The 55,032-nt window shown below is 41.3% G+C and overlaps 1 protein-coding gene across 4 annotated transcripts; it reads left to right on the top strand.

Annotated features, from left to right (window-relative positions):
- Positions 1 to 209: 209 nt before the first annotated feature.
- Positions 210 to 53,747, top strand: PPFIA1 (PTPRF interacting protein alpha 1). Of its 4 annotated transcripts, none has more exons than XM_063397523.1 (30): positions 210 to 1,399; positions 2,480 to 2,743; positions 21,355 to 21,456; positions 21,952 to 22,116; positions 22,973 to 23,047; positions 23,477 to 23,578; positions 23,831 to 24,052; positions 24,741 to 24,887; positions 25,408 to 25,542; positions 26,657 to 26,740; positions 27,300 to 27,431; positions 28,791 to 28,853; positions 29,837 to 29,916; positions 30,161 to 30,290; positions 31,026 to 31,249; positions 32,130 to 32,355; positions 35,544 to 35,695; positions 36,279 to 36,451; positions 36,575 to 36,668; positions 42,766 to 42,847; positions 42,957 to 43,157; positions 43,923 to 43,985; positions 44,514 to 44,540; positions 45,896 to 46,071; positions 46,233 to 46,330; positions 47,221 to 47,396; positions 47,956 to 48,024; positions 49,459 to 49,624; positions 50,883 to 50,953; positions 52,256 to 53,747. In XM_063397523.1, exons 2-29 carry the CDS (start codon positions 2,480 to 2,482, stop codon positions 50,939 to 50,941), a joined length of 3,687 nt encoding a protein of 1,228 aa, XP_063253593.1. In that variant the 5' UTR covers positions 210 to 1,399; the 3' UTR covers positions 50,942 to 50,953; positions 52,256 to 53,747. The 4 variants fall into 4 exon arrangements, with proteins under 4 accessions (XP_063253593.1, XP_063253592.1, XP_063253594.1 ...); XM_063397522.1 differs by having other exon boundaries at positions 30,158 to 30,290; XM_063397524.1 differs by lacking the exon at positions 43,923 to 43,985 and having other exon boundaries at positions 30,158 to 30,290.
- Positions 53,748 to 55,032: the final 1,285 nt, after the last annotated feature.

Below are 55,032 nucleotides of genomic sequence, written 5' to 3'. Positions count from 1 at the left end.
GCTGCGGCTTTCCCGTCCTTTCCGTCGGGGCGGGCGGCGTGGGCGGCGGCGGTATCGCTCGCAGGGCGGGCAGCGCCGAGCGGGTCTCGAACCCGGGTCCCCGGCGGCGGGGAGCGGGGCAGGAGCGGCCGCGCCGCCCCGCGCGGTGCATTGTGGGGGCCGCACTGATTTATGCGGGGCCGCGGAGCGCGCCGGGAGCGGCGGGAGGAGGCGGCGGCGGCGAGCGGGGCCGGGAGCGGCGGGGCCGCGGCGGCGATCGCGGCTCTCCGGGCGCGCAGCGCTTCGGCCGCCCCCTGAGGCCGTGGCGGCACCGCCGGGCGGCCGGCGCCACCCACCCGGCCTCAGCCGGCCCCGCGCCGGCCACCACGGACGTGGAGGCGGCGGCGGCGGGCGGAGCCGGGCCCGGCCCGAAGGGACCGTCCCGGCGCGGCGGAGCCCCCGCCGCTCGGTAGGGCCCGGAGCCAGGGCAGGCTCGCTCCGCAGGGGCTGCGCGGGGCCCGGGCCGGCCGCGCTCCCGGCGCCGCTGGGGCCTCCGGCGGGGAGCGAGCGAGGCGAGCAGGGAGGCCCGGGCCGGTGCTCCCCGAGCCGGGCAGGGGGAGCGGGAGAGCCCCGCGTCCTCCGCCCGCAGCTTTGTTAGCCGGGCTCTCCGCGGGGAACGGGAGCGGCGGGACCGGGCCCGTGTCCCCGGAGCTGCCGCGTCCTTTCTTTCCCCGCGCTCGGGTGCGGAGCATCGTCTGCGGGACTGGTGCGGGGGAAACAACAGGTCTCGCTCCCTGCTCGCCTTCCAAAGCGACGCCGGCGCCTTGCTCTTGGGATTATAAATGTTTGAACTAAGGCCCAGGGAACTGGAAGGAGAGCTTCCCGTTGGAATTAGTAGAAGAGAAAAGAAGGGAGGCTTTTCCAAATCCTCGACAAGAAAGCTCGTGCTGTTTTCCGCTGCTGTCCGTACTCTGTTTAATAATGCGATTGTGACCTGAGTGGAATTTATGAGCGATGAACTATTGAAGCTTGTTGCACCTCTGCATCGGACTACATTTTGTTTTTTTTTTTTCGTCAGCACATGATTCCTCCATCCCAGCTGTTGCAGGACCTATGGGCCTGTAATAGAGAGATGGGAAGCTGAGATAGTTTATTTTCACATTCTTCTGTGCCGGGGACTTGGCGAGTTAGCTGAAGCTGCTGCTTTTTACTGGATCTGCTCTTTCCTCGGCGGGTTTATTTTATTATTTGGGTTTTTTTCCACGTGTTTCGATTAAACAGCCAGTGGGCTGGAGCTGGATGGGTGCTTTGCAATCCAAAAGGTTTTGGGGGTTAACAGAAAACTGCTAAAACAGAGAAGAACTGGTGCTGCAGGAAACCTGGAGCCTGTTTACCGAGCCTTTTCGTTCTATTGAGCAAGGTAAATAACGTAGTGGTGAAAATTGAGGGCTTATCGTAATCATGCACGAAAACGTTACAAAGCACTTCAGGCTGTTCCAAGCCTTTCAAGGGATTGAGAGCACCCACAGTAAGACTCGGAATGAATTGAGCTTGTAAAATTTTCGGCTATGACTGTGGGATTTAAGGCTGAGAACAGCGTTTGTGGTACCAGAGGGGTTGGGGGAGCTAGTTTTCCTGATTTTGCCTTGAGTTCTTGCAGGTTTGAGCTTTTGAGAGAGGTTGCCTGAAGAACTTTTTTGGTGTTTCAGTGTGCAGGAGTTACACGAGTGGGGGTTTTCATGCCTTGGTGCCTTAGCTCTGGTAGGGTTTCTCAAAGGTGCTCCCAGTTTACAGTGTGCTCACTTCCAGTAGTGCACTGCTCCCATTTGCATTGTTAACTGTGTTCATCCCCTGCCTTTAATTATTTTTGCTTACCTTTGTTTTTGCTGTCCTCATTGACAGCTGCTACTGGTTCATAATTTTTTTTTCTTTTTATCTTCCTTTGCATGTTTTTATCTCCCGAAATGGACTATTTGGATTCACTACTCATTTACCATACATCACTTTCACCACCATAAACCTTCCACAGCCAACACGAGCTCGAAGTACTGTTGTAGATAAAATCTTTGTACATTTGAAGCAGTGGAAGAAGCAGATAATGATTCCCAAAATGTGCAGTGTAATCAGTTAGTGGGTGAAGTGTGTAATTTTTGGTGTCAGGCTGCATGCCTTATCTTTGTTTTTTCTAAACGATCTCGGCAGCAGTTTACTCCTCACAAAAACATAAATCCATTAAAATGAGGTCACAGTTTGAGACGTAGCTGCAAAAATCTGGTTTTGCAAGAAGTCACGGGATTCTCATTATGAAGCCAAGCCTTGATTAAGTTGACTGTGTACCTTTTCTCCTCTCTTAATGAAACAGTGGCAAACACCGAGGTGCTGGCAGCCCTCGCTGATGTGGGGAGAGCTAAGTGGGTATTATGGGCAGCACTCAGAGTTCCTGTTTAGATTTGTTTGACCGAAACCTCTGGCCTTTTGTCGCGTCTGCTTTTGTTTCAAGATGATGTGTGAGGTGATGCCAACCATCAGCGAGGCCGAGATTCCCGCCGGGGGAAATGGAGGCCACGGTTCAGGTTCCCCGCTGCAGTCGGATGCCGATTCCCACTTCGAGCAGTTGATGGTGTCCATGCTGGAGGAGCGGGATCGCCTGCTGGAAACGCTGCGAGAAACTCAGGAGACGCTGGCGCTCACCCAGGGCAAGCTGCATGAGGTTGGCCATGAGAGGGATTCCTTGCAGAGGCAGCTCAATACTGCGCTTCCACAGGTATGGGCCTTTGGGTTTTTCTGTGCTTTTTGCGTTGTTTGTGGTGTGTTGTTGGCTTTTCGTGCGTTTGGTTTACTGAAGGGTCAGGTTGTGTTAGGGGGAGATGAATCCATCCTGAAGGATCTGTTGGTGCTTGCTCATTTTGAGAAAGATGCAAAAGCAAGGAGAGCAGGCAAGAGCAGCCCTTTCCCACCAGTCTGCTTTCCCAGTTTCTTGAATTTCCTTGGCTTAGCATAAATGTGGAATGGTATCGACCTCTTTTTGTTTAATAGAACTTGATGGACTTTTTTCTGCAATTAGTACTTTTTAAGTGCTATTTCTTGATTGCCTGATGCATTCATGTACTTCAGAATTAAGACCCAGTCTAGTGGGAGGTGTTCCTGCCCGTGGCAGGGGGTTGGAATTGGATTGTCTTTATGGTCCCTCCCAAACCATTTTGGGATTTTGTGAATTCCATACAGACCACTCTGACACTATTACAGACTTTGGCTTAAAAACTTGAAAACTGCTACGTTGTGAGTGCATGCTGAGTTGTCACAACAATATAGAAATCTGAGTGTTTTGTTTAACCTGTTTAGTTACTTTTGAAAAGTTCGGAGTTGGATTTTTGAGTTTGTTTTTTGTTTTTTTTGGTCCTGCTAGGAGTTCCTAATTAGTGCCTTGTGAAGGATGCACGTGGCCTGCAGTGCTAGGTTTGTTACGTAAGGAGCACAGTTAGCAAAGGTGATTGGTGTCTGCAGAACTCTTTGGGCTTTATCCATTCGAGTTAAAAATAATACAGGTGGACTTTGAACGTGTGGAGAAGCATTTGGTTCCAGGCAAAGCAGGGGCTGCTTTCAGGTGCTGGTTAACTGTTGACAGCCTTGTGCTTTTTGACACGCTGGTGGTTGTCCTAAACGTGGCACAATGATGCTGGGACTTGTACAAATGTTCCCGTATCCTTCAATATTGTAGTTACTGTTTATACCTTTTCAAACAGTGCTGTTAAATGCTTCTGTTTCACTGCTCTCATTATATTGCAATCACTGTATGACTCTCTGTGGTAATTGGTGCTGGTAATTACTGAGGGATAGAAACAAAAATGTTACACGTGTTAATCTAGTTCTGTTACAGTGATGAAAATCAGACAGGGGAAGTTTTCAGCCTTTGCTGCTGCCCGTGTTAAATCATGTGCTGCAGGCAAAAATCGTTCTTTGGTTTTTTTGTTGTAATAATTGTGGCTTCTCCTGATCCTCTGTGTCAGGTCTGCTACATCAATGGAGGCCATTAACCACTTGCATGACCTGCAAAGTGTTAGACCCGAGTTTGTGGCTGAGCAGAATCATCCCAGCTCTCAACTCCGCTGTTCCCCTTTTTCCTTTTCAGTTCTCAGCTTTCCTTCCTAAATTCTAGAAGGCTGCTTGCATGTAAACATCACTTTCTAAACATTTCTGAAAGATTAATGAGCAGTTCCCCTTTTCAAGAATGCCATAATTGCATGGTTTCATGTGAAATCTGTTGCAAAAGCAAGTCAGTTGAGGGAGAAACTTTACTGCAGTTTTATATAAATATACAGCAGTGTATGGGGTTTAGTAGATTGCTGTTAGAAAATACTGTTTTGGTGCTGTGGAACTGCCATTTTTGTCCTCAGTGGTTCTTAGCCCAAGTGATTGTGGTGGTTTCAAAAATCAGAAATATTTTCATTGTTGTTGCTACATCAGAATTAACTTCTGTATTGGGCAAGTTTTTTGTTGTTATGGTAGAATCAGTTCCTTCACAGGTGTAAATTTTTGGTGAGATGAAACAATTTTTTTTAAATTCTAGCTTGTTCACTGTCAAAACTTTATAGTGAATAATACTGGAAACTATTCCAACTTTTTTGTTAATTTTTTCAAGCTGAGCATTCTTTTGAACTACTGCCTCAAGTGACCCCTTGTTTAGCTGTGGATATCAAGGAGGATGAAGTCAGGATATCTTTAAATTTAATAAAATAATAACTGTGTTATATATTTTCAGCAAAGAAGAGATGGTAATGTAGATTTTACTTTTTTTTGTCTTAGTTGTTTTCAATTTAGTAGACCTGTAAGGTTAATTTAATTGTACAAAGACGGGGGTAATTTCATGAGTTACTAAATCATTCCGTAACCTATTTCCTTCTCAGACTTGGCTTGTAACAAGTCTTTGTAGCTGATTTCAGAGTACTTTATCTTAACAGGTATTGAATTGTTTCTCTGTGTGCTTTTCGTGTTTTAGATCTTTAGCTGAACCAGCCAGTTGTAGCCCATTCTGATGCCTGATGGCAAGTCCTGGTATAAAAACAGGAATGCCAGATGGATTTCTTCTAAACCAGAATTACTCCTCTGGTTTTGCTGTGAACACACTCAGTTTCTGATGGCATCCCTGTGCTTAATTCCTTTCAGTCACTGACTTTTCTGTGTATAAGAAAGAAGCTGACACTGGTGTGTATGCAATTAATTTCCAAATGAGAAATCAGTGTTTGCACCTCTTAGATTGTTAAAGTAAATGCAGTTTTTCCTGCAGCAGTGATGCAGATTTTGGGGCCACAGGGAAGCACACACTTAGTGTGGTGGCCAGCTGGGAATTTAAGGCATCAGTTCTAGCTCCATAAACCTGGGACAGCTATTTAGGGTAAGGCAGCTTCTGTGGATGTGTAATTCACTGAGAGGAGAGAATTTTCATCTTATATAGATGTGCTTTATCTGTTACATTACTCAAAGTAAAGCTGACTTTTTCTGGGTTTTTAGTGTGGACAGCTGGAAGTGAAATACATCACCACTGCCTTGATAAAATAACTGGATTCTTGGCAATGCTCTTTGTTTTCTGGGAGTTTCCTTCTATTACAGATTACTCCAGTCAAACTGTACTCTGACCTTGGAGAATGAGTTTGAAGAAATCAAAGTGCTGTGCTAGAATTTAGTTTTTATTCTTTCTAGAATTTTTCACAGAAGAAAAAAGAGCATTAACTTGTTACTTGAAGAGCTTTATAACATAAACACATTCAGTTATGATTCTAATTGTGGCCTTAGTGGATTTAATTATGCCCTTTAAGTGCCTTTCAGAGTGCATTCTACAAAATTTGAGATTTGTGTGCTTCAAACTTATAAATTAATCTGTAAAATTGTATTTAAAGGTTAAATTTTGAACCCCAGGTAGGTGAGGCCCAAGTTACTACAGTTCTTGCTATTGAAATGTTGCGGGCCAGGGTTCCTTTTTGCTGATAGAATTTCATGGAGATGTTTTCTGTAAATGGAAAACACAATGCTTGTTTTGGATGGTGAAGACCAGAGTTTAACCTCCTGGTGCCTATTACAAATAAAGCACAGTCGGTGAATTCACAACAGTTGTTGTTATCAAGATGAAAATTCTAATATGTATGTTAATTTTATAAGCTGATAAATACAATACAAATGTGAAGCAATAGATATTAAGATACATCTTAATCTTGCACGTCTCATCTTTTGGTCTTAAATTTATCATGCCTTATTTTTTTCTGTACAAGGTAAGTAAAATAGAAGGTTGAACTAACAGTTGTTTTCTGTCCGTAGTAAATATTTTATCAGTACTTCACACTTGAGTTAAAAATGGTGTGTGTCAGTTCATATTTGTATTCAGTGAAGTTCAGGTGTGTCCCTGTAGAGTGATGATCCTTAGACAATCTCAGAAATACTCAATGCCTCACATGGAAGAAATATCAGACACCTGCCCCAGAGACTGCCCTGGCATTGTTTTGAAATGATGGACTTAAGGATTTCATTGCCATTTTATGAACAGTGGTATCTGGATTTCCTCCAGACAGGTTTGAGTAATACAGGATGTCATAGACATAGAAATGAGGTTTTGAATTGTACCTAATGTGAGGAACACGGTGGCAGAGAACACATTAAGCAGAGGCTGTGCCAGACCCTGCAGCAGCTGGGATTTCCTCTGCACTTTCCTCAGAAGTGCAGCATTCGCAGATGTGCAGCCCCGAGGTGCCAGGGCAGCAGCTGAGTTCTCACTAACAGCCCTTCCTTCCTCTCAGCAGGGATCCTGCAGGTGCCCAGGGGTGTCACAGGGATGTCAGGGCAGGCACATCCTGCCCTGCTCCCGCCCTGTTCTGACAGCAGAGATGAACAGGACTCTTCCTCTTGCATTTTCATTGTGTGTTCGCTTCCAGTTGCCAAATCTTACTTGGCTCTTGCTGTTAGTAAATTACTGAACTGATTTGGCTTTACACTAATTTAAGTCAGACAGAGGTAGGAGTTAACATTCAGAATTCCTCACTGATTATCAATAAACCACAGCTTCCCTAACATTTCTTTTTTTTTCAAGACACAGAAACAGACACCTTCTGCTCCAAACCTTCAAAATATGAATTTACCTGAAATAATTCTCTATGTTTGGACCAAATGGAGTAGCTACACTTAAATAAAGCAGTGGAGTGTATTCAGCACTGAGTGTCCAGCGTTGGTTCTGTCTTCTTGGTTTCTCATGTGGATATGTTTGGGTTTGTTTATTGAAACATCCCACCCCTGCCCAGCAGACATCTGTTTGCCTATTGTTAGCAATTTGCTGTTTATACTGTGCTTTTAATTTAAGGTTTGCTTGATTATAAATAGACCTTTTAGCTAGATTAAATTTGGAGTTCATTTCGAGTTTCCTTGTATTTGAGGGTGAATTTTACTGCTGCTAAATTTGGGGTGAAATTTGCTGCTGTTTTACTGCTCAATGATGTCCTTGAATAAGCAGATTTGGTGAAGTCTGAAACTATTGTTTTGATTTCCCTTAGTTTATCTGTAGGAAGAATGTTTTGGTGACTGCACAGAAATGCTTTTTATTTGTTTTTGGTAGGGATGAGGCCCTCAAACAGGAGCTGCTGATTATTTTTCCCTACTCTTGTGCTGCTGTGGACAGATGTCTGACAGTGGGTTTATTAATGCCTGGGGTGCTCTAGTCTAACTTGCAGCCTAAAAACTGGCTGCAGGTGAAAATAAGGTGAAAAGAGCTATCATCAAAACAAAGTATTTAAAATATATATTTAGAACCAGGTGAACATCACATGTATACTCCCATCAGTGCTACTTTGCCTGCAGCCTCTGGTACAACAGGTAATGTCTTTTGGTATTTACAGAATTCTTCCTCTGTTACCTTTTTTTTTTCCTCCTCTCTTTTCTACACTGTAACTGAAAAGTGCTTTGAAGGTGTTTAGTCTCAAAACTTGAAGATTCAATATGGCTGTATAAGTGCAATTCCAGAAAAAAAAATCAAACCCATCGGCTTTTTTTTTTTTTATTAATGATAAATATGAATTAAGAAGCCAATTCCCTCCCCCCTTACAAATTCGTAGTGTTTTAGTGTCCACTGGCTTGAGACTTTGTTCCATCTTTTCTGTAATATATTTAGGAGAGTTGGTTTTATTCACTGTAGGTTTTGATCATAGAATTAGGAGGACGCATTGTGTTTTAATATATGCAGGCCCCTTATAGTTAAGAGTGTTGTCAGAGACCTTGAATTTTTGAAAAGAACGTTTTAAGTGCCTATTAGTAATTTTTTCCCTTTCCCTGAGTTAGCATTGCATCTCAGAACTACAAGAAAATACTTCACAATTGAATTTGGGGATTTATTTTTTAGCTTTCCATTTTTAAAGGAATATGACAGAGATCTTTGTGTAAGCTGCTTGTGGCAATTTAGGCAGCTTAAGTCACTTAGAGTCTAAGGCTGCCTGGTGTCTGTTGACATATATTAGAAAATACTCACCATAATCTCTTGTATATATACATCTCAAGCTGCAAATACTGAGAAGAGATAAATTTGTGTTGTGTGTGTCAGGTAATCTGGATGCTCATAACTTTCCAAGTGTCTTTTTTTTTTGTAATCCTGCCTCTGGGTTCCCCAAGTGTAAATGTAATGCAATTCTTGCCAGGAAAAATGTTTCCACATTCTCTGGGCTGAAAGAAGAATTATTGTTTTGCTGCTGAATGGAGTGAGGTTTTTATTCAACTCGACTTTTTCACAGAGGCACAGGGAAATAATGTTTGCACATTTTGGAAACTCCAGATGATTGTGTAGGGAGCTGGATCCATATCTGTAGGTCACTTGAGGAGATTGCTCTGGGAGGTTGGATATTTATTTATTTGGATATTGGGGGAGTGTGATTACAAGTCGAAGTTAGTGCTCACTTTCATTCTGATGTGTTATTTTCCTCTAAGCTGATGTGAGCAGTTGGTTCCCTTGGTTTTTTGCTCATGACCTTTATCTGTTTCAGACTTGACCTTTGGTTTCACGTAGGCTCTGCTGAAAATCAGCTCCTTCTCTTCTGATCAGCCTGACAAGGCTCTGTGCTGCAGTGGCTGGAGCTGCAGCATCTTTCAAAAGAGAAGCTTTGGTGCTTCATCTTCTCTTTTGCTGTTCCACAGTGGCCTTGAACTTTGCTCATGTGTTGTGGTTTTTGGGGATGGTAGTGGAGACCTTAACAGAAATATAATTTTGGCTGGATCTGAAATATGCCATGGCTATTGATGGATACATATGAGTGAGAACAGTCAACATATTCCTGTAATTCATCTGTTTTCTGGTGATGTTTCCAGAAAGATAAATCTCTAAAATTAATCCTTGGTTTTACAAATTCTGTGAAGTTCAAGGTTCAAGTCCAGGCTGGATGGAGCTCTGAGCAGTCTGGTCTAGTGGAAGGTGTCCCTGCCCGTGGCAGAGGTGAACATTAATGTCCCTTCCAGCCCAAACTGTTTTAGCATCCTGTGATTCCTTAATGAGGAGATCCTTACAGAAGCAGTATTGAGCATTATCAGATACGTCCAGGACAGAATTTAAACAAGGACTTGTTTAAAGAGCCATTTGGAGAAAAGCTTGAAAAATTCAATTTGTGACTTTTTGAGTTTTGTTAAGGACAAAAATACCCTTCTCTTTAGAAAATAAGCATTTTTCTTTGTTGTAATAAGGAAGTGGGCAGCTCTTGATTTTATTCTTAAATTCAATTAATATTTGTTTCTTTTCTGCTTTTTTCCTCTCTGTAGAGCATTAGTCTCTCTTTGGGTATGGTCTGAGCCATGCTGTGTTTTGCTTCACTCCTATTGCCAGCACATAGTAGAGTTGGGTATCCAATGGAGAGAAATATTCTAAAGCACTCAATGCTTGCTTATTTTGTTTTTCCTACCTCTCACAGAAATGGATATAAAATTTGGTTCTGTATACTTAAAACATTGTTTTTAGGGGCATATTTACCTTTTATATAGAATGGCAGGGTAGATTATCTGGTAAAAATTAATAAAGCATGGAGATTGTTCAACGCTGTACTGTTGAGAGAAGTGAGATTTTTCTTTTCCCACCTCAAATTTACAGAACAGTGCACAGTATAAGGATTTAATTATATAAGCCTATGGAGCTGAGTAATTTACATAGTTAAAAAAGCCAAACAAAACAAAGCCACCATAAGATGTGCAGTTCACACAAAGAATTTCTGTGTTGGCCTGTAGAAAGTGGAGACTGCCTTGATGTATGGTTGAAAGGTCCCTGAATGTTCATGTCAAGAAACCGCCTTGCAGTTGATGAAGTCCATTGATCATTGTCTTCAACACTGACAGTGTCCAGTGCTGAGAAATGGGGTTTATTTTGAGTTACTTGAAAAGGAATTTTGGCCACCAAAATCCTTGGTGTAAAAGCTAAACCATCTTGAATGTGGAGAGGGCTCACTCAATAAAGAAGATCATAAATTCCTGGTTTTTTATGGCTATCTCCATAAATAGTGAGCACTTTTATTCAACTACTTGTGAATTTTCAAGCACAGTCCTGAAAAGGGAGGGAGAGATCTCAACGTGGAATTCCTCATTTGTTTTCCAGAATGCTTGATATGAAACTTTTTTCACTGTGCAACCCCAAATTGCCTTTAAAAAGAATATTGGGTGAAAAGGAAGTTCTGTGCACCTCTGAAGGGGCTGCTGTCTTGATCAGTGGCAGGGTTTAAACTGTGGATTTGTGGGTTTGAGTTGTGGATTCTCAGTTGTCCTTGGTGAGCCTGTCACAATTATTTAGCAATATATACTTTTGCCAGTAGAATGTTAGCGTCAAAACTCTCATTTTCTTTGCGTTTCTATCTATAATTGGGAAACCTTGGGAAATGAGCTGAACATGCAGGGAGTCATGGGACTCTGTTAACCTTGCTGAACCAATAGTACCAGACCTAAATTCTGTTACCTGCTGTGCTTTTCACTGTATCTTGCACTTGTGGATTTGCTGTTCCCAGTGGGAAGCTGGACTCTGTAATTTTAGATGCTTTAAGGTTCTGTTGTGAGCAAATTTAAAGTCCTGGATGCATCTCACACTTTAATCTCTTGCTTCTTCTACTGGGCTTTAAGGCATGGGCTGCTTTGGAAAGCCAGAAGTAAAAGAAACTTCTGCTCCAAATGAAAAATTAATGAGTGAGATTCTCTTGTTTAGAGTTCTTCAGTTAATCTAATTTGGATGTAAAGAATGGTGTTGCACCCAGGAGATCCAAGGCTGGAAGGGCAGAGCCCGTGTGGAGGGTGATATTGGATGTGTGGGTGAATCTGGCTGGGCTTTGCACAAGTTTGTGCCTGTATAAGGTAAACTCCTTATTTCAGATTATCCCTTCTAAGATCTCTGTATTTACTGTAGTACAGTTTGAGGAATGACTAAAAGTTTGGGTTAATAATGTTGGGGATGCCTTGGGGATACCACTGTGAATCTTTTTGTTTTTCTTGAGTAATGTATTTTTCATACAGCATGACCACCTTTTTGTAGTTAATGGGAAAATACTTGGAAGGTCATAACGTTCTTTATGTTAAAGAGCAGGAGGCAGGTGCATCCAGTAATTTATTTTTTAAAACATGCAGCTTGTATTTTCAGAATGTCTTTGGAGGCGTGGTTCCACACCATTATCTTCCAAAAGCTGAGTCTTTGTCTCAAGAAATCTGGGATCACTTTGCTTCATGTAAAGTGGAAATGCAACAACTTTTTTAGGATTTTGGCTGTCCTTTCCCCCTCCCAGGTCTCTTTTATGCTGACACTGGTGTAACTGTGATCCCATTGCAGTTTGTGGAGACTGCATAACCCTCTCCTGAATTTTGTACAGTTGTTATAAAAGATAAAGTCCTGTGAAGTAAAGGAGGAGAAATGGGCCAAGCATTTATTTTGTCTCAGTGGAGTAGGAGGCTGCAGGGCTTCCCTTGTTGCATCATCTTTCCCTTCTTTTCAGTCCAGTGTGGAAGAGGAGCTTCGCAGGTTCCTCACCAACCCATCTTTCACATCAGCATTTGTTAGTGCTAACACTAACAGCCTGCCCCTGTCTTTTATTAATTGAATTATTTTTCATTGATTTATCATTTATTGATTGATTTTTTTAGTTCTTCTTTGCATAACAGTCTTGATTCTTGGTTTCCTTCTGCTGTCTGGGTTCAGGTAATCATCAAGTCCAGAACTGTTCATTTATGGATTTTTTTTTTAATAGCAGACAAAAAAATACTTTGAACTTTAAAAAAAAGCTTTAACCCTCCCCCTACAATAGCTCTTCAATCAAGTTTAATCTCTGTTGCTGATTTTTTCCTAGTTTTTTCTTTGTTTAGAAAATAGCAGACATGTCTGTTGCAGGACTTGAGACTGTGCTTTTTTTGTGTGCACTTGGGAATTGCTTTGTTTTGGAGCATTTGCTAAAATGGAGCAATTCTTCCATGGAATAGTCCAGTAGAATTTATTCAGAATATCTGAGATTTGGCCTTATTTATCTTCAGTTAGCCCCATAAATCCATTCAGCCTGTAAACCAGGGTGACAGAGTACAGAGAAGCAGGAAAAACAAAATGTGAAGAGGTGGTAAGTTGAATTTCCTGCTGAAGGCACGTAGCTGTCCTCAGTGAGTATTACTTGCTTCAACAAGTTTGAAATTATAAGACTGGAGTGTTCATCACTTGGCAAAAATAATAAATACATATATATATAATAGGAGAGCACTGAGGGGGAAGTACATGCTGGTGCTTGTTTAATGAGGGTGGCTTGGCCAGCCTTATTCACATATTCCCAAGCATTCCCTCTTAACAGAGTGTGAAAAATCTACTTTTCAGCTGCTAGCCACAGAACTAAAGCTGGCAACCAGAGGCCAAGATGAACGATTGGAATAGGGCAGGGCAGGGCCTCAGCTGCTGCTCACAGTTTCTGCAAGCAGGAGTATCTTGTCACTGAAATAGTTGTGCATGATGGGTCTTGTCCTGGGTCTGTTTGGAAAAAAACTGTGCAGTGTTAGTCATGTAAGATGACCAGAATGTAGTATGTAGGGTTAACTAATTTTTAATTCTTAAAAGTCATAGGAATTTAATATTTAGTGCCAGCTGAGCCACAATTGTGCTGTTTCTTGTGAGTGCAGTATGCTTAGAGTTGATGTGCAGAAATTTGCTTTTTCTTGCCCAAGTAAACTTGCAATTCATTGTTGTTTACAACTTAAAAGGTCTTGCTACAGCTGCTTAGTCTCCAGAATGGGGGTCCCAGGAAAATTACAGAACTTCTTGAACCTTCTCAGCACATCTTGCAGTTGTTCTGCAGTTTGGCATCCCCATGGAGGATTGCCTGCTGTGCTATCCAGCATGGAATCCCAGGAAATCTTGACCAGCTTTGTGTGAGGAGAGGAAAAACCTCAGTGCAATCCCTCTGCTGTCATATTAAAGATGGAGACTGGTTTTGTCCCATACCTTGACAAACTGGTAATGCAAGATTCTTGCTCTTTAATTAAGTACGAGTGTATTCTCCTTTTGCCATGGTGGGTATGGGTGTGGGTAGGTTTCTTCACTGACATGGACTCCAAAAATGGAGGTGCCTAAAGCTACACCTAAGAAGTTGTGCTGCTACTTTATTAGTTCCTAATCAAAATAGCCTAGGCTGGGGGTGCAGGAATGTGGTAACTCGGATTGTGAAACCCTTAGAATTCACTGATTCACAGTGTCACTGAGTTGTTTTTCTAACACCCCCCAAGAATTGTAGCCTTATTCTGTGAAATTAAGCTTTTACTCTAGAATCTTGCTGGTTGGAGTGGTACAGTATTGGAAAGGATTATTTTGTTATCAACTGTTCTCAACAATTACTGCTCTGCACAAAGTAGCCGTCCCGAGTTGAAAAGCCTGTTTTGCAACCATGACTAAAGTTTTCCTGATGCATATTTTAGCTGGTTTGGACATTTTTCCAAGGAAAACAAGCTCGGTATGGTTCTGAATACTTTGGTGCCTTATCTGCCCTTTCAGGGGGCGTATTCCTGTACACGGAGGAGCAGCTAAGGTGGAACTCTTTGCATAGCCACACCACAATGAAGTGATTGGAAGAAATTTTCTGCTACCCTTGCATATGAATAGATGCCAAGTTTCATGCAAGTCTGAAGGCTGCTTCTGCATTTCCTGTGCTTGCTCTCATAATTCTTCAGCTTTTGAACTTCCTTACTCAGAAGATCGACGATGTTGCCTGAATAGAGGCAACATTTCATGAGTACTTTTAAAAAGACAAGTGAAGAAAATAACTTAAAACTGGTATTTCAAGTTAGTGCTCAGTATGTTCATTTCTTGTTAATCCTCTGTGCCTTCTACTAACTTGCAGGGTTTGCCCCCTCAGTTGAGTATTTGAAGAAAGCCCTAGAGGGAAAACCAGGTGCTTTGGTAGAGTTTTTCACTGGTTGATTTGATACACATCTGTAGCTTTGGAAAAGGGTTTAAAGGGCTGGCATGGAAATGGTTTGTGTCTGCTCTGGGTTAATTGATCACCCCATATGATCTACCCTGCTTTGAACAAGCTGTGTTGATTTGTGAAGGCTGGTGAAAAGATTAACAAACTATCTGGAGAAATTAGGGATTCTGAATGTGTGGATTATCCCAAGGCTGGTTACTCTACAGAGCGAACTGCAGGTTGTAATAGGAGTGACTGGATGAGGTTTTCTGACTTGTTTGAACAACCTCCTGTTCTCTTTGCTGAGTTTCTCAGGCTGTGGAGCAGTTGTAGGGTGCAGCTGTGCCTTGCTTTGCACATCGGCCGCAAACAGGCTTGTGGGGAGCGTGTGCCGTGTCACACGTGTGACTCGTGTTCCCCGTGGCGCACGGATGGAGGCGCGGATGGGAGGGATGGAGGCGCGGATGGGAGGCAGCAGCCTGGAGGGCTGCCCTGTGTCCCTCAGCCCACAGCACGGTGTGAGCTCAGGGAATGCTGGCTCTCCAGCCATGCACGAAGATCTGGTATTTTCACGAGGCTTTGCCCCCGTCCTTGTGTACATAACAGCACCGTTCTGCTGGGTCTGGGGAAAGTGAAAGGCAGGGGGCCAGGCAGGAAGGGTTCTGCCAGGCCAGCTTTGGACAGGCTGTAGTTAATGATTCCAGGGCTCTGTGCACAAGGTTTTCAGGCTCTCGCTCCAGCCTCGGTGTGTGAGGTCTGAGCAGGGTGAAAGGAAAGCCCCTCGTTCTCAGAGGAGCAAGAGGCTGGATCCAGGTTTGGGTTCTGGTACTTTGACCCCCTGCACCCCAAACAGGGACATGTCTGAAATGTGTTAGTTAGATCAGGGAAGGGGAGTTACAGGGGGGAACATGGAGCTGATGTGTTTCTACCTCCCTTTTCCTACAGCTCCTGCATTCCTTTTGCCAAGCTGCCAAATCCCACCTTTCTCCATTTCTGTTTCCTTGCGCTTCCGGAAGCTCCCAGCGCCCAAGTCTGGATTTTGTGCTTTGTAGTTGAGGCTCAGGGAACGCTGTGCATAAATTTAGGCAACTCACTCAGGATGGTAACTGGAAACCTACTTATTGCCATGGAGACTTGGGCTTGCTATAAGCTTTTCCTTTTTGCTCTTGGGCATATGTTTGGTACCTGCTGGCTGTGAGTGAGGAGTCCTTTGGCTCTTGGCTTGTCAAATGCCAGGCACTTCATTCTGCTTCCAGCTCCAAAGCGGACTGGGAACAGCGAGGGTTTCATTCCAGAGCAATAAGATTATGCAACTTGTAAACACGTTAAAACTTAATTGCCTGTTTAGGATTGAGCAGCGTTAATGACAAAGCCTAGCTAGGTCAGTCCCAAGAGGGACACTTGAAGGAGACCTGCTAAAAAAAAAAGGGCTGGAATGGTAAGAAGTGGCTCAGGTTTAGTATTGATCACTGACTGGCAGCTGGCAGCAATATTCACTTGAGTGTTTTCATGCAGTGTTGCAGTTTTTAATAGACAAAAAAAAAAAAAGTTGGTTTTTTTTTTTTCAAAGAAAATACAGATTTTTGAGAGTTAACCAAAGGTGGTATTAAACCTTTTCTATATCTTGGTGCCTCTAGTTGGAAGGGGAGAATTTTTTTGACAGTAAAGAAATGTGCACCTTTCTTTTGGTGCTTGTCTTTTGAGTTATAAAACATCTTGTGCATAACCAGAAATAGGAAAGGAGGCCAATACACTAATTATGTAATGAGCTTCAGTGTGTTCTCACTCTGGTGAGTAGTTAGCTCCACTTGGAAAAACAGCTACTTTGAGCATGAAAAGCCTTGCAGTGTTCTGAAACACAAGAATTTGACATATCCATGTTTCAGTATTATTTGAAGTATTCTCTTACACTTCCTTTTAAGATCTGGGGTTTTGAGAACAAAAGATAAACTTGTTTCATAGAATTGATTCTATTAATGTTTGAAATAAGTTTCATGTTTCTAGCTTAGTCAATTCAGGCGGCTCAATACTTACTGGAAATTATTTTCACGAGGTGGAAAGGAAAATATTTTTCTTTGCTCACTCTAGGCTGATTTTTCTCTTTCCCATTAACACATGCCAGAGATATGGAAAGGTTGAAAGCAATGTGTTTTACTACATGGAACAGGCAAAGCATGAGCTGTGTTGGTGTGTAACTATGCTTTTTTCCAGGGCTGGATTTAATGGTGAAAACAATTTAGCTCTCCTCAGTTTTAACTCTTGATAACCTTGAACTGTTTCATAATTTCATAGTGCTGATTTTTAGCCTAAAAAAACCCCAGAATAAACCCGTGACTTAATAGGTATGCAAGTTTGCTTGCTAGGAACTTTGAAATATATTTGTGCTCTTGGTCACTGTGTGCTACCTAAACCCCTTAGGTTTAAAGTGAAGTGATTCTGAAATACCCTAGAAATAAGCCTAGTTATTTAAATTTTCCTTGCTTGTTTTGTTTTAGACTGTATATTCGCCATTTCCATGCAATCATAATTTGGAATAATTGTAGTTTATATGTAGTACAAGCATCATGATGGAGACTTATCTCAGGTCCCATTGGTTTTCACCCCTGATGTCATGCACTTCCCCCAATTATGCTTTTCCTGCTCTCTTCAGCTGCCCAGATTTGTGAGTGGTTTGTTTGATATTCACTCTACAGGCCAGAATGATAACAGTAAACCAAAATATCACTTAGAGATTAAACACATAAATTCCAGTCCTGTGTTTCAGTCAGAGATGTTCCTAAAGATGCAGCAGTCACCACTTCATCTTTCTATTGCCTGAAGTTATACTTCACAGTATTTGTTAATATTGGATTAACGTAAAATGTTTCTCTTTTTTATTACATATATTTTCATCATGGATATAAATTTTCTGGCCAATGTGATTGCTTGTAATTCATGATCACTTGTGCACTCAAGTGGTGTTGCATTTTCTTGTGAAATAAGGGTTTCTTTGCTTGATCAAATTCCAAACAAATTTAGTTATTTGTAGAGCATCCCTAATACACAACTTATATTAACAGACTTTTAGGAATTACCTCTGTTTCTTTCAAGTGTTTTCCCTAGGTTAAACACTATCTTCTTGTCACGTAGCATTTATTGGTCTGTGACGTGCTGTCTGTGAGACCTGTAAATTATGTTTTTGATGGACATGAAGGGAACCTGCACCCTGGGACTGGGATCTTGGAAGTTCCCAAGTGTGTCAGCTCAGCACTCACGGGTCCAGCTTTTGGAAGGAAGTTTATATTGTGCCATCTAAATACTGAAGGTTGAAGGTCAGCTCTGAAGGCTGAGGTAGAAGAAATGCTATTGCTTTAAAAAATCCTGGAGCTTGGGAACAAAAAAAAAAAACCAACCCAGAAAATGTATTACTGAATGAGAACCAACTCACTTGCTCAGTGTGGCATTTGTTGGGAATCTTTATTCTGGCAGCAGGAGTGACGTGTTTGGAATGATTCAGTTGGGTCACAAAGTTACTTTCTTCAGTAAACATTTTAGTTTAGTGTAGAGTATGGGTGTTTGCCAGAATGTTCTAATAATCAGCAGGGGATATTTCCCTGGTAAATTCAGCCCTCTCCCACTGATTTGTGTGAGTGCTCTGAAGTGCTTATTGTGAGTTCCATTCTTGCCAATCCCCAGCACTGTGTATTTATTATTTTGATGGCAGCCAGAAACAGAGCAGAACTTCATTCTGTTGCTCTCAGTCTTCTTAATTGCAGAAAAGTAACACAGCTTTGTGCACAAGTGGGAAAGTTTCTCAGGATTCTTTCCTTTTTCTTTTAATTCTTTCTGTACCTTCATCTAATGCCCAGGAAGAAATTGTGTGACAACTCGAAAATTTTTGAGATTATAAAGCTGCAAATAGTTTTTCTGCTTTTGAAGTGCTCAAGGAAATCACAGATTGTCTCCCATTGCCGGTAAGTATTAAAACTAGAAAGGACATGTCTTTTGGCAGTGTCAGCTGAAACTAAGGACGTTCAAATGTTCTTTCTTAGGCATCTCACAGCACTTGAAGCAACTCAGTTTTGTCAAAACAAACAGCACTGGAGGTGTTATGCAATGCCAGCAATGCCTGTCAGTGTGTTTATGCAGCAGCAATATAAATTCCTGTGTGCACTCTTGCTCTGGGTCATCTGACAGTGTGATGGTTCGTGTCACAATTGGATCTATTTGTGCTACAATTTATATTTACACAGGAGTATGCAATGGACTGGAACTCTCTGTCCTGTAACCATCTGAATGAAGAGTGAACAGCCTTCCTTTCAGATATGCCGCTGGTGTTCATGTGGGGAAGCTCATACAGATAAAAAGATACTGATGCTATGCAGTGATTTGAAGTTGAAATAGGATCCTGAGACAGTGTCTGGTAGTCCTTGCTTCATCCTTCCTCCTGTTCTCAAGACCTGAGATACAGGCTGGAAAAATGTAAAACTTCCCATGTCAGGCCGCTGTCATCTGGAGAATTGGGCAATATTGATGCTTCTAAACGTTGATGCTGGCATTTTTAGGGTTTGGAAAATTACCCTTATGTTATTAATGATTTGGAAGGGGAAACACACCAAGAAAGTAAGCTCATACCGAGCCCTTCTCAGTAGTACATAATTATCTAATCTGTAAAGATAAAGAGGGACTGCCAGTGAAAAATGGCAACTTTGGTTTCTGCTGTACCTGAGGAAAAGGGGACTGTGCTGCCAATTCCCTGGGAGTCTTGGAAGCTCCCACAGGTGGGATGTTGAAGGTGCAGGAAAAGCTTGGTTGTGAAGGAGCCTTCTGCTGGGAAAACTCATGGTAGAGTCAATATTTCTGTCAGCTCCAGAGAAGCTTGCAGTAGGTTTTTCCTCTCTTGGTTCACCTTGCACTCTGGGTCCTCGTGTAATTTGTTTTGTGTGTGTAAAAGTTCTGGTAGCTGTGTTTACAGACCAGGTTGTTTTGGAAATATTTCCTGGCCATTTTTTTTTCCTTTTTAAGAATGCAAATGAAATACTGCAGTGAAATATTTATGTGAATGTAATTATTTAGTGTGTTAGAGAAATGAAATAATTTAGCAGTTGAGAAAGGAAATTCATTAGGATGTTTTACAGTTTTTTGCTGATCAAGCTGGGGTACAAACCTTTTTCCAATGAGCAGGTTTTGATTTAGAATGAGGGATTATAGGGATGAATTCTGCATCTGTGGTGGTGGTGGTGGTGGTATTGCTTTTTTATGCATCTTTTAAAAGCCTGGTATCTTAGTAATTCCAGAGGAGTTCACTCCAGGTGTGTATTGTGCAACATACTTTTTATATTTTCAGTCATGTGTATATTTTAGAATAAAGCTGACCAAATGAATATTGGAATTTGTGCTGTCTTTTGACCGTGTCTGCTTATTTTAGCTGGATGTTAGAATTTAGAATGCAGATGTGCTCAGTATAGTTAATTGGTTGATGTGGCCTTTGTTTTTAAGCATGTGCATTCTGTCACTTTGAATTTTGCTGCAAAACAGCCCCATCTTGAGCTTTCACTTGATATGCAGCTGCTGGCTGATGAGCAGTGTGTCTTGCAGAATTTGGAAAAAGCAGAGAAGCAGCAATTGTGTCTCCACTTAGCTGTTTGAGTTCACCTTGTCCTGCTAATCACCAGGTCAGCTGGACAAATCCATTGTTTATTTGGCAAGGCTCTTGTTTATGAGGATTTTCCTTATTTTGGACGACAGAAAGGAGTGTTATTTGTTAGCATTTCGATGTTTTCTTATCCGAGTGCTCCCAATATGTTCATTGGCACTGGAGTGACTGAGACATATTTATTTTCATGTTTTAAGTTGCATTGACAAGACTTGAGGGTTGCTTTCTTGCAAGGCTCTTTTCTAAAGAATGGACTTGTTCACATTCACATTGTCAATTCTCATTTCCAGTGCAGTTCAGATTGGAATTGAATTTTTTCCAGGGTAGATCAAGTTATGATTGTGTTTGCTTCTAAATGTGGTTTGTACTTGCACCTTTTGTTCTATGCAGAGTGTGCTCCCTGAGTTGTTAGAACATTTAAATGTCTTTTATGTGAAGTATTTTTAGTGAGGCTGTTGATAGAGAGGGGAAATTGTTTAAGCTGCAGTGGCTCTTGCAGATATTAGTACAATCATTTCCCGACAGAAACCCCAAACTGTAGGAGGATATTCTTTCATATGGACTGTGGGGACTGCAGTAATAAGCATGCAGTGTGTGATGTGAGTTAGCTCAGCTCCTGTTCCCTCATGACACTTCAGTCTGCGCTATTTCACTTTGGTTGGGGTTTGGTTGGTGAAATCTTCATTGAATTTGAAGGGTGAGCCTTGTGAGGGCTTTGAGCCCTCGGGCTCAGCTTTCAGAAAATTCTGATTCTAATCCTTGGAGATTTCTAGCAGGACTGAAGGGAAGGGGCTGCTTCATTCCCTTTTGTGAGATATGAAGGAAGGCATGAATGAAATTCCTGTGTTTAGCTGTATTCTGGTACATGTCAGTATGCATTGTTAAATTAAATACTGACTCAAAATTTGTCATTTCTGTTGATGTTCTTATTTTGCTGTGCTTGGGGCTCTGTTTTTTTGTGTCTCCCTCAGCAGCTATTATCAAAAGCCAACAAACCAAAACACAGAAAACCAACAACTCTTTGAAACCATAACAAAGTGTGTTACAAACATGTTTTTCCCTTTGCATACCAGGGAAACCCCAACTCATATAATTGCCTTGAGACACAAACAAGTTTTCAAGGTCCTGGTCAAATATCTTTTGTCTTTACAGTTGGTAGCATAAAGGTTTTAAGTGTTTGAACTGAAGCTGGCTTAGCATGACTATACATTGTATTGACTTTGCACATTTGAAATGAAGGCTTCAAGGAACTGTCACGTGTTCATATAAATCCACTGTAACTGTGTCCTGATGTTCGATGTGCTGATATTTCTGTCTGGTCTGTTCCAGGAATTTGCAGCGCTCACAAAAGAGCTGAACGTATGCAGGGAGCAGCTGCTCGAAAGGGAAGAAGAAATTGCTGAGCTGAAAGCAGAAAGAAATAATACGAGGGTCAGTTCCTTGTCTTCTCCAAGCTCACCACTGTTCAAGCATCCAGCTACTGGGAGGAAAACAAATGTTGAATTTGAAAAGCTAAACGTATTTTTTTCCCTGATACTTGTATATGAATCCCCATGGAAGTGCAGATGTGTGTGTGTGTTGATGGAGAAGGTTTGGCAGCTTGTGCACAGCTCCAGAGGCTGCTCTGCAGAATCAGGAAAAGCTTGTAAGGCTGCACTGCTGTCTGCCATCCACATTTCTTGTTAAAGTTTGGTAATCCTGCAGCTCTGGAATCAGAGGAGCGGAGTGGGCAGGTTGTGGTGTTCTGGTTGAGCAGCTTACACTGCTAATACAGCTGAAATGTTAAAAACCAGTCCTTACCATATCCTCTGTCGCTGAAATTTGAACTTTAGAGCTCTAAAGCTGATGTTCTAGGAGGCAAAGTTTTCTGCAGCTGTACAGAACAGGAATAAACCTTGTTCCTTTCTCTTTTTCCTTTTGCTTTAGCTGTTGCTGGAACATCTGGAGTGTCTTGTCTCCAGGCATGAGCGATCCCTCAGGATGACTGTTGTCAAGAGGCAAGCTCAGTCTCCAGCAGGAGTTTCTAGTGAAGTAGAAGTTCTCAAAGCACTAAAATCTTTATTTGAGCACCACAAAGCCCTTGATGAAAAGGTAATGAAGTGTTGTGCCTAACATCTTTTCATCCTATTTCCTTTGTGTGGGCCAGGCAGTTTTTGTACTGAAGTTGTAGAAATCTCTGCAGTGTAACTACATTAGTAACTGCTCTCCTAAATTAAGATGCTGCACTTAGCTAAAGCAAGGTGCTTTGGTTTATTTAAGCACTTCATTAACTGTTAATGTAAACTCAGCATGGTTCAGGAGCAATATATCTGCAGGAATGCACACATCTGCTTACCTGTACAACTTCAGGTTTTATCCTTTTGATTATCTAATACAAGAAATGGACTAGAGAGAAGAGGAGGAGGGGAATCTGCTTACATTGGGATAGAAATCTGAATTAAAAGAACTCCTCCCTTCAGTTGTGCCTGATGGTAGCAGCAGGATATGCAATGGCTAAAGTTCACTGTGAATTTTGTTGCAGTTAACTTGCAGTTAACCTGACTTTGTGACCCTGATGCCTTGAGAGGAGGTATCAACCCTTGTATATAAAATCTGGTAAATGATTTTAAGTGGAATTTTACCTGTTCTTCCATTTGTAAATGAGCAAAAGCCAAGCCAGTCTGTGCCTTGCAGAGGGACAAGCAGATTCTGGGTGTGTTGAATTCTTTAGTGCCTAAATGTACAGGTCGTGCTGCTTGTGACGAAAAAGGAAAAGCTAGATTATAAATTACACATTATTTGGCTATTTTTATGGTAGCATGTGTTGTAATTAGTACTGACTCCAGATTAAGAAGGTTTCTAAGTGTAATGGAGACTGTCATGTATTATCTGTAAAGGCGTGGCAGCAAGTGAAATGGGTTTCATTTTGATTTAAATGATTTCAAATAATTTGAAATTCCCCTTTCAGGTAAGGGAGAGGTTACGAGTAGCACTTGAAAGATGTAGCTTACTGGAAGAAGAACTAGGTACTACACATAAAGAGGTAAGTTTCTGTCTTAAAAGAAGGCCTCGTGTCCATTGTGGGTGTTTCAGCCAGTGTTTGTACAGACTAATTTATGAAGTTTCACTTTTACTTCTTCCTTTTGATTTCTTGCCAAATGGAGTAATTATTAATTTTTAACTTAGCTGCTTTGAAAGAGCAGGAGAAGAAAAAACCAAACCTCAACCTCCTGACAGCTTCTCTGCTCCCAAAAAAACCCCAACCAAACCATGAAAAAGAGTTCCTGTGCCTTTAAAGTAAGGGTTTGCAGTGGCATGAGGTATTTGAATGCCTGTGCCAGCTTTTATTAATACATACCTGGCAGTAGAATCAGTAATTGTTATTTTGCTCCTTTGCTTTTGCAGCTGTTCCTTATATTATTAGTGAGAAAGCAATTGACTTGAAACATGTGTCTGTAAACTTTTCTTTTAGTTAATGATTCTGAAAGAGCAAAACAATCAGAAGAAAACACTTCCAGATGGGATGCTGGATATAAATCATGAACAAGAAAATACACCAACTACAAATGGGAAGGTACAGCTATTTACTCTGCTTAGCTGACATCTGGTTTTTAATCATTAGCTATAATATTTTAATTTTAAACCATAATAAAATACTTTTGAGTGATCATCTAATTAAAAAGACTTAGTTATTAAAATTTCACCTTTTGCAGTCTATCCAATAATAAAGTTATCTTTGGGGAGGGATGTTTACAGGCGAGTAACAATTTCTTTTTCAGTCTTATTTGCATCATGCTAAAACACTTTCTTTTTTCCTCTTTAATAGAGATCCTCTGATGGTTCATTATGCCACGATGAAAACCTTGCTAAAGTGATTGAACTCCAAGACATCATAGATAAGCAAAACAAAGAGCAGACACAAATGAAAGAACGCCTCACTGCTTTGTCCAGCAGAGTAACAGAGCTGGAAGAAGACCTAGACACAGCAAGGAAAGACTTAATAAAATCTGAAGAAATGAACACCAAGTTACAGAGGGATGTACGAGAGGTGAGGAAGGAACTGTCAGGATTTGGGGAGTCACAATGCCATTATTTTATAAAATTTTCGTCTCACTGGTGGTCAGTTGAATCTTTGTTTTTGGAAATCTTTGGTTTGACAGATGAGAAGAAAATGGCTTTTTTAGGACATGATGGGTGTCTGTTTTTTGTTTAAAAGACCAGTCACTTGAGAAAATTTGTCCTCAGGATAAATCTGTGACTAAGTAGATGCTTCATCAATAGAATGGAGATCTAGCATTGCCAACTTCAGCATGTTCTGAAATAGAGGCTTAATCCTGTCATACATGCTCTGCTTGTTACTGATGTTCCTTTTTTATAAGATGCACTTGGTTGAGGAATCCCTTTAATTTCAGTGGTGTGGTTGGCAGTTCCTGCCACTGCTGAATCCCTAATCCCCAGGGTCCCAGATATCCTCATTAGATATAAAAGGGATTTTACTTAAATCCCAGAACACTCTGACCATCCCCAGCAAGTCAAGATTTGCTGTGTGTATACCACTGGAGAGGAAGTAGCAGATCTGTGGTGTGAGGTAATAAAGACCAGTGGATTTCGATCATTCACTGTTCTAAAAGCCATTTCTTTCTACTGAGAAAAATAACCTGATTTTTAAAAAATTTTTGTTTTATCATTAAGTAATTATTTCTCCCATTGTGGCTTCTGTGCTGTGTCTTGCCCAGACTCTGGCGCAGAAGGAGGACATGGAGGAGAGAATCACCACTCTGGAGAAACGCTACCTCGCTGCACAACGTGAAGCCACATCCGTGCACGACCTCAACGACAAACTTGAAAATGAAATTGCCACTAAAGACTCCATGCACCGACAGGTTGTGGTTTCAAATGAGATGGAGTACATTGGGCTCAGCAGAAAGCTAATGGAGATAATGAATGTTCATGCCGTGCTGAAGCACTTTGCTTTTAGGAAGATAAATATCAGCTGTAATGTGCTGCTAGTAGTGATTGTTTTTCAGGAGCTGGAGTCGTACACTGCAGAGATTTTTACCCTGGGAATAAAGATGAGACAGCTTTACTGGGAAGGGGAAATGGTTTTGAGAAATGTAGTGCACTTCATCCTGGGGCTGTTGTCCCTATTAATTATGGATTTTTCAGTTACTGTATGTGTATCCAAGCATCTTTAATTTTGTGGGTGAGAATTACTTATTCTGAGCTAAACTTTTAACATTTGCATAGAGTGTAGATTTTTTTGCCTTAGTGAGAGAGCAAGTTTGACAAGTGCTTGACATGAAATAGTCCAGCTTTATAAGCCAGGAATGGTTGTTAAGCCAACCACTTTGTAATTAATCACTTCTTTAACCCTCACCACTTGCTGCCCATAACCCTGTGCAGAGTGAAGATAAGAACAGGCAGCTGCAGGAGCGACTGGAACTGGCTGAGCAGAAGCTGCAGCAGACCCTGAGAAAAGCTGAGACTTTGCCAGAGGTGGAGGCTGAGCTGGCACAGAGAGTGGCAGCACTTACAAAGGTGAGGTGGTGGCACGGTGTCCCCCAGACTCCCTCCTCCACTGGTGTCCCACTGCAGGAAATCTGGTCCTAGTGTTGGTTTGGTTACATTTGGTTTCCAGTTTTCCCATAAATAATTCAGAAAATATCTATTTTTACTTCCCACTTTTTTTCCATTCATCTCTCTGCAGACACTCTGATTTACTGGGGTTTTTTCTTGGTGTTTTTTTGTGGTTTTTCTGCACTTTGGAACTCAAGCACGTTTTCTTTTAGCTCTTCTACATCATAAAAATATCTCTCTGAATTATTATTTTTGGTTTTTTTAATTAAAATTAATAACAGACATAAAGTCTTCTGAACGTTGAGGGAAACATTAAGTTTCTGAACATTATGGAAATTTAGGGGAACCTAAATATCTTTCTCTGCTAGCTAAGTGAAGCAAGTGGGGAGTGAAACAAGTTGTGGTACTACGAAATATGAAGATTTTTAGAGGGCTGCAAGTGGAGTAATGAAATCTGAAGAAATGATGTTTAGTTAACTGCCAAATGAGCCTTTTCAAGTGTGTGTGTGCATGTTTTCTTTCAAAGCCTCAGTTTCATTTCTTTCCCTGTTATCTTTCCTGTCCCTAACTGGCTCTGTAGTCTGACCTTTTGTCTCCTGGGAGCTCTGCTGCTAAAGATGCTAAAGTTTTGGAACTTGCCACCAAGCTTAGGAAGGTAGAATTTGTACCTTAGTCCTTGTCTCTGCTTGTTGCTTTTTGCTTTGCCATGATTACTAACCAAGGGTCCCATCGTCCAGGCTAGTGAGGAAAATGCACTCAGTCTTTACTTTGATTTATTTTTTGATTTTATTTCTTGGGGATATGAATGAATGAACTTGGCTGTTGCAAGCTCGTTTGCAAATAGTGGTTGATTCATGGTACTTTTAGGGGTGAGAGGTTTCATCATTTTGCCACTTCCCATCTGAAGTCTTGCAAGGTCCTTTTGGTGACAGAAAAGCATCTGTTCTGCATTGTCCTTCACCATAAATGGCAGTTGTGCAAAGCATGTTAGAAATATTCCCGTGCCTCAGTGTTTCTGTGCTTTTGAAGCCTAAAAAATCCCACCCAAATTCTAATTTTGCTCTCCAATTGACAGGCTGAGGAGAGACACGGCAATATCGAGGAGCGGCTGAGACAGATGGAGGCACAGCTTGAAGAGAAGAATCAAGAACTGCAAAGGGTACTGCACATCGTTTTGACAAAGATAAAAAGCTGAAACAAGGAACCTAATCCTCTTTATTTCTCAGCTTTAACATAAACCCAGAGTTTAGGCTGGCTGATTTTGAGTCACTGTACTGTGGCTAACCTTAAATCTCAAGGAAAATGTGCTGAGAGTCTCCAATGAAAGTCTGAAGAAACTTGCTGAATTAAGTGGTTATGGAAAAATTGGTTCCTGGGTTATAAATAATGGAATCCATTCTGAATTGTGCCTTGTAACTTTTTTTTTTAATATTTTTTTATTTCTTAAACATTTTGATTTTTTTAATTAAGGCTTTTGAAAAGCCTTAATAGAGCTTAGATTTTTAAACTTCTGATCTTGGATCACTTATTAGAGACTGAAATGTCCCTTAGATTCCTTTAACAGAGCCCTGGAGGCACATGCAATGTTCCTCTGTGAAAAAATATTGCTGTTCAAGAAAATGCATTTAGATTAAAGAAAGCTTGCTGCCTTCATAACCTGGAACTCGTTAGAGATATTGCAAATCTGCAGTTTTTTCAGCAGCTTCTTTGTATCTCAGGCTAGACAGAGAGAAAAGATGAATGAAGAGCATAACAAACGTTTGTCAGAAACTGTTGATAAGCTCCTGTCTGAATCCAATGAACGGCTCCAGCTTCATCTCAAGGAGAGGATGGCTGCCCTGGAAGATAAGGTAAGGAGTCCCATTCCAGCAATCAGTGTGTAATTCTGTAGTGGTTTATGCCTTTTGCAATGTGTCTCTAACTTCAGCAAATAAACACAGAACTCTCATTAATAAGTGGTTGCTGTTAAGGCTCTTTTTTAGTGTGGATTTTGAAAATAATGGTCTTAAAAATAATTGGAGGTTGTCCCTGGGTGCTACACTGTGGTGTTGAGAAGGCAGCTTTTAAGAACCTTTATTCTTCTTTACTTTACTGGTGCAGATTGCATAAATAGGCTCATCCAGTGTAATACAGGAAGCCTAAAGCACTGGAACTTTGACCTTTCCAGTTCAGTTTCCTTTGTTTCCCACTGCTTTTGGCTGTACCAGTTCCCCTGAGTCATTGTGGGATTCCTGCAATTTGCTTTTCTTCTCAGGTAGTTCATTTTGAGACTCGTTAATAGGAGTTTAAATGGGCTGTTCCTGCATTGTCAGTGCACATCTTAGAGCTTTCCCCTGCACTCACTTCATCTCTTCTACACACTTTTTACTCCTTTTCCTCCCTTCTGCTTTTGGATCTAGGTCCTTCTTGAAGTTAGATCCCTTATTCTGCATCCAGTAAAGCAATGTCTTCTAAAGTGGCACTTGGCTTGATGCTGTCTTTGAATTGCTTGGTCTTGGATTAAAACATATTTGGTTTATTTTACTGGAGGGTGAGATGATCATCTGGGGAAATTTTTCAGGAAAAGCTGAGTGTCTTTGGTTTTAAAGTCATGGCAATAAATTGCTCTGGAAGGCAAATGCTGCTTCCAGACTCTTACTGAATGTTGGCTTCCTCTTGCATTCATGCATAATGCTTGAATAATAGGAGATGTCTGAGGGTTCACCCTGACTCCCTCTTATCTTCCAAACCATAACTACATTTGCAAATAATGAGGGAAGTCTACTTGTCCTTTGCTGTAGTTAACAGCTTCTAGAGAAGTGCTCTTGTTGAGGCTTCCAGCTCATTCTTTTATGCTAAATTGGAAGAAATGTGCAGGTAACATTTCAAGACTTTGTTCTGATCACATGGTCTTTCTTCAGTTGCTTTGAATTATTCCATAATTATTCCTTTTTTTTACTAGTTAGACTGTGAAATGGAGCTTTAAAAGGCTGCTATTGCTATTAAAGATTTATGGAACCAGTAGTATTACTAAATCCATTATTTAGAGGGCTGTACACCTGGAAGGATAAACCTTCAACTATAATCCAAGTGAAATGATGGAAGCAATCAAGGATCTGTAATTTGAGATGCATTTGTGTTGTGTTGACTGCATTTTTTTGATACTCATGGTTATGGTTTAAATGTGTAAAGCTTATGAGTGACTTAATTTGTGATGCCTTTAATTTCAGAATTCCCTTCTTCGAGAAATTGAAAATGCAAAAAAACAAATAGAAGAACTTCAGCATGAAAAGGTAGATTCTGCATTTCTGAAATATTATCTCGGAATTTCATTGCTGCTTTGCTACACAGCAGGATCAGATTTTAATTCCTCATAAAACTTAACATTTCCTGCTCTGTTTAAGAGAAATGTTATTGCTTATTTTATGGTATTGTGTGCCCCAGTTTTAGGAGGATTTTATTGGTAATACAGAACCTTTTAGTCCAAGACTTAACACACTTTTGAGTATGTGAAGTGCCTGGATTTGTTTGCAATTGGCCAAAGTTTGGAGATTATGTAGAATTTTTATGCTGTTGTACATATGACCTTAAACAGCAAAACCAAACAAGAAATACTTCTAATGTTGGGCATTTTTCCCTAAGGTTTTCTCAAGGAATTGAATATCACAAAATTCTTGTGCTAACTTTTTTTTTTTTCAAGTTTTAAGAACTGGAGAGCAGAGGGAGAAATATTTATTAGACTTGGCTGCTTCTTAGCAAGAGCAGCTGCCTGGTGTTCTGCTTGTCCTGGAAATGACAAGGTCCCTCCTTACAGATGTTCATTATCAGCCACTTTTTATTTTATTTAGGCTTTTGTTGTTTTCTCATTTATTGTCTTTCTCTGCTATTAAATTCAGAGTTTCTAGAGCATGTAAAAATATCCAAGTTAAAAGTGAATGCTTTTAGATCCTTTTGTGCAGAGAGCTTGAACATATCTTCTTGTTTTTTATCATCACTTATTATAATTAAACTTAGTAGAATGTGAACTAAAATACATAATGTCATTACTAGAGACAGGGTAGAGAAGCAACAGAATTCTTCTGGGATGCCCTTGTGTGACAGTGCTGTATTGTGTGTAGCACAAAGAATGTTTTTGAAGTTGAAGGGCATATCTTAAAATCTGTTATTTCCAAGTTTCAGAGAAATTAGATAAAACCCTAAATATTAGTTTAGAAATTTGTATTTGAGACTAGTTCTTTTAAAGAGAATATTATGTTTTTTCTATGTGTTTTTGCAGGATCAACTTGTATTAAATGTTGATGCATTAAGGGCTGAAAATGACCAAGTGAGGCTCAGAGCCACATCACTTCATCACAGGTACGAGCAGTAGTTTGTTTTTTTCCTATTTTCTTTAAGGTCGCTATGCTAAGTACAATTTTGTATATTTCAAACAAAAATATTTTCATCATAGCTATAAAATGCATTTTTATAGAGCACATAAAGCAATTTTTACACTGCTTAAAAACAACTGGCAGTGGTGAGACAAGAGGAATCTTTCAGGTGACACTTTTGTGTCTTTGTGCCTCGGTAAGGATGCAATGCTTGTTTTGTGTTGCTGCAGACCGGATTTCAGATTCCCTGTGCCTCCCTCCTCTGTGGGGGACAGTCACAGCGAGTCCTACAGCACCTCCTCCGTGCTGAGGCGGCCCCAGAAGGGACGGCTGGCTGCGCTCAGGGACGAGCCTTCAAAGGTAAGGAGGGAGGAGACAAATAACACTGACTGCAGAACAGATTGGGGCAGTGCATGAGCCTCATCGGGTGCGAGGAGGCTTCAGAGTTGGGAGGACCTGGCAATAAACTCCTGGATTTTATAGATCCTGTGTTACCAAGACATGAACAGCTGCTGGTCCTTTTAATGGTTAGCAAATACTTGCAAGGTTATGGTTTGGAACTTCAGTTTTGTTTTGTTGGGTGGGGCTTTTGGTTTGGTTTTTTGTTTTAAATTTTTTTGGTTTTGTTTTTTAATTTTGATAAAATTAAAGTACAATTGTAACATGCCAATTGTAATTGTGAAGTACTGTTTGAAACAGTCCTAATTTTGTGTCTGTACTCTAATCTGACACATTATTGTTCTGCAACCAATTTCCATTTCCTTTCAGGACACATGAGTACTCATGACATAAAATTGATTCCATAGTTCCCATGAAATTGGTAGCAGAACTGTAATTAAAAGCGTGTATTGCCAAAATATGTGGTGCTATAATTGACTCAATAAGCCTGTTCTGCATCTTGAAGTTAAATGAAATTTAAAGTTTCCTACATTATCGCTTTCTCTTTTTACATTTCTCTAAACATTGCTGTCTTGATGGATGCATTCAGCATGTAAGTGAGCTTACATTATTTATTTTAAACATCTTGATAAGCAGCAGGGATGTCACATTTTTCCCATTTGAGCTTGGATTTATTTCTCGAATGGCTTCTTGCAGGTTCAGACCCTGAACGAGCAGGACTGGGAGCGGGCCCAGCAAGCCAGCGTGCTGGCAAACGTGGCACAGGCCTTTGAGAGCGACGTGGACGTGTCTGACGTGGAGGACGACAGGGAGACCATTTTCAGCTCCGTTGACCTGCTGTCCCCGAGCGGCCAGGCCGACGCCCAGACTTTGGCCATCATGCTGCAGGAGCAGTTGGATGCCATCAACAAAGAGATCAGGTATGGCCCGTCTGCAGTGGGGCTGCTGATGGAAACACATTGGGAAGGGTAATTTCTCGTGTTCGTGGGCTCAGCGCCGCGGTCCCCTGTGGGGCAGGCGCCGGTCCCGGTCCCTGTGGGGCAGGCGCCGGTCCCGGTCCCTGTGGGGCAGGCGCCGGTCCCGGTCCCTGTGGGGCAGGCGCCGGTCCCGGTCCCTGTGGGGCAGGCGCCGGTCCCGGTCCCTGTGGGGCAGGCGCCGGTCCCGGTCCCTGTGGGGCAGGTCCCGGTCCCGGTCCCTGTGGGGCAGGTCCCGGTCCCTGTGGGGCAGGTCCCGTTCCCTGTGGGGCAGGCGCCGGTCCCGTTCCCTGTGGGCAGGTCCCGTTCCCTGTGGGGCAGGTCCCGGTCCCGTTCCCTGTGGGGCAGGTCCCGGTCCCGTTCCCTGTGGGGCAGGTCCCGGTCCCGGTCCCTGTGGGGCAGGTCCCGGTCCCGTTCCCTGTGGGGCAGGTCCCGGTCCCTGTGGGGCAGGCGCCGGTCCCGTTCCCTGTGGGGCAGGTCCCGGTCCCGTTCCCTGTGGGGCAGGCGCCGGTCCCGTTCCCTGTGGGGCAGGCGCCGGTCCCGTTCCCTGTGGGGCAGGCGCCGGTCCCGTTCCCTGTGGGGCAGGCGCCGGTCCCGGTCCCTGTGGGGCAGGCGCCGGTCCCGGTCCCTGTGGGGCAGGCGCCGGTCCCGGTCCCTGTGGGGCAGGCGCCGGTCCCGGTCCCTGTGGGGCAGGCGCCGGTCCCGTTCCCTGTGGGGCAGGCGCCGGTCCCGTTCCCTGTGGGGCAGGCGCCGGTCCCGTTCCCTGTGGGGCAGGTCCCTTCCCCGTGGGCAGGCCCTGTCCCTGTGAGCCTCCTCTCCCCCTCAGGCTGATCCAGGAGGAGAAGGAGAACACGGAGCAGCGCGCCGAGGAGATCGAGAGCCGCGTGGGCAGCGGCAGCCTGGAGGCGCCGGGCCGGTTCCGCGCGCGGGGCGCGGCGCCCTTGGCCGGCGCCCGGGCCGGCTCCTCGCCGCCCGGCAGCGGCCGCTCCACGCCGCGCCGCGGCCCACACAGCCCCGCCAGGGAGGTGGACAGGCTGGGCATCATGACTCTGGTGGGTACCCGCGGCCTCCGGATGCCCTGCAAGAGTCCCCGCTCTCTAGGAAATGGCCCTTCCTCTCCTGCTTACTCAGCTGTATTTTTCCTTTCTCTAGGTTTTTCTACCGCTTCCTTTCAACTTCTATAAAAAGTGTAAGATACATAATGATTAGGAAAAAAACGTTCAGAGCTCGAGTCTATTATTTGGTCAACATCTCGTGCCTAAGTATTGATTCCTTCTGTTGTTATGGTCTTGCTTCAGACTCCTCTTTCTAGAAGAAATAATGTTTTGTTTTCAACCACTTTCTCCCTCTGCTTTAAACTTCATTTTTAGCAGTCCACTCTTCCACAAAACACTCAGCTAAAAAGTGATTTGCATATTAATCTTGAAGATTGGGATGGTATCAGTGCTGTTTGAATATTAATCAGTGCTAGTGTCCTGTTTTAGGCTATTAAAGCCCTGTAGGTAAAAGAAATATCTGTTAGATCTTGTAGGTCATAAAGTAGTTTAGTCTGAGGAGTTCAGAGAGGAGAGAAAGATGTTTTCCTTCTTTTAACATTCCTTTGACTGCTGAGGAAGATGAATTCTTCTAGGAGCTGCTTTAAACACATCTGTAAAATTAAGATACAAATTTCTCCCTCTCTTGTTTTTGCATTAAAGTTTAATAAAATGATCAGTTAAACCCAAGTATTTCAGCTAAGTGATTTTGCTAGCTTTTTAAAATATATGTGTACATACACCAAAAAGTCATTTTTCATGGGGAATCATTTTGCCTTCTTTGAATTAAAATAAAAATCATTGTACTAGCTCTAGCCATATATCCAGGGTCATGTAGTCTCCTCCAAAAATAAATAGCTATAAAAATTCAGTTTGTGGAGTGCTCTATCTTCTAGCATTTCACAATAATTAGTTAAGCTAAATGCTTCTCTTGCAGAAAACCATATACAAATTTAAGTAGCTCTTTTCCCCAAAACTAGATCAGGACAATGTGACTTGTCTGAAATCCAATGCAAGAAGAAAAGTGAACTGTAATTAAGGTCACTTCAGATCCTAATTGTGTATCAGAGTCACTTGATCCGGTGTTTGGAGTTGTATTTGATGGGTGTTCTACCTGGCACCTGATTGGTGAAAGCTTGAAATCAGGAATTAGAGAACAAGAGCTTTCTAGAAACTATAGGAAGAGCTATCATGAATTATTAGACTGAGTTCTGCTGTGTCTTCCAGTGTTTTAATAGAGAGTTGCATTAGTTTTTGATCATGTAGGCAAATTAGCTTAATGCCAGTGGTTATGCAGCTCAGTCAGCTGAAAGCCCCTCCTGATTAAAAAGCATCAACATGATAAATGGTGAAGCTCTCTTGAGCAGTCCTTGTGGGCAGTTCATTCCATGTGCTGAACATTTGCATTTTTATGCTCATCAGATTTAATGGATGAAAGATCCAATCATGGTCAAATGAGTCTGCAGTGCTTTGTCAAGAACTTGAGGAGGAACTAGATCATCTTTGAAGGTCCCTTCTGTGATTCACTGAACTTATGATTTATTAATGTAGTGCTCTGCAGTCAGATTGAACAAAACTTTCCATATTAATGCTGCAACATTTGCATGTATTCTAAATCAAAAACAATTAAAAGTTATCCTTTGTGGGAGGAAAACAATACCCCTCCCCCCTGTCCCACTTCAAAAGGGGCCAACTTTATTTTTGGTTGCAGCCGTTTAAAATAATGAGAGCTATTAAACAAAGTATCTAAATTTAACTTTTGTCAGCATCAGTCTGAATAAGCTGTTGGTGTAACTTCTGCTCTGTGCCCTGGCAGAGGTGAACACTCCCTGGGGAGCGAGGTGCAGTGGATGGAGGATAAAATAAAAGTGGTGAAGTCCTGCTCAAACATTCCAGCAATTGAAAGCTGTAAAAGGAACAGATTCCTGTTACTGTACAGGAAGGAGCTGCTGTTGGCACTCTTTGGCATGATGAAAGTCTTGGCTGCCTTTGTGCAGTGTAGGAAACAGCTGCAGGAATCCCTGGCTTGTGAGGAGGGACGAGTGCAGATGATTTATTTAGGCTGCTGTGGCTGACCTGCAGGTTCAAGGCAGGTCCTCACCTTCTCAAAGCAACACCTTGCACCCCCACACACTTTATTTGGGCTTTTTGCTGCACAGACTTTGTGCTAATGTGCAGATGGTCCCTATACACTCAAACATCTCTGGTGCTTTGGTAGATAACCAACTCCAAGTGTTTATTTTTTGCTTCCTTTTCCTCGCTTCAGGGATGCATTTAAGTAATCTGTGATTTAAGGAGTACCTCATACCCAGTATCTCTCTGTGCCATTGTTGTAATTGTTGTTTATATTCTCCCTAAAATGTGTTGTCTGTATTAGTTGTCTCAGTCTGTGCTACAGGTTACAATAAACACAGCTTTTCCAAATTTCTTTTCTTTGCATGCATCTGTCAGCCTAGTGATTTAAGGAAACACCGTAGAAAGGTAAAAATCTTGAGTTTATTTCCTGGTGTGCCCCTTCATCTCCTTCCCTGTCCCTAAATTCATTAGTGGATAACAGGAACATAAAGCATTTGCAGGGTAGCTCTGTAATAAAACAAGATAATGGTTTATCATTTTAGCCTAAGTGTGGGTTTGTTTTGTGGGGTTTTGTCTTTGTTTGCCTGTTTTTGCTGGTGTGGAGGACTGTTGTGCTGCTTTCTGTTTGCAACCACTGCTTTAGAGCCTTCATGCATCGGTTCTTAATTTTAAAAGCTGCCAGTGCACGCACAAATGAGTTATTCTTTCTGTTACTCAAACTTTTGTAGCCACAGGTGTGTAGAAACTGATATCAGAGAATCAATGATCTTGCTAATAATTCTTCCCGCGAGTCTCTTGAGTTTTTCTGTCTTTGCACTTGCTTAAACTGGGGACAGGTACATTCATTTTCTGGTGCTGAAGGCATTGGTTTAGTTCTTAGCCCTATAAATGAATAAAAGAGAAGTGCTACTTTCTCGTTTCAGTAGCTAAGACTGAATTTAAGTAGCTTGTCACTGAAGGTAACAAATTCAGAAAGAAATCAAGCAAAAAATAGACAACTGCAGAAGGGTAAGGGCAGGATTGATCCTTTTACACTGAAATAAGATTCTTCCTTTCACTATTTTGTGTTGTATTGGGATTGCCTTCATGTTTTGGTGCTGCTCCTGAAGTTTCCCTCCCTTTTCCCTCAGTCTCCAGCTTCCAGAGAAGAGGTACGAGACGACAAAACCACCATCAAATGTGAGACATCTCCACCTTCTTCACCCCGGTCCTTGCGTCTGGACAGGGTGCAGAAAGGAGCTCTGCACACAGTGAGCCACGAGGACATCAGGGACATCAGGAAGTGAGTAGCTGGGAATCCCTTCCAGGAATTCAGTGTGCCACAGCAGCAGAATGAAACCCCAAACTGCAGAGCTGTTCAGCCTGCAGGATTTTAGTCTGTGTGTTGAAGTGTTTCTCAAAAGTCATGAGTGCAAACACATAAATTGGTGACTGCATTACATAAACATTAGGGATGTTGATTTTGCTAATGCTGAAGAATGGATTTATGGGAATTCTCTTGGTTCTCAAAGTGTGCATTAAGTTTACTTCATGCTTAGAATATGAACAATGTAATTCTTAACTCTTTGTTATTTAGCTCTAAATGGAGAAATGACTTGCCAAATTGCCATCACTTTGATGGACAGATACTCTTTTCAAAGTGAATCTCTTCAATACTTGAGATGGATTCCACTCAAGTATTTCAAATTTTGTCTGCCCCTTTCAGGCAGGAACTTGTGCAATCAACATTTCTTTTCATAACTCACAAAAGCTGAAATTAAATGTCATTAGTGAGTTACTCAACTTCGATTACCTTGCACAGAACCCTGATCTCTGGTAGATTTGTTGTACATGGGCTCCTTTTGACTCTTTTTTTTTTGGTGCAGTTCAACAGGTTCACAAGATGGGCAAACCAGTAATCCTAGTAGCAGTAACAGCAGCCAAGATTCCCTTCACAAAGCCCCCAAAAAGAAGGGCATCAAATCCTCCATTGGCCGCCTGTTTGGCAAGAAGGAAAAAGGGCGACCTGGACAAGGAAGCAAGGAAGCTCTGGGACAAGGTTGGTTTGTTTTTTCTTACACAGTGGCAGAGATGGCCTTGGGGGTTTGATTTTACACGTTTCTGATCAGTAATACCACAAAGGATTAAATTGAGAGTGACTTGAGTTTGGGGTTTTTTGTAGGTGGCATGGGAGAAGCAGATGGTTCCTCTCAGGATGCATTAGGTCTCAGCAAACTTGGAGGTCAGGCAGAGAAAAACAGGAAAATGCAGAAAAAGTAAGTATACTTTGAATCCTGTGTTATTCATGCATTGCTTTGTTTAAAAATTCTGTGGTTTTATTTTTTAGTTTGATTTGGGGATACTTTTTGTGTAATATGGTGCTATGGCTAATAAGCCTCTGTAGTTTTGGGTTTGGGGCAGTTGTTTGTTTGTTGAGCTGTTTGAGTGGTTTTTGTTTTGTGGGGTTTTTTTGGTTGTTGGTTTTGGGTGGATGTTTTGGGTTTTTTTTGGGGGGTGTTTGTTTGTTTTGAGGTCTTTTTTCTTGTTCTGTTTTTTGTTTTTGTTTGTTTGTTAAGGGTGGGGTTTTTTGTTTGGTTTTTTTGTTTGGTTTTTTTGTTTGGTTTTTTTGTTTGGTTTTTTTGTTTGGTTTTTTGTTTGGGTTTTTGTTTGGTTTTTTTGGTTTGGTTTTTTTGGTTTGGTTTTTTTGGTTTGGTTTTTTTGGTTTGGTTTTTTGTTTGGATTTTGTTTTTTCCAGAACATTAATAGCAGTATGGGTCATGGTAAGCTTGAAAGCAGTTGAAGCTGAAAACTTACAATTGGATTGCTGTAATAAAGAAATTCGAAAATAGAAGTGGACTGTTGTCAAATTCCCCCTAAACTTATTATATTTCACACCTGCTTTGGGAGATATTAAATATAATAAATATCTTTAATTCAAATGGGAGATTTCCCAAGGTTGGCTTGGGTGTTATTTGCTCCAGAGTGGAGGAATTGACAGAAGGGAAGCACGAGATGCTGCGTGCAGACATTCCTGTGTGTGAATCTCTGTCCCTATGTATTGCAGCTGCTGGCAGCTTCTCTCCTCACTGATTTTTTCACTTCTGTTTAAGATTGTCTGCTAAAATCTTTTTCTTTGCACCATATAGCCCTGATTTCTTCAGTTTTTTTTAATCAATTGGGACTATTCCTTTTTTTATGGCACCTTGTATGCATTTAACTTTCCCTAGTCATGAGAATCTTTTCACTCTGTCCCAGAAAATCTTGAGTTTACTGCTCACCTTTGGAGTGTTTGCATGCTTTGTTGTTTCCAGACTTGGAACAGATGAAGCAAAGACTAATTTTAGGTGAAAAACAGATATTGCTACTGGTAGAAATCCTGACTTGATGCTTATATGGTAATACAGGAAACACTCATATTTTTATAAGTAGGATCAGGCATTCCTTGCATTTTTCCCCCCTATGCTGAGCCATATACCTTAAACTTCTGCTGCTTCTGTTCAGCTGTCAAAAAACCAACGAAGATCAGACTTTCCTTGCCTTCTGAAGACAGACAGTGAATGTTGAAAAGAAAGGGTGCTAATTTTCCCTTTGAGAGGGATTTCCTGCAGTACCTAAGTTCTATTAACTAATAACAATAACGCCTGGTGGCTGCTAATGAAAACCAGCAGTGTGTTGGTTTGAAAAGTCCAAATGGAATGTGGGTTTGTTTGGATAACAGAAGGCTCAGCTGTTTTTCTTCAGACTGCTGCTCTGAAGGCAATCATATATTATTATGATCTGGTATTTTCCCTTTTCTACAGCGCTTTAAAGACCATACCACATCTTGGTTGAATAAATAGTTTTAGTCTGGTCAGATCTAAAGAGTGGTAAGGTCTGTTCTTTGAGCAATATAGGTATTTCTCAATACCAGCCACAAGTTTCATTCTCAAGTGAAACAATCCATACTGACTTGCTTTAAGAAATGCAAGAAGTGCAGTTGCAAATAAATCATGGCTTTTCTTGTAAACATTCTGCTTTTCAAAAATTTACTGGTATTACTTAAAATGTAATTTATGGCTCTGTGATGCAGATTGCTTAAAAGGCAGCTGTCTCTATTAAACAAATGAAAACTTTTGGTTTGGAATTGCCTTCCCTAGGTCGTCCAAAGCCCCTCTCCATCTCTTCCACAGCCCCTTTAGGGCTCTAAGGTCTCCCTGGAGCCTTCTGTTCTCTCCCACTCAGTGAAATGAATGCAATCCAGATCTACCATTTGAAAAATCCAAGCAAGATGCATTCATGTAACTGTTCAGACTCCTGAGGAAGCAATGTTCAGACTTCTGAACATGGGAAGCAATTTTATCACAAGGGGTCAAAGATCCCTTGCTGCCTTCTTGAGATGCTCTTTATCAAAAAGAAGAAGTGTTAAAGCTGCTCTGAATTGCTTTTCACTCTGATATTGGAGGAGGGGGGGTTAAAACAAATTCTGTCTGACTGTTTGCTTACAAAACCTTGTATTCAGCAAAAAGAATTCCAGCTACCTGAATGCTTGGAACAATGACAGCTCATTCTATTTATAGCTGTCTCTAATCCCTATTTGCTCATTTATCTTTCTGATTTCTGCTTGCATGTGCACAAACAGGCTGAGGGCAGTGTTCAGCGTCTGCTAACAAAAACCTATTTATAGTTACAGAATTAAATTACAGTACACAGTATTTGTCTGGTTTTGTACGCCTTTGAGTTCAGTTTAATCCTAGTTTTAAATTTGTCCTTTATTTTATTTTCCTTTTGTTTACCATTTGATGTGGTAGTGCAAAATCAGGGTAAGTTTGTATTTATTTTTATTAGGATTGTTGTGCAAGTATGATAAAACTCATTTGGATTTGTTAGCAATATATTAAAACCTCTATCCTTTCTTCAACAAAGTCTGATCACGAGAGGAAATACTAGATTCAAAAGAATATCTTATCAAAAAGTGTTGCTAAAATAAATCCAGTGTCACCTAGTTCAGTGTGAAAGCCAGTTTGATGTTTTGTCTTAATTTGCATGGTGTGAGCTTTTATAGTGGAAATATTAAACCCTCTTAGATTAGTTTTGTAATCTGGGATTTGAAAGCTGTTTGTCAGTGGTAGGTATTTGTGTTTCCAAGGTAGATGTATTTCTGTGATTTCTGTGTTGTTTGGTGTTTACTGAACCTAAATTGTTTGTAGTGCTGTGTTCCTCTCCTGTGTGAGCTGTGGTGGTGACAGTGTTTGCCACAACTGTGTTTGTGTATAGCACAACCAGCTTAGTACTGTATTCATCAAAAAGGAAGGCAACCCTAAATTTAAGATAACTCTCACACACAGAACACTTAATACATCCCCAAACTCAGTCTGGAATAAGGATATTAACTTTCCCCTCATGCTCTGCCTATTCCCATCTCATGTTTTACAACTGTTGCTTCTCAGTTTTTATCCCCTGAAGCTCTGCCACTTGCATCAGTATCACTCTCTTCCCCACACTGCAGTGTTTACTGTGTTCTGAACTCCTTCCAAATCAATCCTCCTCAGTTCCATCCAAGAAATCTGGGGTAGAGCATTCCCCTCTGGCTGTGATCCACTCCTGTGCTGTCTTAATCCAGTGACAAAGTGAGGTTGCTCCAGGCTGCTTTATTTGCCCTGTGGGGTAAGCGTGTGCTCTGCTGCCAAGAGCCCTTCTGAGCACAGATCTTGCCCTCTGGAGGGTCCTGTGCACTCCCTGCAGCTTTGACATCATTTCCCACTCTGTGAGCACAGCTTTTGTCCTCCCCAGCTGCTGAGAGATGCCTCTGGAATGTGTCTGACAACAAGCCTTCCCCCCTCGCAGCAGCATGTTCGGGCTCCTGTTCCAAGGGAAGCTCAGCCAGGTTTTTTATTAAGTCTCCAGACACCTCTCCCTTGGTTTTGTCACTTAGGAGTTGTTCCAGTAGCCAGCTACTCTTTTGGCACTCTTTTATCCTTCCCAGGGCCAGGTTTGTACCACCTGTTAACACTGCTGACACCAGTGCCATATTTTTTTTCCTCACAAAGATTTGGGGCTGGATTTTGCACCTATTTCCTACCTGGTATAATGGTTGGGCTGTGAGACTCAGTTGGGCTGGCAGTCGAGGTCTTTCAGGGATCTGATCACATTTTACTGGAATGCAGTGAGTGTCTTGGTGGAGTTTGAAGGGAATAGTTGGAAAAGGGAAGTTCTCTGCTATAGGAAAAAAATTATCAATGCATAATTTGCAGATGAAACAGCAGCTGCTTCTGAATTTTTCCTAAGAGATGTTTTATACCTGGGCTTCATCTTAAGCTTTGGGGTTTATGATTTCCTGTGCAAGCAAGCTTTTTATCTCTTACTGCATATGAACAAATTCTGCAATTAATTTTCCACTTCATGGTTGCTTTCCTCTTTGGATCCGTTGAATAATTTCTACATAAAGTCATCTCATGAACATTTTCTTTGTTTGTTTGTTTCTATTTTTATGTGTTTTCTTCCATCACACAATTATTTTCTGCCTACAGTGCCACCGTGAGTTTCAAGTTGGCATCATAACTTCTCCTTACATTTTTGATGTATTCCTACTCCAAAGGATTCCCTCTCTCATGGTTATAAAACAACTAGAAATGTCACTTATATTCTCAGAACTCCACACAGTACAACCACCAAAAAGGAAGGCATAGACACCAATTTGGAAGCTAAAGTACTTGGAAAAATCTTTGTGTTCCTTTCTGGTGAATACAGTATTAAGCACTTTGTTCTGTTATTACCTCATTACTGTTAGTGTCTCATGATCTTACTTATTTATTTTTCTAATTTTTAAGTCTTTAAACCACAAGGAGAAGCAGAACTAAATGTGTGTTCAGGGCTAATCAATTGTGGTATGAATGTGAAGTGTTCCACAGTAGCAGGGAAATAGCTCATCCTTTATTCCCAATTTAGAAATATATGTATCTTTTTGAAGTGTTCCAGTATGTCTAAGCTTTTACAGTCTTCTGTGGTAGTGAAATTCAGCAGTTGAGCTGCTGACTGCTGAACACTGTTCCACCTTAATGGATGGATCCCAAAATGGTACCTGGAATGATTGATTATTTGTAACCAGTTGTCTGGCAGTGCCTTCCATCCTCTCCTTTTCCCATTGCTGGGAAGCACAGTGAATTAGGACAAATCACTGGGAGGTTCTTCCAGAGCAATAGGAATTCATTGGTGTGCAGGTGGAGAAGTGCTGTCTATTGGTAAAGCAGTTGCTAGTGTATTTATTGCTTCATTGATTGTTTTTTAATGTTTAGTTACCTACCAATATAACACGAGGATCCCAGATATGTCTGAAACAGCTGAATGCTGCATTTCCATTTTATAGGAGTAGCAAAAAAGCTCCTTGTCTGTCAGTAATCACCCTTCACGGTGCCTTGTGTATTGTAATACCTGTATCTTCTAAAAATGTTATGTTAGATCTACCCAGTGAGACAGTTCAGAAGGCAAGGAGATTTTATTTGATTGAAATAGTAAGAAAATGGTAAATACTTAATGTAGGATCTTGAATCTGTGGTATTGCTGGGTGTCTTAATTCCACACTTGCAGGCATGAATAAAGAACAGCAAAATCAGTCTAATGAGGTGAAGCTGATCTTTCACATTTTCCAAGGAGAATGAGTGGAGATTTAATCATATATAACTGGCTTTCAAAGGCAGTGTAAAAATGCCTTTTTTAGTCTTCCTCCATGTTTTCAGCCAGGCATATCCAGGCATATCCAAGCAGCATTGCATGGGCTAATTTTTGTCCTTGGGTTTATCAAACATTTTTGGCAGCTCTTTATAGGGACCTTGTGAGCTTCCATTGTCTCTGGAAGCGGAATTGTCAATACTAAACTTGAGGCGCTTCTGTTGCACAACAAGAAAGGAAATGGTGCCATGGGGGGAGATGAAAGCTGAGTTTCAGTACTCAGGCTGTCAGGAAAGAACTGCCAAACACAGCTCTGTGGAGCTGACAGGCTGAAGTTCACCAGTGGGATGGTGTCCAGCCTGGCTGATGGGCTCACGTGTGGCCACAGGTTTCAAATCCGCACTCACTGGGGAGAAATGACTGAAGCTGATGGCCAAATGAGCCTGACCTGTCCACTTTGGGCTGGTTTTGGGTAGAGTGTCAGTAGTGGCTTCGGACAGCGGGTTCTGAAAGGCAAATCCACATCTCTGCTGCTCTCAGGTTTCCTGCCCGGCTCAGCTTTCATCCCTTTGTAGTCCTTGTGCGTGTGCTGTGCCTGCCTGAGGGGGTGTATCATGTAAGGCTGGCTGGGAAAGGAATAAGTTAATTATTGGAAAGAAGGCAGTGAAGTGGGTGTAGTGATGGAGCTGTAACATCCATTATAACTAGTGACTGTTTCTGTAATTGTAGGCACGAGTTGCTGGAGGAAGCCAGAAGACAAGGTTTGCCTTTTGCGCAGTGGGATGGGCCCACTGTGGTGGTGTGGCTGGAGGTGAGCCGTCCTCCCAACATGAATAAACCCCCCCTCCACATACAGACATGTGGAATGGAGGCAGGAATGCTTTCTGTGTCCCGTTCACTTCCTCCTGTCTGTGTTGCAGCTGTGGGTGGGGATGCCAGCCTGGTACGTGGCCGCGTGCCGAGCCAACGTGAAAAGCGGCGCGATCATGTCGGCGCTGTCTGACACGGAGATCCAGCGGGAGATCGGCATCAGCAACCCCCTGCACAGGCTCAAGCTGCGCCTGGCCATCCAGGAGATCATGTCCCTCACCAGCCCCTCTGCCCCTCCCACCTCCAGGACGGTAAGGAACCTCCTGCAGCCCCAACACTTAGAATTTCCCCACATTTGAGTGTAAACTTAGAACTGAGCTTCCACTAGGAATTGCTGGAAAGGAACACGTTATTTAAATGTAGGCTGTTCCTTCCTTTCATGGAAATGAACTAAAGGAATAACTGCAGTTTTCTTTCTCGAGGAAAAGAGAAGTTTATTTCAGTCAAAGTATGGAATCCAGAGTATTTACAGTATGTGTTATTGGCCTCATCTTTTGGCCTCCAGAGAATTTCAAATACAGATGAAGTATACAAGTGTGTACAGAAATTTGTAGGAGAGTTGGAGGTTCTTTTAATGCAGCTATAAAACCATCAACTCCAAATATTCAGACTACCTGATCTAGGAGTCACCTGCCTCTCTGAGTAATTTTAGGCACTTAGTGGGAATTTTGTTCATGAATCTGTCTGCCCCCCAGTCTAAAGTTATTCCTGGGGTTATATGCTAGACTCCAAAAGTATTTTTTGGATCAGAGCAGAGCCAGTGTTTAGCCCTGAATGAAATCCTGTCAGCTGTTTGTGCTGCTCAGTTTGGTTAATATCTGTGAAGGCAGCTGCCCCTGTGAGTAGGCTTTTATTGCATGCCATGACTGTCAGTAGCTGTACCTGACCCAGAGACCATTGCTTTGCCCATGCCTGCTCCTTACATGTACCGATTGCTTATCTGTTCTGCAACCTCTCCTCTTTGTTACTGCTTTCCTTTCACTGGATGGGATTGGTTCCCTGTGGGCTCATGGTAGACCACGGGAAATGTCTGGGTAACACATGAAGAGATGGAAAATCTTACAGCCACACAACAAACGGTTAGTTTACTGTGTTGCCACTTCTCTTCCTTAGAGTGCTTTTCCCACTTCTTGAACATTTGAATCAAGTACCTTTTGGCCTTTTTTCTTTCTTTTTTTTTTTTTCTTCAAATTAACGCACTAAAATTCTGGATCGTTGCTTCTTCTAATTATTAACTTTGCAATCTGCATCTTGATGGCTTTTTTTCCAGAAGGGAGGGGAAAAAATCAACATTGATAAGATTGTAATCAAAACTCTATAATCTGTCAAATGGAGCTCTGACTTGATTGACAAATAGACAAATTGAATTATTGGTGCAGAAATTTCTTCTCTCCAGAAAATGTAATCAGTAGATGGGGTTTGCAACTTCTCATACAGAAATAAGTGCCTTGTGTATAATTTTTTACATTGCATGATGCTTGCTTTATCTAGATTTTTTTGGTATGCAGTAGATTTAGAGTCTTGCAGTGCACCATTTACTGTGACCTCCTTACTAAACTCAACCACTAATATGTGTGTGTTCTTTTGCTTTCCTAACCACCTAACAGGAGGATGAGGAGGGAAGCTGGGCTCAGGTTGGAACCTTTATTTAATACTACAGACTGTATGTAAATTGTCACGATCATTAGAGCATGAGAGAATCTGTTTTTCCTTTAGGCCAGCATCTTTTAATGATTCTGGGTGTGACCTGGGGATTGGGAGAGGGGGAAACTGCAGGCTTATCTCCTTACAATGCACACTTGGCAAATACATGTGATTTAAATATTTTAATGCTTTGGTGAGGGGTGGCTCTCTGAGGATGCCAGAATTCCAAGAGGAATATTAGCTTTGTGCAGAAAGTCCAACCCAGCCACCATCCCAGGTGTGCCACAACATAGCCTGGGCCTGGATGGTTAAGTAGATTTCTCTGCACTAATTCTGTAATCCCCCTTGATTGATTGTTTTGCCTTAGAGTGGTGGCAAATCCTAATTGTGTTTTCAGGCATTGATGTAGCTGAGTATTTATACAGGGATAGAAGCAAAACTTGGGATTTACCCATGATCCATATCTTTGGGCACTATGGGCTCTTCTTGCTTGGCTGCCCTCCAGCTTAAACCTGGTTTAAGTCCCATTAACTACATCTCAGCTACTCATTTGTTGATTGTCAGTGATCACAAGCCCAGAGTAAGGAGCTCTTTCATTCTTCCACCTTCTCATGGCTTGCAGAGATGCATTTCCCTGTGGCCTTGCTCCTTTCTGGAAGGTGCTTCCTCTAGAGGAAAAATAAAGCTTTTGACTTTTAACAGAAAAACATGAATTATTATGCTCTTGATAAAAGGAGCTTCTGGGTTTTTTTTCCCAAGGAGTGATTAGATAATCTTTATAGATGTTTTGTCTTTAAAAAGTGCCTGGTGATTTGCAGATGAAAACTCTTAGGAGACAAGTCTCTTTTAGGATAAGGACTAGTATTTAGAATGGCTTGTTCTTCAGTAGCAGGGTTTTACCCATTTCTGAAAACAGCAAATTGTATTTAAAAGGCCTGAAGTTATTTTTCTGATAGCTTTTCTTTATAAAGTCACATGAAAAATAAGATTTTGCCCCCAGTTCTCAAGAGAGAGGGTTTTGCAACATCTCAACACAATGAAATTCTATGCCTTTTGCTATCCAAACATGTAGATTAGTCCTTTTTAAAATTTTGTCATGCTATTTCTTGATATAAATTGAGGCAGTTTTACTTGCTGATGTGACTATCTGAATTTGTTTTTCTCCATGAGGGTGACTTCTTTGGCAAACACACACACAGTACTCAGTATTCTGATGTGCTTATCTTTACAGGCTAAGAATTAAACAAGCCATGTCTTTAAAACAGGCTTTCTAAAATAGCTTTTCTTCTTTCATTTCTCATTTCAATCCTGAGAATATTGTTGTTTAATGTTGTTTCCAAACCAGACATTAGCCTATGGTGACATGAACCACGAGTGGATTGGCAACGAGTGGCTGCCGAGCCTGGGGCTCCCTCAGTACCGCAGCTACTTCATGGAGTGTCTGGTGGACGCTCGGATGCTGGATCACTTGACTAAAAAAGACCTGCGTGGGCAGCTGAAGATGGTGGACAGCTTTCACAGGTGTGAGGGGCTTGAAGCTGGAGACCTCACCCACAGTTTGGTGTTTGCACTATCTCTAAATATTTTTTCCGATTTTTTTTTTTTTTTTTTTTTTTTTTTTTTTCTTTTTTCTTTTTTCTTTTTTCTTTTTTCTTTTTTTTTTTGTTCTCTGCTCCAAACAGGAACAGTTTTCAGTGTGGTATTATGTGTCTCCGAAGACTGAATTATGATCGAAAAGAACTGGAAAGAAAAAGAGAAGAAAGCCAGAATGAAATTAAGGGTTAGTGCGTTGTCTTCATCCCAGTCTGAGTCTGCCATGTTTTCACTGATCAGCCTCAAAAATTCATTAAGAAAGAAAAGGCTTTAGAGGATGGAACCATTTATAAAATTGCAAGTGTTAAATGCACAAGATGTGTCTGGATGTAGATCCTGAATGATAAAACACATCATTAAATCACTTACTTATGCTGCAAATGTCAACATTTTTGGAACTCATACTGCTCTGAAGTTTGAATTAAATGTTGTAGGAGAGTGAGAGTTAAGAACCTGTTGGGGGGTGTGTCCTTATTTTCTTCTGCTCCCTGTTTTGACATAACTTCACATCTGCATGATTTTATTGTTGCTTGTGGCTGGTAACTTTTATTGCCCAGCATTTGATGAAAAATTATCCAAGTGACTTAGATGTTTATATCTTCAGTTTTGTGGTGATTATTGTACAGGAGAGAAGGAATAAGAGAAAGCAGGGTGGGAATTCATGGTTTTCCATGAATTCCCATAGAAGTTTTGTTCTCTGCCTAATATCAGAAGTATTTTCTGATATCTCAGTCTAAAAACTTGCTTGGACAGTTCTGTGCCTGTTCTTTTCCCTTTCCTTTTAAAGCACTGATACCTTTTGGTGATTAAGTTGCTTATTGTGGCTGAGATGATTCCTAGGAATCACAGTGACTGGCAGCAGCCAAGCCAGGCTTGTAGCTGGTCGGTTGTGTTTGGCCTCCCAAATGGAGTGGCTGCATCTGTTCCCTCTGGAGAGCTGCTCCTTGGAATATTCAGGTTACGGTCTCAAACATCTCCCAGCAGACTTGTAATATGTTTACTTGCAGTTCACGTGGATGATTTGGCTCAGAGCAGTGGAGCTGCTATGAGCCTGGCTCTGTGTTTTTGCCTCCCCAGATGTCCTGGTGTGGAGCAACGAGAGGATGATCCACTGGGTGGTGTCCATCGGCCTTAAGGAATACGCAAATAACCTGTTGGAGAGCGGCGTTCACGGTGCACTTGTGGCCTTAGATGAATCCTTTGATTACAATGCTCTGGCTCTCCTGCTGCAAATCCCCACTCAAAACACACAGGTGAGCAAGGACGAGCCACTTCAGGCCTCCTAGCAAGGTTAACAATGGAGCTGGTTGGGTTTTTTCAGAGTTAAGAGCATTTAGAAACTTTAACAATGTGTTTAAATTTGTCCATTGTCACATAAGACAAAAACTTGAAATCATGATTTTCAGTTGGTTTTGTAGTTGTTAATAACAATTCTCACTAGTAAATTTGCTTGAGAAAAACATTGTTTGAATATTTTCCTCACAGCCCATCTTCACAACAGTAGTGTGAAAGTCATCATTTTTGTTGTTTGCTAGTTTTTACTCTGAAATAATTAAGTTTGAGGCAGAATCATGGACTTTCATGCCACAAGTAGAGGAGAGCTGTTAGTTAAGTCTTCCTTAAATTTTTAATAAGTTACAAATTAAATGGTAACTTTTCAAGTACTGACCTTTCAAGTATGAAGTATGTTTATTAATCTGATAAGAAAGCACCAAACAATTTGGCTCCTATTAAGTGTTTTAAATCATTATAAGTTACTAATTACTAATCTTTTGGAATTACCTTCCATTTCTTTGGTACCACCAACTTCAGGCTCGTGCTGTTCTGGAGCGGGAATTCAATAACCTTCTTGCAATGGGCACTGACAGAAGACTTGATGAAGTAAGTTACTCCAGTTGTTGACCCATTTTATGGTCCTGGAAACTTTATCAGAACTGCTCAGTGAAAGAATTTAGCCTAAGCTTCTTCAAGCTTTTGACAGAATAGTGACAGAAACCTTAACTTGAAACTCCTTGGCTCTGATGGTTTCTAAATACAGCAGGGTTTGTGTATTTTGGTAAGATGACTTTGAATATGAAAGTACTGGGAAGATGTGCAAGTTTGGTTTTCTAGCTCACGTCATTCATGTCTAATAGCAGCACTTGGGGCTGAATCCTCTTGATCTAAAATATGGGAAAATTAGTGACCAGCATTGCAGTGAACAAGCTGTGATAGAGAAAGGCACTTCATCCTAAAGACCAGTATTTCAAAGAGCTTTGTGGGGTTTTTAAGAGATCTCATGTTCATTTTGATTCATACTGGTGCAGAAGACAGCCAGCTGCAAAGTCATTTCTGTTGGGCAGCCTGGGACCTTGTTGTATAAACTGCACTGGAATGAGTGTGAAACTCTCTAAGTGTGAGGCTGGTCTGTGCACCCACAGCACAGAGGAGAGAGTTCCATCTTTACCTTCTAAGTTGCTCAGTAAGTGGACAGATTCAAGCTGGTGTTACTTCCCCAGGAGAGCCTTAATTATTAATTCCATGCTGCCTCATCTTTGGTGTGATGGGCTCTGATGTGGTAGCACATGCAGGCAGAAGTGTTCCAGATGAAGGCTGAAGTGCCAGAACCCTTCTGTGGTTAACCAGCTCAGGAAACCAGTCTTACAAACATGGGTGCTGGGATGAGGAAGCAGACAGGGGAAGGGGAAGTTCCAGACAGCTCCGTTCCCATGTGCATCTCTACCAAGGTTTTAACAGCCCATCAGAAAGCATTGATGGTTTTGTGAAGTATTTTCCTTGGAGATTTCAAACTGCAAAAGGAGGTTTGAGGGAGCAGATGTTTGCTGTATTCTAGTGGCATAGGGCAGTTTCACCATGAAGATCTCTTCAAATAATGCAGACACTTTTCTCCTAATTGTACAAGGGAATAAATCAGCTTTCAAAGGATTGAAGTGTTTCTAAATGGGAGGTTGGCAAATGGAGGGTGGGTATATTTGCATTGACACAATACTTTCTCTGCCAAAAATGTTTTTGGAGATGGCACTTAAACTCTATTTACTTAGTGCAGCATTATATTTCTGAGGTGGGACTGTTGCTTGAAAGACACAGATACATTAATGGGGGAAGGAAAATGCACTTGGGTAATTAAGTTACATTTACCCAAGTGCTTAAGGAAAACCCTGCTTGGCAATGCAGTATTTAATACACTTACTTTTTGTTTCCTCACAATTACCTCCTTCAGTGGTGATACATTTACTTGAGTTTGTCAGTAATCCTTTTAATGTCAGTAGCAATCCCACAATTTCGGAATGCTAATGTTGTTTGTCAATATGACAGGATGATGATAAGAGCTTTAGGAGAGCACCTTCGTGGAGAAAGAAGTTTAGACCAAAGGACATAAGAGGTTTAGCTGCTGGATCAGCAGAGACTCTTCCTGCAAATTTCAGAGTTACAACCTCCATGTCTTCACCCTCTATGCAGCCAAAGAAGATGCAGATTGATGGTATTGATTTTGTATAATTTTAAGCATGATGTGCTTTTTTTTTTTTTTTGCCTGAGGTTCCAGGGGAGTTAAGTCCAAATGACCTTTTTTGCTGCATAAAAGCATCTGCCTTGTGCATGGTTGTATTTATAACACTGTGTTTAACCTTAGGGTGCTTTGTCATTGCAGGAAGCTGTACTAGAGGTGGATCTCTATTTTACATCACTGGAGTAGCAAAATAAGAGCCATAGCTAGAAATAAATGTAATTTAGGAAAGTAAAATGACAGCTTAGTAAGAGTCTTTTAATCACATGATGCCTAATTTGTGATTAGCAGCAATTAGACCAATATGAGCCCTACTTCTGAAATGCAATAAATGCATTCAAAAATGATGTGAGTAAACCTCAGGTAATTTTGAGATGAGTAAAACTTCAGTAACAGGTGCATTACCCCCCCTGTAGTGGTCACTTCAATAATGACCACACTTGAAATCACCATACTTGAAATCACAAATTCATTGCTGTGTATTTAATAATCTTTGAGTATATGTGTGCACACAGAGATACGAATTAAGAAACTCAAACCAGTAAAAGCAGACCCCAAAAGTCCCATCTGGAAGTGGAAGGTGATTCTCTGTCACATGAGGGATCTTGTCTGTTTAAAAACTGTATCTGTAACAGCATAAGAATAAACTTTGATTTGAATTTAGTTTACAAAAGACATGTAGAAGCAAATATGAAATGGTTCTTTATTGGAACTGACAGGGTTGAGAACACAATCTGCTGGAGTTGCCTCAGGTTCTGAAAACTCTTATTTATTCATAAAGCTCAAAAAAACAATTTTTGCATCTGATGCTACTCTCAGTAAGCTCTTCTAAATTTTAGATACTGTCACTAGCACAAAATATTTACCAGAATTCATGTGGAAATTTCTGTAAATGAAAGTAAGTTAAGTCTTTACCATGTAAAACCACTTTCTTTTTGAAATATTAGATACTTACCAACTGCATAAAGTAGTAAATAACTTACAAAATCACCTTTGATTTCTCTGTGCTAGTTGGAAGCAAATTTTTTTTTAGAATTCTTCTTGTTAGCCCCTGGAACAAGAAGTGATTAATATACAAACTGTAAAATAAATTCTGCCTTTCTAACTTGTAACCTTAAGAGTTGGGTGAGTACCAAAGCTGTAATCACCATTGCTGTGGAGGGTTTTTTTGTTTTGTTTTGAAAACTAACATGCATGCTGTGTTCTGCATGTCTTCCCATGCTTCTTGGAATAGGCAGTGTATCAGGAACACAAAGATTGGATTCTGCTACAGTAAGGACCTACTCCTGTTAAAGCCTTCTCCTGGTGAGTAAAGCTGATAGGAATAACACTGCAGCAGCTATTGATGAAATAAAACAGCAGGGATTTTCCTACAGTGGTTTTACACACTGAGAAAACAGGCCAGGTTTTCAGGGTAGGTAGTTTTATTGGAAATCCCAAGCTGATTTCCTACAACAAAGACTGAATTTTGAAATACTGGGTCTTGCCAGTTCTGTGTTCCTGTGAGGTTTTTTTAAACAGCCTCAACAAGGACCTGTGCTAAATAACTCTGTAGAAAGTGTTGAAATCAAAGGTTAGATGAAGCACAGCTAGTGGAAGTGGGGAGTGGGGGAAGAGAATAAATGAGAGATGAAAAGAAAATAATCCAGTGTGTGACACTGCAGCTCAGATTGTTGATCCCTCAAAGTCAGAGCTGTCCCACTAAAACATGCTTGAGTATTGAATTGTTACAAGGATAACTGCATTTCCCTGCCACTGTGATTGCTTGGGCTGGCTGGTGCATTTAGCTACCTGCAGCCTCAGTGCTGCTGATAAAAGGCAGCTGGATGTGCTGTAACACAAAATCCATGTTTTCTGGCTTGTGAAAGATCTGTAGTGCTGTCTTTCTCCAGGGTCTGGAATGTTTCTGCAGCAGCCTCTGCTGTGTTTTCTCATGGCACAGTACTTCTCTCATTTTCCAAGCAAGTCTGAAAACAAATCGTTTTTTTATTATTACTTTTTATACTACAGTGGATTTTCCAAAATCAATTCAGTGGATCTTTCCCCCTCACTGACATCTTTCATGGACTGTAGATTATCTGTCTTCTCTGCTTGTAGCTTCTTTCTTCATCCCTCCCAGCTCATGCATTTGCTTCCTCAAATTCAGAACCTTTTTGCATGAATGAGTGGAGTTCTAAAGAGTTCTTACCTGTGAAATGCTGAGAGAGGAGACTCTTGCACATGGCAGCTCAGACCATGTGAGTGTGTCCGTTCATGATCTCAGGGGCTCTCTTAAACTATTTTTAGCTGCAAGAAACTGAAGTTTTAAGTCTCCTCTCCCCCAGATTCTCCCCCCAGGTTCAGGATTTTCCATAGTCAGATGACGTGGGATGGAAATCCTCCAGGCAGAAACGTTTGCCCTCATGGCTTTATTTGCATTGCAGCTGGAGATGGCAGGAGGCAATAAAATGATACCCAACGTGGCATGGCTGTAATTCAGTGCATCAGTGCTGCACTGCTGAGCTGTTTGTGACAGTCTTGGGATGAAATGGTGGTTAAAACCCTGCTAACGGAATCTTCTGTGTTTCTTTTCTTTTTGTGTGTTGTTCTTGTTTGTTGTTTTTGCAGTTTACCCACACTATTTCTACCGGTGATATGCAGCATTTTGAACATTTGGAACCCTTAACCTGTTAATACTTGTTAAATGGACACTTTGAGATATTTTATTACAGAGTTTTTAATTAGCAAATAAATTCATGAGTACTATAGAGAAAATATTTTAGAATCTAAATGTTTCTTATATTTATGTGACTTCTCATTTATATAGTTACTTACTTTTTCTGTTTCTATTCAGTCTACAAATCAAATCATTGCTGATTTTTTATTCTAATTTTAGTCTTTCCAACTGAATGTACTGTAATGCTTGTATGTATATGTCCCTATGAGCAATATAGGGTTTTTGTAAATTATGCAGTTACTGTAATTATCATTGTTTTTTAATAATGAAACTGAAGGTGAAAGGGGTTTTAATACCTTTGTAAAAGTATCATGACACCGAGCAGTATATATTTTGTCTTTTGGAGCGCTTAGCTTAGATCTGAAAACAAGTCCAGCTTCTTTTCAGGTGAGCCTTTGTTGCCGTAGGAGGGACGGTACAGGAGCGTTGTTCTTCTCAGAGCTGTACCTCTCCACACAGAGGACGTGTCAAGTAGTGGCAGTTTTGTCTTTATTTAAAGTAGAACTGGTTTGCAGAGCTGGGAGGAGCTCTTAACCCTGCGGGACACGTTGTGGGAGCGATTGCCTCAGCCCCAACACCCTCTGCCGTGTTTGTGTAGCGACTTTTCGCAGTGACTGAAAACAAGCCATAAACCCAGGACTGTGTTTGTATTTTTGCTTTTCCTTCCCCGAGGAGGATAGACTTCGTAATGATTCCTGGTCGTGAGCCACAGGCCACAGAGAGGGGGTTTTTTGTTGTTGATGTCCTAGACCTTTTTTGCTTGAAAACACTTGGTGGAAAGATGCTGGTGGAACCAGTTTTAATGGACCAATGCTAAAGCACTGCAGCCTCCTGTCAAACGAGTAGTGAAGGTACAATGGGCTGAAAACTAAAGCAGTGCATCTTCTAATAAAGGCCTTACTTTTCTTATCTAAGTCATCCTATGTGTTTTGTAAACTTGTTCTAAAGACTTTGTCTGGACTTTAATTTGGATGGTTGTAGCCATTTTGGACTGTATGAGTAGAAACTGTACCTGACACTTGTAAATGGCATATTAAAAAGCCAGCAAGAATCTGTTCAGATGGTGCATTATTTATTATGCAACAATATATATAGCATGTCTTTTTTCTTATTTTGTTTTCCACTTTTAACTTGCTTGTAAAACTGAAATTCATTGTTACTGTTCTGTTTTTCTATTAATCTTTTGTGTATTTTCAGATTATGTAACAATATGTACAGTCTACTTTTGAACTATTTTTATCACAGTATTATTTATTGCTTTCAATAAAGTACTGATGCATTTTCCACTGCCAATAAAACACTATGGAAAAGCTAAGATCTAATTGTATGCAGGCAGAAACTTTTGCAGTGAGTGGGTATTGTCAATAAAGCATCTTAATGATTGTTTGCTGCCCTGTAGACTTGGTTTCAAATGATGACCTTTCTCCAGCAGCAAAAATATTCCATTAGATGTGACATTTTCTTTGGAATTGTTCAAGTTCGCATGCCTTCATATCAATTTTCTGGAAAAAAACTGCTTTATTGCTTACTTCTGCTCATAGTTAGAGCTATGATTTGCTTTTTAACCTCATAAACCAGACCTGTCACACAACTTCAGTGCATTCTGGTCCACAGGGTGAAGATGGAAGTGCTGTCCTAGACAGCAGCACCAGTTGCTTTGGTAATAAAATGAGATCATGGTGATATTTGGTGAGAAACATAAGAGTCAAGGGAACCACTGCAAAATGGGCTCAGAATGGGATTGTTCAAGTCAATTTTGATATATTTGTAAACCATTTCATTGAGCAGGAGACAGAAGGAGAAATTGCAGAAGCATGGAAGCAGTAGTGAAGCGTATTTCATCATGTCCTCCAGATCACCAGCAGGATGTGGAATGCCTGGAGAAACACTGCCATGGATGCTCTAAGCCTTGTTCAGTGATGCATCTCTGTTTGTCTGCCTTGTCTGTCCGAGTTGCTGTCTGTTCATTTGCAGTCTCTTTTATATTCTCAGAGAATCTATCTTTCTAGAAAAAGAAAACCTGAAATGGAACTGCAGAAGGAAATCCTGACTCACTGCTCAGCTCAACTTTGCTGTTTAGAGAAACCTTGCCTAGGCGTTGCTGGTCACTGATGTGATAGTAGGTGTTCAAAGTCATGTAATTGTTGCTTCTCAAAAGTGAAACCAATGCGGGGTAGACTTGTAAAATGTGAACAGAAAATGCGTTTATTATTTTGAGGCTGTAAAACCTTAACTGTTACGGAACAATGGAACTGACATGAGAGATAGAATAAATGAGTGAAAGGGAGAAAGCTTTCACAAACTGGCAAAACTGTGTGTGGTGATTTCCTTCCGAGTTACACAGCAGAGCTGTGCCACAGAGATCCAGAAAAATGCGTCTTGCTCAGTTCTAATAACTCCCACACGCCCTGCTGAAAGAAAACTGTGCACGTGGAAAAGGCACCTGGGTTTGTTACAGGGATCTTTAGATAATACTTGATTAAATACAACATTTTGTAAATTGCCAAATGTCTTTAAAGGCTTTAGTTGGAAAGGGGGCTGTAAAAATTCAACTGTGCATCCTGTCTGCGTGCTTCAGAATTATCTGAGTGAACTTTAAACTTGGATTTTTACATGTGTAAACTACAGGGACTCTCAAAACACATGCTTTAACTCTTTCAAACTTTTT

This window comes from Prinia subflava, chromosome 5 (genome assembly GCF_021018805.1).
Source record: "Prinia subflava isolate CZ2003 ecotype Zambia chromosome 5, Cam_Psub_1.2, whole genome shotgun sequence".
NCBI classification, from domain to species: domain Eukaryota; kingdom Metazoa; phylum Chordata; class Aves; order Passeriformes; family Cisticolidae; genus Prinia; species Prinia subflava.
Note: the sequence above shows the minus strand (reverse complement) of the source record. Positions and strands in the feature narration are given on the sequence as shown.

Bases quoted from the DNA above. Each gene is read 5' to 3' on its own strand.
- PPFIA1 (XM_063397522.1), top strand. From the start codon at position 2,480: ATGATGTGTGAGGTGATGCCAACCATCAGCGAGGCCGAGATTCCCGCC. The intron at 2,744-21,354 runs GTATGGGCCTTT...GGTCTGTTCCAG, and splicing joins TCAATACTGCGCTTCCACAG to GAATTTGCAGCGCTCACAAA. The intron at 49,625-50,882 runs GTATTGATTTTG...TTCTTGGAATAG, and splicing joins AAAGAAGATGCAGATTGATG to GCAGTGTATCAGGAACACAA.